Source organism: Bufo bufo, chromosome 2 (assembly GCF_905171765.1).
Source record: "Bufo bufo chromosome 2, aBufBuf1.1, whole genome shotgun sequence".
NCBI lineage: Eukaryota > Metazoa > Chordata > Amphibia > Anura > Bufonidae > Bufo > Bufo bufo.
The window spans coordinates 838794050-838856394 of record NC_053390.1 but is presented as its reverse complement, the minus strand read 5'-3'; the positions used below and the strand labels follow the sequence as shown (position 1 = coordinate 838856394).

The 62345-nt window shown below is 48.8% G+C and overlaps 2 protein-coding genes and 1 long non-coding RNA gene across 4 annotated transcripts; 2 read left to right on the top strand and 1 right to left on the bottom strand.

Annotated features, from left to right (window-relative positions):
* Window positions 1-21145: 21145 nt before the first annotated feature.
* Window positions 21146-37258, top strand: LOC120990567. Its single transcript, XR_005776450.1, has 3 exons — window positions 21146-21156; window positions 23648-23654; window positions 37017-37258. It is a non-coding gene; the product is annotated as an uncharacterized LOC120990567 (long non-coding RNA).
* On the top strand, window positions 24872-36987 carry LOC120990566 (retinol dehydrogenase 14-like). Of its 2 annotated transcripts, none has more exons than XM_040419456.1 (7): window positions 24872-25061; window positions 27902-28141; window positions 33266-33355; window positions 35265-35456; window positions 35949-36058; window positions 36588-36778; window positions 36811-36987. In XM_040419456.1, exons 1-7 carry the CDS (start codon window positions 24905-24907, stop codon window positions 36812-36814), a joined length of 984 nt encoding a protein of 327 aa, XP_040275390.1. In that variant the 5' UTR covers window positions 24872-24904; the 3' UTR covers window positions 36815-36987. The 2 variants fall into 2 exon arrangements, with proteins under 2 accessions (XP_040275390.1, XP_040275388.1); XM_040419454.1 differs by having other exon boundaries at window positions 24873-25061; window positions 36588-36785; window positions 36821-36987.
* A 6229-nt stretch (window positions 37259-43487) lies between the features above and the next one.
* On the bottom strand, window positions 43488-47298 carry LOC120990565. Its single transcript, XM_040419453.1, has 4 exons — window positions 47188-47298; window positions 46239-46395; window positions 45977-46143; window positions 43488-45899 (listed from the first exon to the last, which is right to left on the bottom strand). The coding sequence occupies exons 2-4, from the start codon at window positions 46381-46383 to the stop codon at window positions 44574-44576; spliced, it is 1638 nt and encodes a 545-aa protein (XP_040275387.1). The 5' UTR covers window positions 46384-46395; window positions 47188-47298; the 3' UTR covers window positions 43488-44573.
* Between the last annotated feature and the right edge of the window lie 15047 nt (window positions 47299-62345).

The window sequence follows — 62345 nt, the reverse complement described above, 5'->3', positions numbered from 1 at the left end:
GAACACTGTGCCTGTATAGTGGTGTAGAACACTGTGCCTGTATAGCGGTGTAGAACACTGTGCCTGTATAGCGGTGTAGAACACTGTGCCTGTATAGCGGTGTAGAACACTGTGCCTGTATAGGGGTGTAGAACACTGTGCCTGTATAGCGGTGTAGAACACTGTGCCTGTATAGCGGTGTAGAACACTGTGCCTGTATAGCGGTGTAGAACACTGTGCCTGTATAGCGGTGTAGAACACTGTGCCTGTATAGCGGTGTAGAACATTGTGCCTGTATAGCGGTGTAGAACACTGTGCCTGTATAGCGGTGTAGAGCACTGTGCCTGTATAGCGGTGTAGAACACTGTGCCTGTATAGCGGTGTAGAACACTGTGCCTGTATAGGGGTGTAGAACACTGTGCCTGTATAGCGGTGTAGAACACTGTGCCTGTATAGCGGTGTAGAACACTGTGCCTGTATAGCGGTGTAGAACACTGTGCCTGTATAGCGGTGTAGAACACTGTGCCTGTATAGCGGTGTAGAACACTGTGCCTGTATAGCGGTGTAGAACACTGTGCCTGTATAGCGGTGTAGAACACTGTGCCTGTATAGCGGTGTAGAACACTGTGCCTGTATAGCGGTGTAGAACACTGTGCCTGTATAGCGGTGTAGAACACTGTGCCTGTATAGCGGTGTAGAACACTGGTCCTGTATAGCGGTGTAGAACACTGTGACTGTATAGCGGTGTAGAACACTGTGCCTGTATAGCGGTGTAGAGCACTGTGCCTGTATAGCGGTGTAGAACACTGTGTCTGTATAGCGGTGTAGAACACTGTGCCTGTATAGTGGTGTAGAGTACTGTGCCTGTATAGCGGTGTAGAGCACTGTGCCTTGCAGTAACACACATAGGGAGTCTGCTGTGGTAGTAATAATACTGTGAGTCCGTATGACATGCAGATGACAGGCGTCGCTCTTAGAATCACTGCGCACTTCACTTATTTGGGCCGTCACGGGGCCAAAACTGACCAAATAACTCCAGTGTGAACTCAGCCTTACAGGTCGATGTTAGCGCCAAGAAGAAGCGCACTCCTGTTACACCGCCGTCAGCTGATTCCACATAGATGTCTACAGAACCTGTTCTATTAACCCCTTATACAAGTAGAGCCCCCGACAGAGTGGAGAGGGGGTCAGCAGTAAGTTTGTGGTGACGTCACTGATTATTTTGCCCTTCCTCTGATCCATCAGAACAATAACCTACAAAAAACGGATCCTGTCTGTGGAGCATCTGCCTTCACTCGGTCAGTATTAGGTCAGTAATACATCAGTATTGCTAAAGCCCAAAAAAACAGGAGTGGATCTAAAACAGAGATGACATGTGAATGGGATATTTGCATGTCTTCTGTGTTTTGTACCCACTCCTGCTTTTGTCTGGCAAATCATAAGCCAATTCTGATGGGACCATACAGGCCTTACAGCTGCTACACAGACAGGATCCTGTGTGCGTCTCATTTTTCCTTCCTTCTGACCGATCAGAAGAAGGGTCAAATAAATGATGATGTCAGTCAGGCCGAAAGTCAAAATAGTGGCCCAGTCATGAAGTAGGGAGGGTGGGAACAGCATGAGAAGTCCACAGAGTGGCACAATGACAGAGTGTACAGGTGGCGGCAGCATCAGAAGGCCACAGAGTGGAACAATGAAAGAGTGTAGAGGTGGTGGCAGCAGCAGCATCAGGAGAAGGCCACAGAGTGGCACACTGACAGTGTGGAGGTGGCAGAAGCATCAGGAGACCACAGAGTGGCACACTGACAGTGTGGAGGTGGCAGAAGCATCAGGAGACCACAGAGTGGCAAGGTGACATAGTGTGGAGGTGACAGCAGCATCAGGAGACCACAGAGTGGCAAGGTGACATCGTGTGGAGGTGACAGCAGCATCAGGAGACCACAGAGTGGCAAGGTGACATAGTGTGGAGGTGGCAGCAGCATCAGGAGAGCACAGAGTGACAAGGTGACATAGTGTGGAGGTGGCAGCAGCATCAGGAGACTACAGAGTGTCAAGGTGACATAGTGAGGAGGTGGCAGCAGCATCAGGAAAGCACAGAGTGACACGGTGACAGAGTGGGGGGAGGGGGTGGCAATATCAGTACCAGCTGAAGATGGTGGGTGAAAGAAGGAGCACTTGGCATCAGATGTGTGGCATCAAGCGGGTGGCAGCATCAGAATAGTAGCTGAAGCAGGTAGCCAGAAGAAACCGGTCTCTTTTGTCAAAGTGTTGGTGTGGCACCATGGATGATCTAGTCCGATGCATTGGTGGGTGGAAATCATGGCTGATCCACGCCTGATTCATTTTGACAAAGGTCAGTCTCTCCACATTTTGGGTGGACAGGCGAGTTCTCCTTGGGGTGACTATGGCCCCCGCCGCACTAAACACTCGCTCTAATGCCACACTACTGGCCGGGCAGGACAGCTTTTCCAGGGCAAACTCGGCCAGTTGAGGCCACAAATACAGTTTGGCTGCCCAGTAGTGCAGCGGATCTTCAATGTGGGGTGGCAGGGTACTGTCCAAGTATGCCATCACGTGCTGGTTCAGGTCCTGCTTCAGGTCTGGCTGCTGCTGCTGGTGAGTAGTTTCTTCACTTGGCGGGTAAAGAAAGCTGCTCATCAGCGACTGAAGTTGAGCTGATGAAGCTGGAACTGCTCCTACCCCCCCCCCCCCTGCCACAGAAGCCATGGCAGAGGAACGTGAACACAGAGGGCCAGACCTGTGAGAGGATGGACGATGGCGCAGATAGGCAGCGGCCAACTCACTACATAGGATGTTCAGTTTGTCCTCCCTCTTAGCGGATGTAAAAACGGCCCCCTCATTTTGGACCGGTAGCGAGGGTCCATCAAGGTGGAGAGCCAGAATTCATCCCTCTGCCGAATGGTGACAATTCATCTGTCACTACGCAAGCAAGTGAGCATGTATCGGGCCATTTGTGCAAGTGACTTGGAGGGACTCCCTGCCTCCATCTCCACTGCATACTGCCACGGTGTGTCTGGGTCATGTGCCTCGTCTTCCTCATCGCCCTGTAGCTCCTCTGGCTGCTCCTGCTCCTCCTCTCCTGTCACCTGAGTATAAAAAACACCCATTTCTCTACACATTGCCTGCTCTCCAATGTCCTCCTCCTCCTCTTCCAGTTCAGCCCCCACAGGGCTCATGTGGCCGTGACATCTAGACGCCACGTCTCCAGTCCCCTGACCAGCCATTGTTACCACCATCTGTTCCAGGACATGAAGCAGTGGAATTACATTGTTCTTCCCGTAGTCCTGGCGACTGACAAATAACGTGGCCTCCTCAAAGGGCCTGAGGAAATGGCAGGTGTCACGTATGAGCTGCCACTGGCTGACATCGAAGTTACACAGGGGAGAGCGGACTGCGGACATGGCTGATATTAGTGATATTTTGGTTCACTACTATTATGTTGATATATATATTGTGAGACAGTGACAGGTCTCACTCAGGTTAGAGGCAAGGAAGGGGTGGATAGTGTGGTCCACACCCCTGTTCCACCACAGGTGAGATAAGCTGGAGGTAATCAGCCTGGCATAAGGCACCTCCCAGAGTGTCAGAAAGGGGGGGGGGTGTTACCTGTGGACAGAGGCCTGGAGGCTCTGTCTGTGTGGTCTCAGCCGGGCAAGGCTGAGGGACCACAAGGCTGGGAGATAGCCTGGAGTTGGGGGACGCAGCGACGCCTGGGAGGGTCTGAGCCCCAATCCCCCACAAGAAATACTGGACTGGAGACAGTGGGCGTACTGTGCTCTGTACAGCCAGGAGGCTGGGGGACATTGGCTGACAAAGCCGCATGTGTTCACAGGGTGTGAACTGTGACTTTAGGTGAGTCAGGATATTATATGTTTAGTTAGAGCCCAGCCGGGCAGGTGTTTATTTTGTACCATTTATGTTTGGATTGCTGAGGAGCCAAATAAAGTGATGTTTGGACCAGAAACTTGGTGTCTGGCGACGATATTTGAGTGAATCACCCCCGGAGAAGAGCTAAACCCCTACAATTGGTGGAGGATGCGGGCAGGTGTCCCTGCTGATAAGTAAAAGTGCTGGAAGCCTGCTAGTTTGCAGAGCAGAGACTGCTGGTGTTAAACTGGACTTTTTTTTTCTGTGGTGCAAACAGTGCAGGATTTAAAGGGCCAGAAGCCCAGTACAAGAGACTGAGCAGTGGAAATGGCTGCAAAATGGTATAGCCCGTGGGAGAAATCCTGCGAGTTAGTGATCGGCGGAATCCCGCTGGGGGTCATTCTAGACTCCCGCCAGCAAGTGTCTCGGGTCCTGCCTAATATTCTGGACTTTGTAACAAGGGGGCCAGAGACAAAAACTACAGTGTCACTGACCTTTGTGACGGACTATGGCTCGGTGCAATGGGAGCTGTTAAAATGTGAGACACTGGAAGTGGAATTTGTACTGGGCAAGGACTTTCCATTGTTTGGGCAGTTGTGGAGCGGAGTTCCTGATAAAAGGCAAAGATATGTGCCGTTGCCAAGGGCAACGGTCGGGAAGACAAAGAGGTGGAGAGCGGCGCGGTTCTCAGGAGTGCGTATCTTCCCTGCGACTGTGTCCAGAGTCCTGGAGAGGAAGTGCGGAGGGGCAGTAAAGCTGTTGCTAGGAGCAACCACAACCTTGATGAGTCCGCGGGAGAGAATGTCACTGCTTTACCAGAATGGTGGATTACAAAGGGTAAGACTGTTCCTGTTATTAACTATGTGGCAGACCCAGTGACAGTGAGCCGGGGGGAGGGGATACCTGCTGGGCCGGTAGGTAATAAGTCTGTGTCTGGACAGTGAGCCGGCGGCAGGGGATACCTGCTGGGCCGGTAGGTAATAAGTCTGTGTCTGGTGACAGTGAGCCGGCGGCAGGGGATACCTGCTGGGCCGGTAGGTGATAAGTCTGTGTCTAGTGACAGTGAGCCGGCGGAGGGGATACCTGCTGGGCCGGTAGGTAATAAGTCTGTGTCTAGTGACAGGGAGCCGGAGGCAGGGGATACCTGCTGGGCCGGTAGGTAATAAGTCTGTGTCTGGACAGTGAGCCGGCGGCAGGGGATACCTGCTGGGCCGGTAGGTAATAAGTCTGTGTCTGGTGACAGGGAGCCGGGGGCAGGGGATACCTGCTGGGCCGGTAGGTAATAAGTCTGTGTCTGGTGACAGTGAGCCGGCGGCAGGGGATACCTGCTGGGCCGGTAGGTAATAAGTCTGTCTCTAGTGACAGTGAGCCGGCGGCAGGGGATACCTGCTGGGCCGGAAGGTAATAAGTCTGTGTCCGGTGACAGGGAGCCGGCGGCAGGGGATACCTGCTGGGCCGGTAGGTAATAAGTCTGTGTCTAGTGACAGTGAGCCGGCGGCAGGGGATACCTGCTGGGCCGGTAGGTAATAAGTCTGTGTCTGGACAGTGAGCCGGGGGCAGGGGATACCTGCTGGGCCGGTAGGTAATAAGTCTGTGTCTGGACAGTGAGCCGGCGGCAGGGGATACCTGCTGGGCCGGTAGGTAATAAGTCTGTGTCTGGTGACAGTGAGCCGGCGGCAGGGGATACCTGCTGGGCCGGTAGGTAATAAGTCTGTCTCTAGTGACAGTGAGCCGGCGGCAGGGGATACCTGCTGGGCCGGAAGGTAATAAGTCTGTGTCCGGTGACAGGGAGCCGGCGGCAGGGGATACCTGCTGGGCCGGTAGGTAATAAGTCTGTGTCTAGTGACAGTGAGCCGGGGGCAGGGGATACCTGCTGGGCCGGTAGGTAATAAGTCTGTGTCTAGTGACAGTGAGCCGGGGGCAGGGGATACCTGCTGGGCCGGTAGGTAATAAGTCTGTGTCTGGACAGTGAGCCGGCGGCAGGGGATACCTGCTGGGCCGGTAGGTAATAAGTCTGTGTCTAGTGACAGTGAGCCGGGGGCAGGGGATACCTGCTGGGCCGGTAGGTAATAAGTCTGTGTCTGGTGACAGTGAGCCGGGGGCAGGGGATACCTGCTGGGCCGGTAGGTAATAAGTCTGTGTCTAGTGACAGTGAGCCGGCGGCAGGGGATACCTGCTGGGCCGGTAGGTAATAAGTCTGTGTCTGGTGACAGTGAGCCGGCGGCAGGGGATACCTGCTGGGCCGGTAGGTAATAAGTCTGTGTCTGGACAGTGAGCCGGGGGCAGGGGATGCCTGCTGGGCCGGTAGGTAATAAGTCTGTGTCTGGACAGTGAGCCGGCGGCAGGGGATACCTGCTGGGCCGGTAGGTAATAAGTCTGTGTCTGGACAGTGAGCCGGCGGCAGGAGATACCTGCTGGGCCGGTAGGTGATAAGTCTGTGTCTGGACAGGGAGCCGGCGGCAGGGGATACCTGCTGGGCCGGTAGGTGATCAGTCTGTGTCTAGTGACAGTGAGCCGGGGGCAGGGGATACCTGCTGGGCCGGTAGGTGATAAGTCTGTGTCTGGACAGTGAGCCGGGGGCAGGGGATACCTGCTGGGCCGGTAGGTAATAAGTCTGTGTCTGGTGACAGTGAGCCGGGGGCAGGGGATACCTGCTGGGCCGGTAGGTAATAAGTCTGTGTCTAGTGACAGTGAGCCGGCGGCAGGGGATACCTGCTGGGCCGGTAGGTAATAAGTCTGTGTCTAGTGACAGTGAGCCGGCGGCAGGGGATACCTGCTGGGCCGGTAGGTGATAAGTCTGTGTCTGGTGACAGTGAGCCGGGGGCAGGGGATACCTGCTGGGCCGGTAGGTGATAAGTCTGTGTCTGGACAGTGAGCCGGCGGCAGGGGATACCTGCTGGGCCGGTAGGTAATAAGTCTGTGTCTGGACAGGCGGATCAGCCTGCTGTGATCGCTCCCTCGCAGAAATCTACAGGGGAGAAGGTTTCTGTGTTACCTCAGTTGCCCATGACCAAAGCTAGTTTTGGGATGACAAGGATCCGGGATCCCATGCTAGCCCGGGTAAGAGGCAGCACAATATTCAAACCTGAGACTGGTAAAATAATAAAGGTGCTGGACAGTCGTGCGGATAAGGACTATCCACTGATTTTCACTGAGCGTCAGACTCCAATGAGAACAGAGACTGATGAACTTGATGTTACAGATACGCTCATGCATGAGGGAGTGTTGGGCTGTGATATCGGGGTGTTGCTGTGGGGTAAGGTAGACACTTCTGCAGATAGTGACAAAACTCCTGCAGAACCTGTACCTGTCCCTTTAAGGGAGCTGCACTTTGACCTGCATGGGGAAAGAATATTGACCATTGGAAACAATGGTGCTGGTCAAGTGCAAAGTGATGGTGACAAGAGTGCAGAAATGCATAAGGAAAATATGATGTCATATGAAATATGTGGTGACAGTGATATAACTTTTCCGTTGCAGGTTGTGGTCAGGGGAGAAGCGCCCCCTGGTGGTAAAAATGTAAATGATGATAAAACTTTATTTTCTGCATCTATGTTTCATGAAGCGCGATATGACGTAATCAACAGGTTTGAAGACATGCCTATAAGTAGTGTGGAGCAAAGCCCAGCTCCAGCTCAGTGTTTGAAGGTGCAGGGAAATATGATAGGGTTAGAGGGTGTACCGCACGTACCAGAGGGGGAAATGCAGTCTCCACAATGTTGGTTGGTTACTAAGGAAGTGTCCCAGGTGGGGATTAGCTCATCGGTGCCCCTAGAGGTCAGGACTAATAATGACACGAGCGGTATAGGTGACGTATGTGCTGTGACCGATAGCAACCCAGAGAGTGAAGCTACCATGTCAAGGTCCTGTGAAACAAAGGTGGTTACTAGTAGCGACCAGACAGTTATAACTGACGAGATGAGAATTAAGTCGGGTGACATCAGCCTAGTGTCTGAAGCCCATATCCAGACAGTTGTAGGTGACCTGACACGACAGTACAGCTGCAAACCGGAGGATGATCTCTCTCTCTCCTCACGCTCCCTAGAAACGTTAGAGACGGGACTAGCTGTCTTCACAGAGCAACTGAAGAAGGCTTCAGAAAGGGCAAAGAAGGAGAGCCAGAAAGAGAATGGTGATACTCCTACATCTGCTGCAGCAGAGCCGAGCAAGGAGCAGCTGGAACCGGAGGCCCAAAAAGCGGGGCACTTCCCACAAGCTTGTGCAAAAAGCTGAAAAGAAACTGCTGAAAAACATGGAGTTGGTGGTTCAGCGCCTGGAGAAACAGGGTGTGACATACAAAAAGGTGGAGAAAACCAAGAACAAACTTCAGCGAGGATTGGATGATCTGATGGTGGACCTGGACCACCAGAAGCAAGTTATGTCTAATCCAGCGAAGAAACAGGAGAAGTGTGACTGGCTCCTAGCTGAAGAGAAATACATCTCGGCTCGATATGGTGAAAAACGTGACCAAACAGAGACTGATGCTTGGGAAAAGGAGACCAAGGCCCTCTCCTTGGCTAAAGCCCTGGAAGAAGCGCTTGAGGAGCATGCTGAATTGGAGAGGCTGAACAAGCAACTCAGAGCAGAGAATGAAAATCTCATGCGCTTAAAAGATGAGTTGGAGAAATCTAAGTGTGCTCTCAAACAGCAGGTGGAAGGTGAGAAACCTGAAGAGGAGAGTTCTCTGGAAGATGTCAAGAAGCCAGAGCCTGTTAAAAATGGGACTGGAGAGGGTGGCACTGTGGTGCTGGCTGTGGCAGAGAAGATGGAAGATGCTTCTGCTAAACAAGATGATGGGGCTGATGTGGATGCCGAAGACCACAGACCCGTGGTAGTGTGTGGCCTAGGCCTGGAAGACGTCCCCTCTGCATACAAGGCCTTCCAAATAGCCAGCAGCCTGCTGGGGAAGAAGTACGAGGAGGTGAACGATCAGTTTTCGGATCCGGGCTATTACAATGGGCTGTATCTCCTGAATCCTCCACAAAATGAGAACAGGGTCCTGGGTGAGCCTCTGGAGAAAATGACAGAAGACGAGGAGTCTGCTGAAGACCCTGGTGCCTCCTGCCTCGATGAGAAAGAGGGGGAGGGGTTAACAGGGCAAGTTTATGGTGCCATGTCCGAGAAGGATGAGAAGGTGGTCAAAGAGACTGGAGACTTCAAGAAGACAAAGACTGAAAAAGTTAAGGCCGATATGCTGGTTGACATGAAGTCCCCAGGTTCTACAGAGACCAAAGTTAAGCCAAAGGGAGCCGCGGCCGAAGTGGAAAAAGCCGCTAAAGAAGCAGAGGTCTCTAAAACTGTCATAGTAGCTGGAGTAACTACTGCTGGAAAGAAGGAAGAAGTGACCCAGATGCACGTAAAAGAAGCGAGTAGGGGCAAGCATGCTCTGCTGAAGGAGCCCTGCAAAGCAAAGGAGAAAGTGTCGGGATATGAACATGACTCGGAACAGTTCAGGCAAGAGCTGCAGCAGTCCAAGAAAGGACGTGAGGCGCATGTACAGGAGCCAGAGGATCTAAAAAGAGAGAGAGAGATCAAAATATACGACAGCGCATCATCATCTCTCAGGAAAGAGTAAGAAAAGAGTATCTGGCCATGAGATGGGCACATGAGGCCTTTAGGCAGTTTCTGTTAGGCAAGATGTTGGTTTTGGTGATGAACCAAGCTCTGCTGGCGTGGGTCTGGCAGAACAAAGGGAAGGTACGTGTCACCGAGGTTCCTGGCCTCGGTGAAATAAGAACCGGTAATTTTCTGTGTCAGCGGCAGCTAGTGCTCGCTGACACTGGGTTACTTAGTGTGGCTGTAAAGCCAATCTGGGCCGGTTCTTATTGGGAGCAGCCAAAGAGCAGGGTGGGTGGCTGTTCCCCACGTCCAGGCCAGGTCGATACCCTCTCACCAGCCTCCCGTGGTTATGCAGGTGTTCACCCTCACGGGCTTAAACAAAGGGGGGGGGATATGTGAGACAGTGACAGGTCTCACTCAGGTTAGAGGCAAGGAAGGGGTGGATAGTGCGGTCCACACCCCTGTTCCACTACAGGTGAGAGAAGCTGGAGGTAATCAGCCTGGCATAAGGCACCTCCCAGAGTGTCAGAAAGGGGGTAATGTGTTACCTGTGGACAGAGGCCTGGAGGCTCTGTGTGGTCTCAGCTGGGCAAGGCTGAGGGACCTCAAGGCTGGGAGATAGCCTGGAGTTGGGGGACGCAGCGATGCCTGGGAGGGTCTGAGCCCCAATCCCCCACAAGAAATACTGGACTGGAGACAGTGGGCGTACTGTGCTCTGTACAGCCAGGAGGCTGGGGGACATTGGCTGACAAAGCCGCATGTGTTCACAGGGTGTGAACTGTGACTTTAGGTGAGTCAGGATATTATATGTTTAGTTAGAGCCCAGCCGGGCAGGTGTTTATTTTGTACTTTTTTATGTTTGGATTGCTGAGGAGCCAAATAAAGTGATGTTTGGACCAGAAACTTGGTGTCTGGCGACGATATTTGTGTGAATCACCCCCGGAGAGGAGCTAAACCCCTACAATATATATAGTATTTTTGTATTTATATTAATAATTTTTGTATATGAAGGTATTTATTATTCTATTTTAATTATTGACCAACATGATAATTATTACCAAATTTTCTATATTTTTTGTAATGGACGGAAACAACTTTGGTTGCATTGTCTGCATATAGGGCGCTTTGTGGCACGTACCATCGTCACTTTTTGCATATGTATGCTAATATATCTTTATACACTGCTCAAAAAAATAAAGGGAACACAAAAATAACACATCCTAGATCTGAGTTAATTAAATATTAGTAAATATATTGGAAATAGCTCACTAGTCCCACAACCATAAGAGGTGCACAATCTGATGAATTCACCCTTCAAATTGTATAACTGTCAATGTAGGATTGGCACACTCAAAACATGCGGAGCCCCACGGAGTTGAAACAATTTATTATAACTACGTTTGATAAAATATGATAAAATACAATAAAATACATAAAATAAATTAAACAATGGTAGTAGTTTTGTAATATTCAAATCAACTTATTGCAGACAAAGTATCCTGGATGTTCTCAATAGTGGATGGGTCTGCAATGACACACAATAGATGCTTAACTGCAGATCCTAACAACAGGGTGTTGTCTTGCAAATAAAACGCACTCTAGGTCACTACAGTCCATATGTATACAAGTCACAAAATATTCAGAAGGACTGTTTGAATTCCAGGAGGTTGCATCAAACTCCGGTTATATTCATATGCAAGAAAAACGCACTGAGAGACTCTACATGCAGAAAAGCGCATACAGTGATTTCCTATGCAGGCACTATATTCCTATCTCTGTATATCTACAGTTTCTGCAATCCATGCATTCCAAGGTTGTTATAGGAGTTTTTCATAAGAATTTTCTGCATGCATTTATATTTGTATTTTTCTCAAGAATTCTATTCAAGAGGATCCTCAAAGAAGTTATTCCACACAAAGTCCCGATTGCAATATTCACATATGAACGCTATATTGTTGTTTCGTTATAAATGTAAGTTTGTAACGATAACCCACATTTGTGGGCTTACCTGGCCTTTTTATTCAGCTGTTTTTTTCTGGGTGATTGTCGCTTCCGACTTTAGGCCGGCGTCCCGGTCTTTGCTGTGTCAGCGGCTTAGTATTCCCCAGTGATGACTTTCAGCTGGTTGCAGGCAGGTAAATATAGAGCGTCTTGTTTGAATCCTAGATATCCTCTGGTTTTTAACAGTGCACTGTTATTTCGGGGTTCAAATCCTTCAGGGGTGAAACTCTCGCCAAGAGAGTTTCACCCCTGAAGGATTTGAACCCCGAAATAACAGTGCACTGTTAAAAACCAGAGGATATCTAGGATTCAAACAAGACGCTCTATATTTACCTGCCTGCAACCAGCTGAAAGTCATCACTGGGGAATACTAAGCCGCTGACACAGCAAAGACCGGGACGCCGGCCTAAAGTCGGAAGCGACAATCACCCAGAAAAAAACAGCTGAATAAAAAGGCCAGGTAAGCCCACAAATGTGGGTTATCGTTACAAACTTACATTTATAACGAAACAACAATATAGCGTTCATATGTGAATATTGCAATCGGGACTTTGTGTGGAATAACTTCTTTGAGGATCCTCTTGAATAGAATTCTTGAGAAAAATACAAATATAAATGCATGCAGAAAATTCTTATGAAAAACTCCTATAACAACCTTGGAATGCATGGATTGCAGAAACTGTAGATATACAGAGATAGGAATATAGTGCCTGCATAGGAAATCACTGTATGCGCTTTTCTGCATGTAGAGTCTCTCAGTGCGTTTTTCTTGCATATGAATATAACCGGAGTTTGATGCAACCTCCTGGAATTCAAACAGTCCTTCTGAATATTTTGTGACTTGTATACATATGGACTGTAGTGACCTAGAGTGCGTTTTATTTGCAAGACAACACCCTCTTGTTAGGATCTGCAGTTAAGCATCTATTGTGTGTCATTGCAGACCCATCCACTATTGAGAACATCCAGGATACTTTGTCTGCAATAAGTTGATTTGAATATTACAAAACTACTACCATTGTTTAATTTATTTTATGTATTTTATTGTATTAATTAAATATTCTTCTGAAATACTTTGTTCTTTACATAGTTGAATGTGCTGAAAACAAAATCACACAAAAATAAAAAAATGGAAATCAAATTTTTTAACCCATGGAGGTCTGGATTTGGAGTCACACTCAAAATTAAAGTGGAAAAACCCACTACAGGCGGATCCAACTTTGATGTAATGTCCTTAAAACAAGTCAAAATGAGGCTCAGTAGTGTGTGTGGCCTCCACGTGCCTGTATGACCTCCCTACAACGCCTGTTCATGCTCCTGATGAGGTGGCGGACGGTCTCCTGAGGGATCTCCTCCCAGACCTGGACTAAAGCATCTGCCAACTCCTGGACAGTCTGTGGTGCAACGTGACCTTGGTGGATAGAGCGAGACATGATGTCCCAGATGTGCTCAATTGGATTCAGGTCTGGGGAACGGGCGGGCCAGTCCATAGCATCAATGCCTTCGTCTTGCAGGAACTGCTGACACACTCCAGCCACATGAGGTCTAGCATTGTCTTGCATTAGGAGGAACCCAGGGCCAACCGCACCAGCATCTGGTCTCACAAGGGGTCTGAGGATCTCATCTCGGTACCTAATGGCAGTCAGGCTACCTCTGGCGAGCACATGGAGGGCTGTGCGGCCCTCCAAAGAAATGCCACCCCACACCATTACTGACCCAATGCCAAACCGGTCATGCTGGAGGATGTTGCAGGCAGCAGAACGTTCTCCACGGCGTCTCCAGACTCTGTCACGTCTGTCACATGTGCTCAGTGTGAACCTGCTTTCATCTGTGAAGAGCACAGGGCACCAGTGGCGAATTTGCCAATCTTGGTGTTCTCTGGCAAATGCCAAACGTCCTGCACGGTGTTGGGCTGTAAGCACAACCCCCACCTGTGGACGTCGGGCCCTCATATCACCCTGATGGAGTCTGTTTCTGACCGTTTGAGCAGACACATGCACATTTGTGGCCTGCTGGAGGTCATTTTGCAGGACTCTGGCAGTGCTCCTCCTGTTCCTCCTTGCACAAAGGCGGAGGTAGCGGTCCTGCTGCTGGGTTGTTGCCCTCCTACGGCCTCCTCCACGTCTCCTGATGTACTGGCCTGTCTCCTGGTAGCGCCTCCATGCTCTGGACACTACGCTGACAGACACAGCAAACCTTCTTGCCACAGCTCGCATTGATGTGCCATCCTGGATAAGCTGCACTACCTGAGCCACTTGTGTGGGTTGTAGACTCCGTCTCATGCTACCACTAGAGTGAAAGCACCGCCAGCATTCAAAAGTGACCAAAACATCAGCCAGGAAGCATAGGAACTGAGAAGTGGTCTGTGGTCACCACCTGCAGAACCACTCCTTTATTGGGGGTGTCTTGCTAATTGCCTATAATTTCCACCTGTTGTCTATCCCATTTGCACAACAGCATGTGAAATTGATTGTCACTCAGTGTTGCTTCCTAAGTGGACAGTTTGATGTCACAGAAGTGCGATTGACTTGGAGTTACATTGTGTTGTTTAAGTGTTCCCTTTATTTTTTTGAGCAGTGTATATTGTCTATTATGGGTGAAAGCAATCTTGAGTGCGCCTTCTGTATTTGGAGCGCATGGTGGAACGCATCATTGTTGTTTAGCACATGCGCATATTAACATGTAGGGCAATTTAGATATATTTCCGGTGCATGGGACGCATTGTGTACATACTCCCAGTTGGACGCCATCTGTTCTAAATACGCTGTCCTATCTAGGGTAGCGCCATCTTGCTTTATAGTGCGGCGATGTGGACTCTGTACCGGGGACGCCAATTTACCATCACCACACCTCCTCGCCTCCCTCAATTTACTCTCAAACAGGCGATCCTTATTTCCTTTAACTTGTTTGTATATATAGACTGTGGACACAATTGCTTTGTCTCAGAGACCCCTGAGGAAGCTGGTGGACCCGGCGACACGCGCGGGGCGTGATACCTCTACACCATGTCCGCCTAGCTTTGCACTATTTTGATGTCATATATATTGTATATCATGAATGTTGTACTCCTTTGGCGGCTTATATCCCTGTTTAGGACTTGGTGACTATAGGTATGTGTGTTGGACGTACTGTCGGTCCTAACACAGTGGTTTTAATCTTTGGTTTTGTGTTTCTAAATAAATGATAGATTTTAATATCAGGATGTGCAGCCTTTGTATGCGGTTTTGCTTTCTCTAATTTTATAAGAAAAATGGAAACATTATATTTTCTTGTACTCCAGTCACATCCAGAGCTGCACTCTTCATTCTGTGGTTACACCTTGTCTTGTACTCCAGTCACATCCAGAGCTGCACTCTTCATTCTGTGGTTACACCTTGTCTTGTACTCCAGTCACATCCAGAGCTGCACTCATCATTCTGCGGTTACACCTTGTCTTACAAGTATACTCCACTCACACCCAGAGAGATCACTGGATGGTGACATAAAGCAGATTTTCCTGGAAGGTAAAGTAATGATTATTTTATATCTGTCATAAAAGCAGAGATATTCAAATTTGGGATTTTTTTTTCTTATAAACATATCGATCTGAATTTACTGCTAACATGAAGTACAATGTGTCTGAGAAAACACTCTCAGAATTGCGTCCAGAGTCATTACCACATAAAGTGACACACGTCACCTTCAGAAATGTAGTCCTGGGCAGGAAGGGGTTAATCATGAACTGAGAGAAGACACATGTGTCGGGGGTAATAATTCAATTAAGAATTATTAATTATGGTCATAAAAATAATTAACCATAAAAAATAAAATTTATAAAATTTGTCATAAATTCTTAAGATCATGACCTGGTGAATTGTAGACGACCTAATTGATACAATTCACATCTGAGTCCGACTATTTCCTCAGATAAATAAGTTCTTTTTGACGTGAGATGACGTTAATGATAAAATGTAGTTCTGCATTATACAATAATACACAGGTATTATAAAAATATGCAGATTTATTGGTTACAAGGTTATAAACATATATAAGTAATAAACACAATGATACATGCAAATTAATATATATAGCGTTAATATAAAGCATTACAAGCTTAACAATACAGGTGAGTGGAAATAACTCGTCACATTATAACCAAGCTATTATCAGGTTAGGATATCAAATAGGAACATAAGTCGTATACATTACTTCTGTTCAGAGAAAACCTCATGATATCAGGATGGGCCTGTCTAATCCTAGACATCAATATAGAATGATAAATACCTTCTGCCCCCCCCCCCCCCCCAACCAACTACACATCACATGACTTCAAGATGGGCAAATCCATTCAAGGATATAACTTAGAAGAGACAACTGTATCCTTCCGCCCCATCCTGGACTATTTACACATATATGACTTTGGTAAGACTATTAAGACAAATAACAGGGATCTAGGATTTTGCTAGACCATATCTTAAATGGGAAGGATTTGAAAAAGTCCTTCCTGTGGGAATCCATCACTTAGCTTGGCGAAGAATGTTCTATCAATATCAATATATATATATGCAATTATTTAATGCTTTGCTAGATTATGAGTCTAGATTCTTCTGCAGGTAGAATGAAGCCTCACAATATCCTAAGACTACATCTCAATATGGAGATGATCAATTAATTTAATTATTTATTTATTCGCCGATCTAGATGGTATAATTTCACCCACACTATCCAATTAGTCTTAATAAAATGAAATATCATTTTCTGTGTCTCTTACCAAGTCCTAGTAGGAATCTCACTTCTGCTCCTAGGAAAGCTGGGTGGTCCATCATAGCACATCTCACCATGGCTTTCATCTTGATAGACCTCAACTTCTCTTTCTCCTTTCTCTTTTCTCTCTTTTCTTTTCTCCTTCTCCCCCTTCTACCTCCTGTGTATGGTTTATGATCACAAACTTATCAGTCAGACACATCTTCCTAGTTTGGAACTTTCCAATCATTGTCGGATGGGCGTGACCATTGATAAAATGTGACATCATAACCTTACCCAGAATGCACATCTGCTACTGTTGTAATGTCACCTACTGATACCTAGGTGGCACTGCTGTATAAGCTATCTGCATCATAGTATAAAGGGTTAACTTATGTAAGTCTGAATATACATTTTGACCTTAGAAGCTTTAATTCAAAGCCATAGGGATTAATTCTGACACTTGTAGTAATTAGAGACAGACCTCTAGGCGTCTCACTTAATGTCTCTCACACTGTTTATTTATGGATCGTAAATGGCTTTGTTTTCTCACAGAGATATCAGTACCTCCTGTCATACCAAAGATGTGATTAATTGTTACAAAATACACATCTTCACAGACACTCTTCTAATGAGAAATATATATATAATATACTGGATACATGTTGTCTTCGTAACATATAACAATATAATATAAACAAATATATATATATATATATATGTCCTACTGATTGTCTTATGCTAAGGACTAACTAAGGCTCATTAAATGAATACATACTGTGGGGGGTTAGCTCTTCACCGGGGGTCATTCTCACAGATACGCCTTTAGGACACCAGGTTTCAGGTCCAAACAGTGTATTTATTGTGCACACTCCAACCAATACAGGTTATCATGAAGTCGCAGCTTCACCTAACACATGTGACATCCACATAAAATAATAAACACCTGCCCGGCTGGGCTCTAACTAAACATAAAGTTTCCTGACTCACCTAGGTCCCAGTTCACACCCTGTGAACACAAGCGGCTTTTGTCAGCCAATGTCCCACAGCCTCCTGGCTGTACAGAGCACAGTACGCCCACTGTCTCCAGACCAGTATTTCTTGTGGGGGATTGGGGCTCAGACCCTCCTAGGCGTCGCTGCGTCCCCCAACTCCAGGCTATCTCCCAGCCTTGTGGTCCCTCAGCCTTGCCCAGCTGAGACCACACAGACAGAGCCTCCAGGCCTCTGTCCACAGGTACCACACTACCCCTTTCTGACACTCTGGGAGGTGCCTTATGCCAGGCTGATTACCTCCAGCTTCTCTCACCTGTGGTGGAACAGGGGTGTGGACCACACTATCCACCCCTTCCTTGCCTCTAACCTGAGTGAGACCTGTCACTGTCTCACATATCCCCCCCCCTTTGTTCAAGCCCGTGAGGGTGAACACCTACATAACCACGGGAGGCTGGTGAGAGGGTATCGACCTGGCCTGGACGTGGGGAACAGCCACCCACCCTGCTCTTTGGTTGCTCCCAATAAGAACCGGCCCAGATTGGCTTTACAGACACACTAAGTAACAGTGTCAGCGAGCACTAGCTGCCGCTGACACAGAAAATTACCGGTTCTTATTTCACCGAGGCCAGGAACCTCGGTGACACGTACCTTCCCTTTGTTCTGCCAGACCCACGCCAGCAGAGCTTGGTTTATCACCAAAACCAACCTCTTGCCTAACCGAAACTGCCTAAAGGCCTCATGTGCCCATCTCATGGCCAGATATTCTTTTCTTACTCTTTCCCGTGTGATAATGATGCGCTGTCGTATATTTTGATCTCTCTCTCTCTTTTTAGATCCTCTGGCTCCTGTACATGCGCCTCACGTCCTTTCTTGGACTGCTGCAGCTCTTGCCTGAACTGTTCCCAGTCATAGTCATATCCCGACACTTTCTCCTTTGCTTTGCAGGGCTCCTTCAGCAGAGCATGCTTGCCCCTACTCGCTTCTTTTACGTGCATCTGGGTCACTTCTTCCTTCTTTCCAACAGTAGTTACTCCAGCTACTATGACAGTTTTATAGACCTCTGCTTCTTTAGCGGCTTTTTCCACTTCGGCCGCGGCTCCCTTTGGCTTAACTTTGGTCTCTGTAGAACCTGGGGACTTCATGTCAACCAACATATCGGCCTTAACTTTTTCAGTCTTCTTGAAGTCTCCAGTCTCTTTGACTGCCTTCTCATCCTTCTCGGACATGGCACCATAAACTTGCCCTGTTAACCCCTCCCCCTCTTTCTCATCGAGGCAGGAGGCACCAGGGTCTTCAGCAGACTCCTCGTCTTCTGTCATTTTCTCCAGAGGCTCACCCAGGACCCTGTTCTCATTTTGTGGAGGAGTCAGGAGATACAGCCCATTGTAATAGCCCGGATCCGAAAACTGATCGTTCACCTCCTCGTACTTCTTCCCCAGCAGGCTGCTGGCTATTTGGAAGGCCTTGTATGCAGAGGGGACGTCTTCCAGGCCTAGGCTACACGCTACCACGGGTCTGTGGTCTTCGGCATCCACATCAGCCCCATCATCTGGTTTAGCAGAAGCATCTTCCATCTTCTCTGCCACAGCCATCACCACAGTGCCACCCTCTCCAGTCCCATTTTTAACAGGCTCTGGCTTCTTGACATCTTCCAGAGAACTCTCCTCTTCAGGTTTCTCACCTTCCACCTGCTGTTTGAGAGCACACTTAGATTTCGCCAACTCATCTTTTAACCTCATGAGATTTTCATTCTCTGCTCTGAGTTGATTGTTCAGCCTCTCCAATTCAGCATGCTCCTCAAGCGCTTCTTCCAGGGCTTTAGCCAAGGAGAGGGCCTTGGTCTCCTTTTCCCAAGCATCAGTCTCTGTTTGGTCACGTTTTTCACCATATCGAGCCGAGATGTATTTCTCTTCAGCTAGGAGCCAGTCACACTTCTTCTGTTTCTTCGCTGGATTAGACATAACTTGCTTCTGGTGGTCCAGGTCCACCATCAGATCATCCAATCCTCGCTGAAGTTTGTTCTTGGTTTTCTCCACCTTTTTGTATGTCACACCCTGTTTCTCCAGGCGCTGAACCACCAACTCCATGTTTTTCAGCAGTTTCTTTTCAGCTTTTTGCACAAGCTTGTGGGAAGTGCCACGCTTTTGGGCCTCCGGTTCCAGCTGCTCCTTGCTCGGCTCTGCTGCAGCAGATGTAGGAGTATCACCATTCTCTTTCTGGCTCTCTTTCTTTGCCCTTTCTGAAGCCTTCTTCAGTTGCTCTGTGAAGACAGCTAGTCCCGTCTCTAACGTTTCTAGGGAGCGTGAGGAGAGAGAGAGATCATCCTCCTGTTTGCAGCTGTACTGTTGTGTAAGGTCACCTACAACTGTCTGGATATGGGCTTCAGACACTAGGCTGACGTCACCTGACCCGTCTGGTCGCTACTAGTAACCACCTTGTTTCACAGGACCTTGACATGGTAGCTTCACTCTCTGGGTTGCTATTGGTCACAGCACATACGTCACCTATACCGCTCTAGGGGCACCGATGAGCTAATCCCCACCTGGGACACTTCCTTAGTACCCAACCAACATTGTGGAGACTGCATTTCCACCTCTGGTACGTGCAGTACACCCTCTAGCCCTATCATTTTCTCCTGCACCTTCAAACACTGAGCTGGAGCTGGGCTTTGCTCCACACTACTTATATGCAGGTCTTCAAATCTTTCGATTACGTCATATCGCGCTTCATGAAACATAGCAGATGCAGAAAATAAAGTTTCATCATCATTTACATTTTTACCACCAGGGGGCGCTTCTCCCCTGACCACAACCTGCAACGGAAAAGTTATATCACTGTCACCACATATTTCATATGACATCATATTTTCCTTATGCATTTCCGCACTTTTGTCACCATCACTTTGCACTTGACCAGCACCATTGTTTCCAATGGTCAATATTCTTTCCCCATGCAGGTCAAAGTGCAGCTCCCTTAGATCCTCACTTAAAGGGACAGGTACAGGTTCTGCAGGAGTTTCGTCACTATCTGCAGAAGTGTCTACCTTACCCCACAGCAACAAACCGATATCACGGCCCAACACTCCCTCATGGATGAGCGTATCTGTAACATCAAGTTCATCAGTCCCTGTTCTCATTGGAGTCTGACGCTCAGTGAAAATCAGCGGATAGTCCTTATCCGCACGACTGTCCAGCACCTTTAATATTTTACCAGTCTCAGGTTTGAATATTGTGCTATCTCTTACCCGGGCTAGCATGGGATCCCGGATCCTTGTCATCCCAAAACTAGCTTTGGTCATGGGCAACTGAGGTAACACAGAAACCTTCTCCCCTGTAGATTTCTGCGAGGGAGCGATCACAGCAGGCTGATCCGCCTGTCCAGACACAGACTTATCACCTACCGGCCCAGCAGGTATCCCCTCCGCCGGCTCACTGTCACCAGACACAGACTTATTACCTACCGGCCCAGCAGGTATCCCCTGCCCCCGGCTCACTGTCACTAGACACAGACTTATTACCTACCGGCCCAGCAGGTATCCCCTGCCGCCGGCTCACTGTCACCAGACACAGACTTATCACCTACCGGCCCAGCAGGTATCCCCTGCCGCCGGCTCACTGTCACCAGACACAGACTTATTACCTACCGGCCCAGCAGGTATCCCCTGCCCCCGGCTCACTGTCCAGACACAGACTTATTACCCATCGGCCCAGCAGGTATCCCCTGCCGCCGGCTCACTGTCACCAGACACAGACTTATTACCTACCGGCCCAGCAGGTATCCCCTGCCCCCGGCTCACTGTCCAGACACAGACTTATTACCCATCGGCCCAGCAGGTATCCCCTGCCCCCGGCTCACTGTCACTAGACACAGACTTATTACCTACCGGCCCAGCAGGTATCCCCTGCCGCCGGCTCACTGTCCAGACACAGACTTATTACCTACCGGCCCAGCAGGTATCCCCTCCCCCCGGCTCACTGTCACTGGGTCTGCCACATGGTTAGTAACAGGAACAGTCTTACCCTTTGTAATCAACCATTCTGGTAAAGCAGTGACATTCTCTCCCGCAGACTTATCAAGGTTGTGGTTGCTCCTAGCAACAGCTTTACTGCACCTCCGCACTTCCTCTCCAGGACTCCGGACACAGTCGCAGGGAAGATATGCACTCCTGAGAACCACATCGCTCTCCACCTCTTTGTCTTCCCGACGGTTGCCCTTGGCAACGGCATATCTTTGCCTTTTATCAGGAACTCCGCTCCACAACTGCCCAAACAATGGAAAGTCCTTGCCCAGTACAAATTCCACATTTTAACAGCTCCCATTGCACAGAGCCATAGTCCGTCACAAAGGTCAGTGACACCGTAGTTTTTGTCTCTGGCCCCCTTGTTACAAAGTCCAGAATATTAGGCAGGACCCGAGACACTTGCTGGCGGGAGTCTAGACTGACCCGCAGCGGGATTCCGCCGATCATTAATTCGCAGGATTTCTCCCACGGGTTATACCATTTTGCAGCCATTTCCACTGCTCAGTCTCTTGTACTCGGCTTCTGGCCCTTTAAATCCTGCACTGTTTGCACCACAGAAAAAAAAAAGTCCAGTTTAACACCAGCAGTCTCTGCTCTGCAAACTAGCAGGCTTCCAGCACTTTTACTTATCAGCAGGGACACCTGCCCGCATCCTCCACCAATTGTAGGGGTTTAGCTCTTCTCCGGGGGTGATTCACACAAATACGCCTTTAGGACACCAGGTTTCAGGTCCAAACAGTGTATTTATTGTGCACACTCCAACCAATACAGGTCATCATGAAGTCGCAGCTTCACCTAACACATGTGACATCCACATAAAATAATAAACACTCGCCCGTCCAGGCTCTAACTAAACATAAAGTTTCCTGACTCACCTAGGTCCCAGTTCACACCCTGTGAACTCATGCGGCTTTTGTCAGCCAATGTCCCACAGCCTCCTGGCTGTACAGAGCACAGTACGCCCACTGTCTCCAGACCAGTATTTCTTGTGGGGGATTGGGGCTCAGTAGTCTGCCTGACTATGGCCCTGCAACCCTCCTAGGCGTCGCTGCGTCCCCCAACTCCAGGCTGTCCCTCAGCCTAGCCCAGCTGAGACCACACAGACAGAGCCTCCAGGCCTCTGTCCACAGGTAACACACTACCCCCTTTCTGACACTCTGGGAGGTGCCTTATGCCAGGCTGATTACCTCCAGCTTCTCTCACCTGAGGTGGAACAGGGGTGTGGACCGCACTATCCACCCCTTCCTTGCCTCTAACCTGGGTGAGACCTGTCACTGTCTCACAATACATATTATATATTTTGCTTCATTAATAAATGCCTAATTGTATAGGTAATTATCACCAGCTGCATAGAGCTCATCTTTACCTCCCGTCATAAATTTAAAAGTAGACAAGGAGGCCTCTTCTCAGACTGGTACATTCATGAGTAGAATAACACTATAAAGCAGAAACCTTTGTGTGACCTTAATTTGGCCTACTCAAGACATACAAAATTGCAACTATAGTCGAGCATGGCTCTTAAAGGCAATGAACATCCATCTTGACAATAATGAATTGGATATGAATGTATTTACCTATGAAAAGGCACAACACATGAAGCAATCATGGAGAATGTTGGAAATAGAAATAGTCATCACAAGCGTTCTCCAGACAGAACCTGTAGACATGGAGGCTGATCCTCACCCATCCTCCAGACAGAACCTGTAGACATCGAGGCCGATCCTCACCCATCCTCCAGACAGAACCTGTAGACATCGAGGCCGATCCTCGCCCGTTCTCCAGACAGAACCTGTAGACATCGAGGCTGATCCTCGCCGATCCTCCAGACAGAACCTGTAGACATCGAGGGCGATCCTCACCCATTCTCCAGACAGAACCTGTAGACATCGAGGTTAATCCTCGCCCATCTTCCAGACAGAACCTGTAGACATCGAGGCCAATTCTCACCTGTCCTCCAGACAGAACCTATAGACATCAAAGCCGATCCTCGCCCGTCCTCCAGACAGAACCTGTAGTCATCGAAGCTGATCCTTGCCCATCCTCCAGACAGAACCTGTAGTCATCGAGGCTGATCCTCGTCCATCCTCCAGACTGAGCCTGTAGACATCGAGGCCGATCCTCGCCCGTCCTCCAGACAAGACCTGTAGACATTGAGGCTGATCCTCGCCCGTTCTCCAGACACAACCTGTAGACGTCGAGGCCGATCCTCGCCCGTCCTCCAAACAGAACCTGTTGACATTGAGGCCGATCCTCGCCTGTCCTCCAGACTGTCTCCTCAAAGATAGGTGACTTATCAAATATAAATACTCTGAAGTTAACAGTCTATAGGTGGACAGGTACCTCCTGAGATCTCAAGGGCTTTCTGAGACCCTAATTCAGACCCTAGGTCATTCCAGAAGATCCTCCACTAACAGAATCTATTCCATTCCTAAATGGTGTCTAGACAGAAGGATGACTTCTAACCATCCACTCATGATTTCAGTCCTAGAGTTCAGACAAAAGGGTTTGACAAGGGTCTTGGTCCATCTATCTCAAAAGTCCAGATTGCCACCCTTTGTCTGCCTCTTTTGGCATGAGATACGCTCAGGATCATCTTGTGAAGACTCAGGCCCAGAGTGCTAATCCTGGGATTTTCCTTTGGTTGTGTCAGCCTCCCTTTGGGGCTCTTCGGGAAGCCTTTCTTATGCTACTCTCTTGGAAGGTTTCCTTCCTTTAACTTCGGCCAGGACAGTTAGTGAATTACAACCACATGGGACATGAGACCCTTATACTGTGTTTCTTCCGGACAAAATTCTTCTGGGGCTTGTGGTCATTGTTCAACATGTTTTGGTCCAGAGAACATTCTGTGTTCTTCTCTACCCAGGTATTTACAGATCTATCTGGACAGGAACTCTACGTTCCGCAAGTTATAGAACCTTCTGGTCTCCTCCTCTGGCCCTAATAAAGGACTCAAAACCTCTAGGGCCTCCATCTCTAAGTAAATCAAACAGCTAATTTTGGAGTGATGTTCAACAAGTGGAGTAGATCCTCCTCACTTCTTGAGAGCACACATCTCTTCAGACTCAAGTGAGCAAATTTATAGAGCAGCCTCTTTGTCTTCACCAGACATGCTTATCTCTCATCATAGCCTGCTTGAGAGATCTTTGGAGGAGACTTCCTTTGGAAGGTTTGTCTTAAGATCTGTACTTGTGGTCAGTGGCGTACATAGAGAAGGGCACCATAGCAAGGAACAAACCAGGCCCCCCACACAGGACAGAAGGGTTTCTGTCTAAACCCCTTTCAATGACCTTTGGGCCATTTTTCCACTGCCTCATTTGCTAAAAGTTGTTCCTTTATAAAGTAGAGTCCTGACCAAGTTTTCACTGCCAGTAGAAGAGGAGATAATCCCAACTAAAACTGGGCCCCCTCCTGCCCTGGGCCCCATAGCAATCGCATGGTATCTGCTATGGTAGTTACTCCCCTGCTTGAGGTCCCTCCAACTTGCCATCACTGCGCCGTGGTAAGGGACATAGTAAAGCTTACAATTTAGAATGAGACGGCGCTGTCCATACTCATTCACGTAGTCGCGTATCTCTCACCTTCTCCCCAGCCTGCAGAGCTCACAATCTGTTAATATATAACCGACAGTCCAGGGCCACTAACAGGATGCAGGCTTTAGGACCCTGCGGTGGGGCAGGCAGAGGTAAGCACAGAAAAAAGCGTGCAATGCACTATTTCCTGCACTCAGCTTCTAGCCGTCATGGAGCTCCCTTCCTTCCTCAGTCATCCTGTCTGGTTCTTCTGCTCTGTGGTCCTGGCCGTGGTCCTTCGACTGCAGAGGAAGGGAAGCTGGGAGGCTCGAAAATGCCGCGCCGACCTGACGGGGAAAACTGCCATAGTGACCGGAGCAAACACTGGTGAGTAAGAGAGCACTGGTGAACAGAAGGGAGGATACTGGTGATAATCCGGTGTAATGATCACTATATATAGAAGATGTTACCGGTGATAATCTGGTGTAATGATCACTATAGATAGAAGAGGTTACTGGTGATAATCCGGTGTAATGATCACTATAGATAGAAGAGGTTACCGGTGATAATCCGGTGTAATGATCACTATAGATAGAAGATGTTACCGGTGATAATCCGGTGTAATGATCACTATAGATAGAAGATGTTACCGGTGATAATCTGGTGTAATGATCACTATAGATAGAAGAGGTTACTGTTGATAATCCGGTATAATGATCATTATAGATAGAATATGTTTCCAGTGATAATCCGGTATAATGATCATTATAGATAGAATATGTTTCCAGTGATAATCCGGTGTAATGATCACTATAGATAGAAGAGGTTACCGGTGATAATCCGGTGTAATGATCACTATAGATAGAAGATGTTTCCAGTGATAATCCGGTGTAATGATCACTATAGATATGAGGTTACCAGTGATAATCCGGTGTAATGATCACTATAGATAGAAGAGGTTACCGGTGATAATCCAGTGTAATGATCACTATAGATAGAATATGTTTCCAGTAATAATCCAGTGTAATGATCACTATAGATAGAAGAGGTTACAGGTGATAATCCGGTGTAATGATCACTATAGATAAAATGTTACCAGTGATAATCCGGTGTAATGATCACTATAGATATGAGGTTACCAGTAATAATCTGGTGTAATGATCACTATAGATAGAAGATGTTACCAGTGATAATCTGGTGTAATGATCACTATAGATATGAGGTAACCGGTGATAATCCGGTGTAATGATCACTATAGATAGAAGATATTACCAATGATAATCCGGTGTAATGATCACTATAGATAGAAGAGGTTACAGGTGATAATCCAGTGTAATGATCACTATAGATAGAAGAGGTTACAGGTGATAATCCAGTGTAATAATCACTATAGATATGAGGTTAGTGGTGATAATCCGGTGTAATGATTACTATGGATACTGCGTACTGCCCGATGACCAGAGTGTGGTCCTACCGTACTGCCCGATGACCAGAGTGTGGTCCTACCGTACTGCCCGATGACCAGAGTGTGGTCCTGCTAGATGAGTGGACTACCGTACTGCCCGATGATCAGAGTGTGGTCCTGCTAGATGAGTGGACTACCGTACTGCCCGATGATCAGAGTGTGGTCCTGCTAGCTGAGTGGACTACCGTACTGCCCGATGACCAGAGTGTGGTCCTGCTAGATGAGTGGACTACCGTACTGCCCGATGACCAGAGTGTGGTCCTGCTAGATGAGTGGACTACCGTACTGCCCGATGACCAGAGTGTGGTCCTGCTAGATGACTGGACTACTGACTACACTTTGTATTAATCCATGGCTCACTGTTCCTGTTCATGACATCAGCTTCTAATTGAGATGAACAGGAGCAGTGCCAGTTATATGAAAGCGAGCGATGACATCAGCGTTCTGCACTTCATACGCTTTCTCCATTAATTATGGCAGCGCACTAAGCGTTACTCCAGTGTAGGAGTGGACTTCATATTATACAGGAGCTGCCTGGTGGACACATCAGTCATGAGTTGGTGATGCTTGGGCCCCTACGTTCTTAGTTCTTCATCCGCAGCCTGTTTATAATGTGGCCAGTTTAAAAGTAGAGTGCCTTGCAAAGCTATCCACCCCCTAAGGTGGTGAATACTTTTGCCAGTCACTGTAAGTGGCCCCTTGAAGCGATGGATTTCTCTATGTGGTGTATATATTGTCATTGTCTGGCCTGGTTTCTCTCATGTATGATCATCAGGTGACGTGTTTTATCACGTGTGACCCTGTGAGTTCACTGACCCCGCAGGGCGAGGCCGTCACACGGGAGATTAGATAGGCTGGGAGGAAGAGGTCTAGAAGGTCCACCGAGAAGATGAAGGTCGGGTGATAAGATAAGAGGCAAATAGTATCTCCAGCCTCAAAGAAGACACAGGGTCATTTACCCCCGGCCGCAGCACAGGGTGGGTCTACTGCCATCTACTGTCCAGTCACTGGGTCTGATGTGAGTGTCTGCACCAACCAATGACATCACGTGTGGTGACAATGACCGGTGGTTTGGCTCCCACGACGGATAGTCTGTTACAGGCTTTGTCCTCCATAGAAGGGGCTGACTTATCCTATGGATGTCTTACACTCAGGACCCCCTCTAGTGGCCCCCACAATGTGACGCTACATCTCTACTGCTGAGAGTAAGGAAACTGTACCCATATCTGCTGACGGTGGTCACCTGGGACGAGGACCTCTTTATAATGTCCTTAAAGATGGAAGAAGCCGATGAGTTGTTGCTTTGGTCTAAAGTCAGCAGTCCAGGACTGTTGTCCCCAGTCCACAAGGGAGGATGCTAAGGACCTTTCTAGGCAAACAATGTAATTGGGGAGGAGTCATAGCATCAGGGTGGGGTCAAAACCATTGGGGAGGAGTCATAGCATCAGGGCGGAGTCAGGGCCATCGGGGTGGAGTCATGACCATAAGGGTTGAGTTAGAGCAATTAGAGTGGAGTCACAGCCATCAGTGTGGAGTCAGAGCCATCGGGGTGGAGTCAGGTCTGGCCGCTCTTAGGTTAAATTCCATTGTTTTCATGGTGGATCCTGAACCAGGATGAGGTAGGTCGGGTTGTGTGGTCTTCTAGAAGATAAGTGACCCCAAAGGGACATGACAGCCTCTTACTTTAGTATGAGGGAAAGAAGAGATCGTATTTTATCCGAATGATGGCCTGTGGTTCTCAGCGTACCTTCTTGTCTGCCAGGTATCGGGAAGCAGGTGGCCTTGGACTTTGCCCGGAGGAATGCCCGCGTGATCCTGGCGTGTCGTAGCCGTGATCGAGGACAGAAAGCCGTGGATGAGATCAAGAGGGAGACCAGCAACAGGAATGTCATCCTCAGCATCCTGGACACCAGCAGCATGGCGTCCGTCCGAAGCTTCGCTGAGCAGATCCTGAAGGAGGAGAAGAGACTGGACATCCTGGTCAACAATGCTGGGGCCTCAGGTATTGCAGGCTGACATACATGGTGCTCAGGTACTACAGGCCGACATACATGGTGCTCAGGTACTACAGGCCTACGTACATGGCACTTGGGTACTACAGGCCTACATACATCGTGCTCCAGTACTACAGGCCAACGTACATGGCGCTCAGGTACTACAGGCCTACGTACATGGCACTTGGGTACTACAGGCCTACATACATCGTGCTCAGGTACTAGAGGCTGATACACATGGCGCTCAGGTACTACAGGCTGATATACATCATGCTCAGGTACTATAGACTGATATACATGGCGCTCAGGTACTACAGGCTGACGTACAGTACAGACCAAAAGTTTGGACACACCTTCTCATTCAAAGAGTTTTCTTTATTTTCATGACTATGAAGGCATCAAAACTATGAATTAACACATGTGGAATTATATACATAACAAACAAGTGTGAAACAACTGACAATATGTCATATTCTAGGTTCTTCAAAGTAGCCACCTTTTGCTTTGATTACTGCTTTGCACACTCTTGGCAGTCTCTTGAAGTCATGAAAATAAAGAAAACTCTTTGAATGAGAAGGTGTGTCCAAACTTTTGGTCTGTACTGTACATACACATGGCGCTCAGGTACTACAGGCTGAGGCCTCATGCACACGACCGTTGTGTGCACCCGTGGCCGTTGTGCCGTTTTCTGTTTTTTTTTCGCGGACCCATTGACTTTCAATGGGTCCGTGGAAAAATCGGAAAATGCACCGTTTGGCAGCCGCATCCGTGAGCCGTGTTTCCTGGCCGTGAAAAAAATATGACCTGTCCTATTTTTTTCACGGCCAACGGTTCACGGACCCATTCAAGTCAATGGGTCCGTGAAAGAACACGGATGCACACAAGATTGGCATCCGTGTCCGTGATCCGTGGCCGTAGGTTAGTTTTTATACAGACGGATCCGAAGATCCGTCTGCATAAAGCTTTTTCAAAGCTGAGTTTTCACTTCGTGAAAACTCAGAACCGACAGTATATTCTAACACAGAAGCGTTCCCATGGTGATGGGGACGCTTCTAGTTAGAATACACTACAAACTGTGTACAAGACTGCCCCCTGCTGCCTGGCAGCACCCGATCTCTTACAGGGGGCCGTGATCAGCACAATTAACCCCTTCAGGTGCGGCACCTGAAAGGGTTAATTGTACTATCATATCCCCCTGTAAGAGATCAGGGCTGCCAGGCAGCAGGGGGCAGACCCTCCCCCCCCCCCCTCCCCAGTTTGAATATCATTGATGGCCAGTGCGGCCAGTGCCCCCCCCTCCCTCCCTCCCTCTATTGTAATAATTCGTTGGTGGCACAGTGTGCGCCCCCCCCCCTCCCTCCCTCTATTGTAATAATTCGTTGGTGGCACAGTGTGCGCCCCCCATCGGCCCCCCCTCCCTCTATAGCATTAACAACATTGGTGGCCAGTGTGCGGCCTCCCATCTCCCCTCCCCATCATTGGTGGCAGCGGAGTTCCGATCGGAGTCCCAGTTTAATCGCTGGGGCTCCGATCGGTAACCATGGCAACCGGGACGCTACTACAGTCCTGGTTGCCATGGTTACTTAGCAATAGTACATTAGTAGAAGATTCATACTTACCTGCTGCTGCGATGTTCGTGTCCGGCCGGGAGCTCCACCTACTGGTAAGTGACAGGTCTGTGCGGCGCATTGCTAAATGAACTGTCACTTACCAGTAGGAGGAGCTCCCGGCCGGACACGAACATCGCAGCTCACAGGTAAGTATGAATCTTCTACTATTGTACTATTGCTAGTAACCCGCTGCCACCAATGATCGGGGGGGGGGGGGGGTTATGGGAGGCCGCACACTGGCCACCAATGTTGTTAATGCTATAGAGGGAGGGGGGGCCGATGGGGGGCGCACATCGTGCCACCAACGATTTATTACAATAGAGGGAGGAAGGGGGGGGGGCGCACACTGTGCCACCAACGATTTATTACAATAGAGGGAGGAAGGGGGGGGGCGCACACTGTGCCACCAACGATTTATTACAATAGAGGGAGGAAGGGGGGGGGGGCCGCACTGGCCACCAATGATATTCAAACTGGGGAGGGGGGGGGGTCTGCCCCCTGCTGCCTGGCAGCCCTGATCTCTTACAGGGGGATATGATAGTACAATTAACCCCTTCAGGTGCGGCACCTGAGGGGTTAATTGTGCTGATCACGGCCCCCTGTAAGAGATCGGATGCTGCTAGGCAGCAGGGGGCAGTCATGTACACAGTTTGTAGTATATTCTAACTAGAAGCGTCCCCATCACCATGGGAACGCCTCTGTGTTAGAATATACTGTCGGAAATGAGGTTTCACGATCTAACTCATATCCGACAGTATATTCTAACATAGAGGCGTTCCCATGGTGATGGGGACGCTTCAAGTTAAAATATACCATCGGATTGGAGAAAACTCCCATCCTATGGTATATTAACTCCTGACTTTACATTGAAAGTCAATGGGGGACGGATCCGTTTGAAATGGCACCATATTGTGTCAACGTCAAACGGATCCGTCCCCATTGACTTGCATTGTAATTCAGGACGGATCCGTTTGGCTCCGCACGACCAGGCGGACACCAAAACGACTTTTTTTTCATGTCCGTGGATCCTCCAAAAATCAAGGAAGACCCACGGACGAAAAAACGGTCACGGATCACGGGAACCCCGTTTTGCGGACCGCAAAAAAATACGGTCGTGTGCATGAGGCCTGATATACATCGTGTTCAGGTACTACACACTGATATACATGGCTCTCAGGTACTACAGGCCGACGTACATGGCTCTCAGGTACTACAGGCTTATATACATGGCGCTCAGATACTACAGGCCGACGTACACGGCGCTCAGATACTACAGGCTAATGTACATGGCTCTCAGGTACTACAGGCTGATATTCATGGTGCTCAGGTACTACAGGTTGGCGTACATGGCGCTCGGGTACTAAAGGCCAACGTAAATGGCGCTCAGGTACTACAGGCTAATGTACATGGCTCTCAGGTACTACAGGCTAATGTACATGGCGCTCAGGTACTACAAGCTGATATACATGGCGCTCAGGTACTACAGGCTAATGTACATGGCGCTCAGGTACTACAGGCCGACGTACATGGTGCTCAGGTACTACAGGTCGATGTACATGGCACTCGGGGACTTGAGGCTGGCGTACATGGCGCTCAGGTACTACAGGCCGACGTACTAGTGCTCAGGTACTACAGGCCGACGTACATGGCGCTCAGGTACTACAGGCCGGTGTACATGTTGCTCAGGTACTACAGGTTTATATACATGGCGCTCAGGTACTACAGGCTTATATACATGGCGCTCAGGTATTACAGGCTGGCCTATATGGCACTCGGGGACTACAGGCTGGCGTACATGGCACTCAGGTACTACAGGCCGACGTACTAGTGCTCAGGTACTACAGGCCGACGTACATGGAGCTCAGGTACTACAGGCCGACGTACATGGTGCTCAGGTACTACAGGCTTATATACATGGTGCTCAGGTACTACAGGCTTATATACATGGCGCTCAGGTATTACAGGCTGGCCTATATGGCACTCGGGGACTACAGGCTGGCGTACATGGCACTTAGGTACTACAGGCCGACGTACATGGCACTCGGGGACTACAGGCTTATATACATGGTGTTCAAGTACTACAGGCTGGCATACATGGCGCTCAGGTACTAAAGGCCAACGTAATTGGCGCTCAGGTACTACAGGCTAATGTACATGGCTCTCAGGTACTACAGGCTAATGTACATGGCGCTCAGGTACTACAGGCCGACGTACATGGTGCTCAGGTACTACAGGTCGATGTACATGGCACTCGGGGACTTGAGGCTGGCGTACATGGCGCTCAGGTACTACAGGCCGACGTACTAGTGCTCAGGTACTACAGGCCGACGTACATGGCGCTCAGGTACTACAGGCCGGTGTACATGTTGCTCAGGTACTACAGGTTTATATACATGGCGCTCAGGTACTACAGGCTTATATACATGGCGCTCAGGTATTACAGGCTGGCCTATATGGCACTCGGGGACTACAGGCTGGCGTACATGGCACTCAGGTACTACAGGCCGACGTACTAGTGCTCAGGTACTACAGGCCGACGTACATGGAGCTCAGGTACTACAGGCCGACGTACATGGTGCTCAGGTACTACAGGCTTATATACATGGTGCTCAGGTACTACAGGCTGATATACATGGCGCTCATGTATTACAGGCTGGCGTATATGGCACTCGGGGACTACAGGCTGGCGTACATGGCACTTAGGTACTACAGGCCGACGTACATGGCACTCGGGGACTACAGGCTTATATACATGGTGCTCAAGTACTACAGGCTGGCATACATGGCGCTCAGGTACTAAAGGCCAACGTAATTGGCGCTCAGGTACTACAGGCTAATGTACATGGCTCTCAGGTACTACAGGCTAATGTACATGGCGCTCAGGTACTACAGGCCGACGTACATGGTGCTCAGGTACTACAGGTCGATGTACATGGCACTCGGGGACTAGAGGCTGGCGTACATGGCGCTCAGGTACTACAGGCCGACGTACTAGTGCTTAGGTACTACAGGCCGACGTACATGGCGCTCAGGTACTACAGGCCGGTGTACATGTTGCTCAGGTACTACAGGTTTATATACATGGCGCTCAGGTACTACAGGCTTATATACATGGCGCTCAGGTATTACAGGCTGGCCTATATGGCACTCGGGGACTACAGGCTGGCGTACATGGCACTTAGGTACTACAGGCCGACGTACATGGCACTCGGGGACTACAGGCTTATATACATGGTGTTCAAGTACTACAGGCTGGCATACATGGTGCTCAGGTACTACAGGCCGACGTACATGGCTCTCAGGTACTACAGGCTTATATACATGGCGCTCATGTATTACAGGCTGGCGTATATGGCACTCGGGGACTACAGGCTGGCGTACATGGCACTTAGGTACTACAGGCCGACGTACATGGCACTCGGGGACTACAGGCTTATATACATGGTGCTCAGGTACTACAGGCCGACGTACATGGTGCTCAGGTACTACAGGCTGATATACATTGTACGTTGTGAATTGCAGGACTGCCGTACGCCATCACTCCTGAGGGACTAGAGATCACATTCACCACAAACCACCTGGGCCCTTTCCTGCTCACCCACCTGCTGCTGGGTAAGTACTACCTGCCAGTGGAAAACCTGCTGCTGGATAAGTACCACCGATACAGAGCAGACACGACCAATCAATCCCTGTATGATCCTATCCATTCAGGGCAGACACAACCAATTGATCCCTGTAACTCTTTTAACCAATTGATCCCTGTAACTCTTTTAACCAATTGATCCCTGTATTGTCCTGTCCATACAGACCAGACATGACCAATCAATCCCAGTATTATTTAACAAAAATGGAGTGGCTCTACTGCTCCGTAGGGTGGAGAGGTGCTCAATATCTAGGTGTAAACTCCAAACACCAGAAAGTAAAGAATTTCAAATAATATTGGAGATATGGCACTCAATATCTGGAAATTTTTTTTTGCTCAAAACAAGTCACTTTATTGGTGCAATAAAATATTTAAAATGTCATACAAAGTACGTAATTTGTGCAGAATTTAAATAACATAATAATAAAAAGTCACAATCGACAATATAAAAAATCACTTATAGTGTATATAAACACACATCAGACAGCAAATGGGTTATTGTCTATAATCTGATTGAATAGGTCCAGAAGGTTAAATTCTCAACACTAGAGCACTGAATGTGTTATTGCTCAATAGTTTTCAATGAGAAATGTCACCATTGATTCGGTATATATCACCGATTATCATTATTATAGTACAGTCGCAGGATTTTCTGATTTAATAATAGGAGTTATTCCGAATATATATATATCACAGTTCATGGAACTTATCGGATTAAAGTTCAGAAGATGTTAGCTCTAGGTGGCGTCCCACCTTTTGTTTCAAGCTATTTAAATCCCTTACCTCCACTTCTCAATGCGGTTTTTTCAATCACCGTTTCCTCAGCGTCCCAAATGTTCGATTTCTCCTTACTTGTAAATCAGAATGTCTCACTCTGAGGAGTTTTTGAACTTGATGTAGGACGAGTTTATCATTTAGGAGGTTGTTGGTAAGGGAGGTGTAGCTGTAGATCTCCTTGCGTACGCCAAAAATGGTGGTAATGTGGGGTCCAGGTTCCTCCCAGACGCGTTTCGAAGTCCCAAGGGGTGCTGACTTCTTCCTCAGTGAGGAAGAAGTCAGCACCCCTTGGGACTTCGAAACGCGTCTGGGAGGAACCTGGACCCCACATTACCACCATTTTTGGCGTACGCAAGGAGATCTACAGCTACACCTCCCTTACCAACAACCTCCTAAATGATAAACTCGTCCTACATCAAGTTCAAAAACTCCTCAGAGTGAGACATTCTGATTTACAAGTAAGGAGAAATCGAACATTTGGGACGCTGAGGAAACGGTGATTGAAAAAACCGCATTGAGAAGTGGAGGTAAGGGATTTAAATAGCTTGAAACAAAAGGTGGGACGCCACCTAGAGCTAACATCTTCTGAACTTTAATCCGATAAGTTCCATGAACTGTGATATATATATATTCGGAATAACTCCTATTATTAAATCAGAAAATCCTGCGACTGTACTATAATAATGATAATCGGTGATATATACCGAATCAATGGTGACATTTCTCATTGAAAACTATTGAGCAATAACACATTCAGTGCTCTAGTGTTGAGAATTTAACCTTCTGGACCTATTCAATCAGATTATAGACAATAACCCATTTGCTGTCTGATGTGTGTTTATATACACTATAAGTGATTTTTTATATTGTCGATTGTGACTTTTTATTATTATGTTATTTAAATTCTGCACAAATTACGTACTTTGTATGACATTTTAAATATTTTATTGCACCAATAAAGTGACTTGTTTTGAGCAAAAAAAAATTTCCAGATATTGAGTGCCATATCTCCAATATTATTTGCAATCCCAGTATTAGTCTCGTTGTTTAGGCTGTTGGGTACATTCGTGTTCATGTGAGGCTGTTCTTCTCACCCGTCAGACCTCCTGAAGCGGACGGCGCCCAGCCGCATTGTGGTTGTGTCCTCTTTCATGCACGGACAAGGAAACATTGACACCAGCAACTTGTGGGGAAAGAACCTGGAGAAGAACAGGTACAACGACTCGTACAACAGCACCAAGCTCATGAACGCCATCTGGGCCAAGGACCTGGCCACCCAGCTGCAAGGGACAGGTAGGAGCATGGCCTTCCGGCTGCAAGGGACAGGTAGGAGCATAGCCTTTAGGCTACAAGGGACAGGTAGGAGCATGGTCACCTGGCTATAAGGGACAGGTAGGAGCATGGCCTTCCAGCTGAACGGGTTGGGTAGAGGCATGGCCACCTGGCTGCAAGGGACAGGTAGGAGCATGGTCACCTGGCTATAAGGGACAGGTAGGAGCGTGGCCACCCGGCTGCAAGGGTTGGGTAGAGGCATGGCCTTCCGGCTGCAAAGGACAGGTAAAAGCATGGTCACCCGACTGCAAGGGACAGGTAGGAGCATGGCCTTCCGGCTGCAAGGGACAGGTAGGAGCATGGCAGGCGGGCAGGGAGAGCTGCCTCTAGTGACATCATTGCACCGTGGCCTGGTTATGTCCAGACATCTCACAGATTATTATAATGTCCGCCCTCGTCCCCCACACGGGGTGTGTAAAGGGCGTCAGTACAGCTTGTATTGTATAACCTCAGGAGTGACCGTGAACAGCGTGAACCCTGGGATCGTCATGACGGACGCCATGAGGAACTACCCCTTCCTGCTCCGATTCATCTTCAATATCATCGGCTTTTTCTTCTTTAAGGTCAGAACGCAGTCACATGACCTGTTACCCCCCCCTCCCCCACACTCCAATCTCCTGTCCAGTTTTTTGCACCCGTGTCCTCAGTCCACGACCCCTCCTGTCGCCCTTATCCCTTCTTCCGCAATCATTTCCATTCTTCCTTCCCAGTGTCTCCTGCCTGTCACTCCCTTCCATATCTATTGTCCCCATCGTTAGCTGCTCCTCACCAATCCGTCCATCATCTCTTCCGCATTGCCCCTCCTGCCCCCTCAATGTTCTTACTGCTTCCTTCCTCTTCCTTCTTCTCTTACACATTTCATTCCCTTTCCTTCCCTTCCAGTTCCTACTTCCTTATATTCCATCTCCTCTTACTCCATTGCCCCTCCTGCCCCCTCAATGTTCTTACTGCTTCCTTCCTCTTCAACCTTTCATTTCCCCATTTCCTTCCTGTTCCCCTGCTTTGACTTCATCCCTTTCTCCTTATGTGACATCTCCTCTATTTCCTTTCTAATGCCTCATCTCTTCCTCCATCTTCTCGTCTTTTTCTCAGAATGCGGAGGAGGGGGCGGCCAGCGCCATTTACAGCTCTGTATCAGAGGAGGCCGAGGGGCTGACCGGGAAGTTCATAGACAGTGACTGCACCATCGTACCGCCCTCCAAGAAGACTCGAGATCCGGCCGTCAACAGGAAGCTCTGGGAAGCCTGCGAGTCGGCGACTAATCTGAATAGTCACCAGGGGAAGTGACTGGAGTCTGGCAGAAGCAGGGGGTGAAGTGATTGCAGGAGGACAACATGGAGACCTACAGACTGGCCAGAGGCTGGAGGAACCATGAGCTTCTTAGAAGACAGATATCCAAAAATGTGTCAGAACTGCAGGATGTGGCCCCGAGAAAATGTCATGAAATCAAGGACCAATGAAGACGTAATAAAATGTATGTGATTTATAAAGAGCTCGCAGGTGTAGTCATCTCATAGAAAGGAGGTCCTGAGCCACAAGAGCTTACAATCTACAAAACAGGGACATCATAGAGAAGACCTGACACAAGAGCTTACACTCTACATAACAGATATATACATGAGGACATCATAGAGAAGACCTGACACAAGAGATTACACTCTACATGACAGATACATGAGGAACGTCTTAGAGAAGACCAGACACAAGAGCTTACAGTCTACATTACATATATACACATGAGGACATCATGGAGAAGACCTGACACAAGAGATTACACTCTACATGACAGATACATGAGGAACGTCTTAGAGAAGACCAGACACAAAAGCTTACACTCTACATGAGAGATACATGCGGACATGATAGAGAAGACCTGACACAAGAGCTTACACTCTACATGACAGATACATGAGGACATGATAGAGAAGACCTGACACAAGAGCTTACACTCTACATGACAGATACATGAGAAACGTCTTAGAGAAGACCTGACACAAGAGCTTACACTCTACATGACAGATACATGAGGAACGTCTTAGAGAAGACCTGACACAAGAGCTTACACTCTACATGACAGATACATGAGGACATGATAGAGAAGACCAGACACAAAAGCTTACACTCTACATGACAGATACATGAGGAACATCATAGAGAAGACCAGACACAAGAGCTAACACTCTACATAACAGATATATGAGGAACATCATAGAGAAGACCAGACACAAGAGCTTACACTCTACATAACAGATTTATACATGAGGACATGATAGAGAAGACCAGACACAAGAGCTTACACTCTACATAACATATATATACATGAGGACATGATAGAGAAGACCAGACATAAGAGCTTACACTCTACATAACAGATATATGAGGAACATCATAGAGAAGACCAGACACAAGAGCTTACACTCTACATAACAGATTTGTGATCGGGGCTATATGTGACAGAACCTAACCTACCTAACTCATAAAAGATGTCAACGGTCTGAGTTGTGCCATAACCGTTACCGTCGGGAGTATACCTGAAAGAGGCCAAAAACCCAGCAAGGAAAGCAAGACACTTTATTAAACATTACAACACCAATGTCTGAAAGGCGCATGCAATCTCCCCCGTGGGGTTGGGAACATATCGATTAAAGCAGGAGGAGCGCCACCGGCCCAATTTGCGAATAATGTGAGCCGGCACTTGATTCTTAGACGCGGCAGATGCCGCCCCAATCCTAAAGGAATGACCTGACACGGAGAGTGGGTCCAAGCCTAAATTACCTGCCAGGATACGTACATGTGAGACGAACTGCGAGGTGGAGAATGCTACTGTCCCGCAGGGTAACAGGGGAGTTTTAGGGCCGAGAGCGCCCAAAGCCCCAGACAACTGCTGAAGTACGTGGACTGGACACCATTTGTGCGCTGTAGGGAAGAATTTTATGCGGGTAGAGGGCCCTGACTGGGAAGTCTTGGTCACGGGTAGAGAGAGGATGAAACCTTCTGAGCTGGGGGCCAACTGCCAACGAGCTAGGAATGGCCTACAGGGTGATGACAAGGAGAACTCTCCTGGCCTCATGAAACCATAAAAGGCCAAATAGATGGCCGCTTTGATTACCAGGCTTTGTAGAGCCCCGAAGGGCCTTAAATCTAGCAAATCGGACATGTCTCTGAATATCTGGCCGGAAATGGGCTGTCTACGGGAGTTAACACCGGGGGCACTATTCTGTAGACCTTTCAACGTGGCCTTGACTACATGACTGGAAAACAACAATGTTAAATTAGGATGGGAAAGGGATAAATGATGTTGCACCCCTGACAGGTAAGTCCTCACGGTGCCATACGATAGGTGCCTGTGCACATGACAGTATCCGATAAAGGACAGTATGCGGTCGATATGACCGAAAGCGCCTGGCGCGAGTTCTTGTAGGAATGTACAGTACAGCCGCCAGCCGGTGTTGTACGCTTTGGTGGTATTGGCCACAAGAGACCGGGAAAACAGCCCATGGGCAACGGCTAGGTACTTGTTTAGTGGAGAATTAGCGAGGCGGGATGAGGAGATAGGGTCCTTGATGAGTCGGCTTCGGGAAAGACCTGGGAAAACAGAGAGAAATCATGCTTAGCTAGGGCGTCAACTGCTACCGTCTGATCATCATGTATGAGGGAGCCGTGGACCAGGAAATGGTGCTGCACCAGACGCCTAAGGAAGGCCATGGCCGGTTGTGACTTAGTTTTGCCACTCTCAAGGATGGTAATGACGGAGGAACTGCCAGAAGTAAAGACCACGGTACGGCCTGTCCAAAGGCTACCCCAAACGTAAGCCGCTGCCACCATGGGATACAAGTGCCCCGCCTCCGCTGATTGACGAACTCCCGTGGCCTCGAGCAACTCCCTTGGCCAGTTCCCGTTTAGCCAATGGGGGCCAAAAATTGCAGCGTAACTTGTGTTCACCGCCCCACTGGAAAATAAGATGGGGGAGTTATCTGAGACTGCTGGAATAAACATGGACACGCCATTCCAGTGACTTAAAAAATGGTCCCACATCACTAAATCTGCTAGCGCCTGATTGTCCAGAAACACCGGACTGTCCTGACAGGGGGCCTCTGACAGGAGAGGTAGTAACCTTGCTACAAAAGACCTACCTTGAGGGATAACGCGCATGGCAAAATTAATCATGCCCAATAATGATTGAAGATGTGCCTTCGTAGTGACCCTGCCCACAGCGAATGTGTGAATAATATCCCGGACCCTGACCAACTTGTCTACAGGTAACCTGGCGGACATGCTTCCTGTATCCAAGACAATGCCCAAAAAGGTAATGACAGTGGCAGGACCATCAACCTTTTTCAGAGAAACGGGAATCCCTAATTGCGCGAAGCATGCTAGGAGACTTTGGAGATTGCCTCGCGGGCCCTGAGGAGACTCCATTAGCAGGAAGTCATCCAGGTAATGTATCACATGTTCGCACTCAAACCTATTTTCGAGGATCCAATGTAGGGCTTTCGCCAGTTGATCGAAAATCCAAGGGCTGCTACGGGACCCAAAAGTCAATTTTGTGGCAAAATAATAATACGAATTCCACTTGATCCCATGCCATTGCCAAAGCTCTGGCCTGATCGGGATTAACTTAAACGCATCTGATATGTCTGCTTTAGATAAAACGGCCCCGGGACCTGTCGCTAAGATCAGTGCGATAGCCTGATCAATGGAGGCGTACACCATACTGACCTCCTCTGCCGGTATGAGAGAATTAAGACTAGGCGCGTGTGCGCCATGAGGAGCCGACAAATCGAATATCAGTCTCTCTTTGTTGTTGAACTTACCTGTCACGACCCCTATGGGGCTGACCCTCCACCGCTCGAAAGGGGAGGTTGTAAAGGGCCCGATGATGTACCCCTTCACTAATTCCAACTGTAAGAGCCTATCTATGGAAGCAGGGTTCAGTGAAGCGGATTGCAAGTTTCTACACTCGTGAGTATCTTCAGGTAATGCCACTAGGCCTGTGTGAAACCCCGTGGTAAACCCAGACACTAGGAAATCACAAAAGAAAGTATCCTCGTGCCCCTGCAGGTAGAACTTCAGGAGATCCACATTCACAACGCTCAAGTAATGTTTGTCAGATTTTAATGAGCAAGCGACCTTCGGGTGAGCCCAGAAACAGTTAACACAAATGTGCAACAGGCGGCATTGACTATAATTGCATGCAGAATAATTGTAATTGTTGCATATTTGTGACCTGCCCAGGTACTTAATGGGACGGCCAAGTTTGTCCATGGTTGCCTGCTGCTGAGCACCAACCGATGGACCTGGGATAGGAGCAGAAGGATTGGACCTTGGTGTACTAGCTGCATTGTGACACCATTCGCTAGTGTGGTATATGGACTGGCAAGAAGAACATGCCGGAGCTTTCAGTCCAGCAAAATGCCTGCAAAAGATCTCTGTGTCGATGTTGGACCAGTTAGTGGTGAACTGGAATTGGCTGAGGGCCGCTGCAGCCTTCGCGGAAAAGGAGCAATGGTAGTCGTAGAAGCCGAAGCCCCCATATTTGTATCCAAGCTCCATGACCCTGAACAAGTAAAGGTCCAATTCTTCCCTCCTATCCGGTCGCACAGAACAAATGATGTCTCGGTACAAACTAAAAGCAAGTACAAATTCTGGTATGGTTAGTTTCCTACTAAGCCTGAGGTCGCGACCCTTCAGGACGACAGAGACATCGCCGCAAGCGATGACCCTATTGTTCGACAGGTCACAAGTGGCGATCAGCAGAGAAGCTAGGTTCACATCCCTCCCATCGAGAATGTCCTTTTTAATGTTGGCCGGGATAAAATGGGCTGGCGTGACATTGGGCACTGAAACAAAGTTACCTGCAGTACTAACCACTGGGGTAGTCACAACCGGTAACAGTGCAGCAGGTGAAGCCAAGCCACAGACCCTTGACTCCACTGACTCCAATCTAGATTGTACGCTAGACATGGAGGACGTGGGACTATTGAGCATGACGTGAAGCTGCGTCAAGGAGGTCTGCACCGTGGACATAGAAACATCTTGGTGGCTTGGTTCTGCGGGGGTGGACACCAGTAACCGATACAACTCGGCCTTGCGGGCTGCAGCTGGGAAGGGAATGCCTCTCTTAGTTAACTCTGACATGCGTTTAGGCACAGTCCAATTGCGCAGAGAAGGAATACTCCCAGAATCGGATGCCCTTGAACCAAAATCTTCCCCAGACGGATCCACGACATCCGAGACGTGTGACATGATCAGACTGTTAAAACAAGCAAATTTATGGAACACATAAATTTAGAGAGCTGCTGACTACCCCGTGGAACACAGATACCACCACCGACACTGCAGAAACCATCATGCAAAGAAAGAGTAGCCGACCCTGGTGACAACCTGACAGCTGAGGCATGACGGAAATGCGGTGTGCGAAAAGCAGAGAAACGTGTAATGTCTAGGAGAGAGGACCTTACCAGAAACGGGACACGACGCTGATATAAGAAGAAACAGGTAACAACCGCGGAATAGACCTGTCCACATGAAGTAATCAGAATAAGTTTTTTATTTTTTTATTTAAGTAGTGACAACCGCTTGCGCCTGAGTTCACGTGACCCTAAGCTGAGCAACAAGGAACGAATGTCAGATTTACCAACACCTGCCTAGCGAGTGGCCACCCCAGGCGTCCATGAGCTCTATCCACACATGCATATATATGTAGCTATAGGACATGCCGGGCATCCACGTGGGGTGTCGCCGAAGTCAGCCGGCCCATGCATAATGGCGGCTACCTGTGCAGCAGCGTTTGTTAATGGTAAGGAGTGCGTGAATGACAGCCAAATGAGAAATCCTGCCCAACTAAACCAAGACCATGGGATAAAATGCCAAGCAATGTGAAGGGTCTGGAGCGCACCTTCTTGCACATGTCTAGGAGCGCTATCCCCCAATATCCTACCACAAAACACTGCACGGCATTATCCCCCTACCTAACTAACAGCACGGCGGCCCGTGCCGGACTTTGCCCCCCATATAACAGTCATGGTGATTTTTACCAAATTGGTCTTGTCAGAAAAGTTAAAAACAGCTAGGCTGTGATTGATCAGGCAGATTGAACATCCGCCCTCAAATATTACACTTCACATTGCCATTCCCCCCCCCCCCCCGTCCTTACTCCCTTAAAAGCCTCCCCCAATGCAGAAAGATAGAGCCTAATGCGAGTTGCCCTCGCAAATATACGAACGGAGTCCCGCTGACTCCTGCTACCTGCGTGCAAGTCACGTGGGAGCGGGGCGTGCTGCCGGACTGCCGTTCCCATGTGGGGATGTCCCTTTCATACCTTAAAGGGACCGACCCCACCGACCGGACTAGCGTGCCGATGCTGCGCTAAAGCAGCAGCCACTTACCCGCACCACGAGGAGGACAGGACGCCGAACTGCAGAAGGAACAGCTGACCGGAAGTGACGAAATGCTGCCTTGGAGACGCTGACACCGCCGGCCGGATACACGAACACTGCCGCTGCTGATGGTTCATGACCCCCAGTGTCTGATGGTTCAGGACCCCCAGTGTCTGATGGTTCAGGACCCCCAGTGTCTGATGGTTCATGACCCGCAGTGTCTGATGGTTCAGGACCCCCAGAGTCTGATGGTTCAGGACCCCCAGCGCCTGATGGTTCAGGACCCCCAGCGTCTGATGGTTCAGGACCCCCAGAGTCTGATGGTTCAGGACCCCCAGCGTCTGATGGTTCAGGACCCCCAGCGTCTGATGGTTCAAGACCCCCAGTGCCTGATGGTTCAGGACCCCCTGTGTCTGATGGTTCAGGACCCCCAGCGTCTCATGGTTCAGGACCCCCAGCGCCTGATGGTTCAGGACCCCCAGTGTCTGATGGCTCAGAACCCTAGCGTCTGATGGTTTAGGACCCCCTGTGTCTGATAGCTCAGGACCCCTTGTGTCTGGTCGTTCAGGACCCCCGGTGACATTGTGGTCACATTTACTACCGAGCACTGGTGTAATGTGGAGCGCTTTATTGTCTGTGTTAAACAGGTAGTTTACACTTATGATGTCACTGCACCCCATCATTATGATGTCACTGCACCCCATCATTATGATGTCACTGCACCCCATCATTATGATGTCACTGCACCCCATCATTATGATGTCACTGCACCCCATCATTATGATGTCACTGCACCCCACCATTATGTCACTGCACCCCACCATTATGTCACTGCACCCCATGATTATGTCACTGCACCCAATCATTATGTCACTGCACCCCATCATTATGATGTCACTGCACCCCATCATCATTGTCACTGCACCCCATCATTATGTAACTGCACCCCATCATTATGATGTCACTGCACCCCATTATGATGTCACTGCACCCCATCATTATGATGTCACTGCACCCCACCATTATGTCACTGCACCCCATGATTATGTCACTGCACCCCATCATTATGATGTCACTGCACCCCATCATCATTGTCACTGCACCCCATCATTATGTAACTGCACCCCATCATTATGATGTCACTGCACCCCATCATTATGATGTCACTGCACCCCACCATTATGTCACTGCACCCCATGATTATGTCACTGCACCCCATCATTATGATGTCACTGCACCCCATCATCATTGTCACTGCACCCCATCATTATGTAACTGCACCCCATCATTATGATGTCACTGCACCCCATCATTATGTAACTGCACCCCATCATTATAATGTCACTGCACCCCATCATTATGATGTCACTGCACCCCATCATTATGATGTCACTGCACCCCATCATTATGATGTCACCGCACCCCATGATTATGTCACTGCACCCCATGATTATGTCACTGCACCCCATCATTATGATGTCACTGCACCCCATCATTATGATGTCACTGCACCCCACCATTATGTCACTGCACCCCATCATTATGTCACTGCACCCCATCATTATGATGTCACCGCACCCCATCATTATGATGTCACCGCACCCCATCATTATGATGTCACCTATCTCTTCCTGAGAGCAGACCGCCGTACATACATAAGAGCCACAAGGCTGCTGTTCTGGGCCCCCAGGGCCCGCTGTCACTGCCATGTGATGTTAACGCTCCGCTTGTCCCTTTGCACCCTCTCCTGCAGATGGTGGAAGTCTCTGCATGTCACGTCCTTGCAATGAGACAAGTCCAGAGTCTTTAGGTCGTTCTTGGCCCTCAGTATTAGGGACGCCCCCCACTGGGTGATGTTGCAGCTGCATAGTGACACCTCCCGAAGTCTCCGCAGAGGCTCAGACTCTTGTGACCCATAAACTACCTCAAACACCGCATCAAGGAGAGCAGGGATCCTATAGAGTGACAGAGACTCCAGTTTAGGACTCCCCTTCAGGAGAGATACCAAGAGACCCCCAAGTTTATGCTGAAAGATGGGCGGCAAGGCATCTTCTCCCTCTAGGAGCAGGCTGAAGGTGTGCAGGTGAGGTAACGGCAGAGGGGTGCCTGGCCAGGGACGAAGCTCAGGAGCATTGTGTAAGACAGTACGGTGGACCACAGTAACGTGACTCTGAAAGCTCTGAAGGTTTGGACACAAGGTCAACAGGGTGGACAAGGAGTCCTCGTGACACCAGAGCAGATTCTGCAGAGATAGGAGGCGCAGGCTTTGACTGATGGGATGGATGCTGCTCAGGATCTCCTCCAGCTTCCTCTGGGGATGTTCTGGACAGTGCAGGGTCAGGTGGGTGAGGTTTGGCCATTGGAGAAGACTCCAAGAACGTTCAGTCTGATTTCCGAGAGAAATGGTGACCTCCTGCAGGCCTAGGCACAGAGATCCCAGTGTAGACACATTCTCCTCCTCAAGGTCTTCGAGCTTCTTCAGGCATAGCATGGTGTCCTGAGCGGCAGTCCTCACGTCCTCCATCCTGACCGCTCCATTTCTCTCCCTCCTGGGCCTGCTTCTGGCGACCTCAGCCAAAGAGGGAAAGTCTTTAGGAGGGAACCCTGCTGTGCTGAAGTTCCTTTGATATAGAAGGCTCATGGCATCGGCCAGATAAGGGTTGGTGAGCTGCTCGATGCTGGGAAGGGCCAGTAATATAAAGCATAAGGCGTAGACCCACTGCTCTGGGTCACCCTGCGGCATTACGTCCTGCAGGAGCAGCACTCGCAGAGGCTGGCAGCAGAACTGGCCACTTCTGACATTATAAACCAAGGAAAGCAGGGAGGACGGGGAGATTTTCTTACATCGGGAGACGTCCAGCTCACGCAGCCTCTGACAAAACGTACCAATGGCGACCAGGACGAGGGAATCGCTCTGGGTGTCTGAAAGGCAGAGCTTCTGGAGACGAGGCAAACGCTCCACCAGCGAGGCCAGGGAGGCGGCAGGGACACGGTTACAGGAGTGCAGGTCCAGAGACGTCAGGAACTGTGGACGGACAAAGGAGAAACGTCAGTACCTGTGTAGGGAGGAGGAGGACGGGAGGTCGCGGGTAGAACACCCACCTTACAGCGCATGGTCACCAGCTGCACCATGGCTTTATTGACCAGTCCAGCACACGAGCGGAGGCTCAGCTCTGTCAGGTGAGGATGGAGCAGCAGATGGAGTCCGGCCTTAGTCAACTTATGGGAGTCTCCGAGGATTCGGATCAGCTCCTGCACCAGGGGCCCGGCTGGGGAGGAAGGAGAATGAGAAGGATCCCACCCAATTCACAGACATGTATCTAACCTAGTGTATGTAACCCATGCATCTAAGGGGGATACTCACCCAGCTGGTTGAAGGGCCCCTCAATGTACATGAAGTTGTACTTTTCCATGTACTTGTCGGTGTAGTCCGTCATCCAGACGCTCTCCATGTTCTCTGCGATGTTCTGCAGGCACAGGCTGGTGAGACTTGTCACATGCGGTGACATCCTGCAGTAGCTCTGTGGAGACAGAGGGTCACATATCAGGATCTCTGCTGAATAGAGGGGCCACACAACATAAGGGTCATCATTACACAGTAGTATAGGGGCCCCACTATAACACCAGCCCCCTGGGCTATGACCAGTGTACAGCAGGGGGCAGCACAGTGTCAGGCGGGTGCCACACAAGCTGCAGGTGATGGTACCGTGACTCATCTGGAAACTATGGGCGAAGACTGTCACTGCTGTCTCCCCTACACCTTCCTGTATGTCTGTCTCGGGCAGTCAGTAGTCTCCTGTATGTCTCTAACACGGAACTCTTCTGTGTCTCTCAGACAGTCAGTGGTCTCTTGTACTAATCTCAGGCAGAAAGAGCGCTCCAGTATGTCTCTCAGAGCTTTCCGGTATGTCTCTTTCAGGCAGTCAGCGGTCTCCTGTATGTCTCTTAAGCAGTCAGTGGTCCCTTGTACTAATCTTAGGCACACAGAGATCTCTGGTATGTTTCTCAAGCATTCAGAGCTCTCCGGTAGGTCCCTCAAGATTTCTGAGCTCTCTGGATGTCTCTCTCATGCAGTCAGAGCTCTTTGGATGTCTCTCTCAGGCAGTCAGAGCTCTTTGGATGTCTCTCTCAGGCAGTCAGAGCTCTTTGGATGTCTCTCTCAGGCAGTCAGAGCTCTTTGGATGTCTCTCTCAGGCAGTCAGAGCTCTTTGGATGTCTCTCTCAGGCAGTCAGCTCTTTGGGTGTCTCTCTCAGGCAGTCAGCTCTTTGGATGTCTCTCTCAGGCAGTCAGTGCTCTCCTGAGGTTTTCTAACCTGCACTCTCTGGATGTCTACTCAGGCACACGCTGGATGTGTCTTCTTCTCTCCTGCGCTCTCTTTTCTTTGAGTTACAGAGATCTTTCTCCTTCCAACAACTTCTCATCAAATCACTTCCTGCTGAGTCATCGACTCCTCCCCGAAACGTAATACACAGAGGAGTGGTGGTACTGTGCAGAGTCCATACATACAGAGGAGTGAGACTGGGCAGAGACCATACATACAGAGGAGTGGTACTGTGCAGAGTCCATACATACAGAGGAGTGAGACTGGGCAGAGACCATACATACAGAGCAGAGGGATTGGGCAGAGACCATACATACAGAGGAGTGGTACTGTGCAGAGTCCATACATACAGAGGAGTGAGACTGGGCAGAGACCATACATACAGAGCAGAGGGATTGGGCAGAGACCATACATACAGAGGAGTGGTACTGTGCAGAGTCCATACATACAGAGCAGAGGGATTGGGCAGAGACCATACATACAGAGGAGTGAGACTGTGCAGAGTCCATACATACAGAGCAGAGGGATTGGGCAGAGACCATACATACAGAGGAGTGAGACTGGGCAGAGTCCATACATACAAAGGAGTGAGAATGGGCAGAGTCCATACATACATACAGAGGAGTGGTACTGTGCAGAGTCCATACACAGGAAGTTGTACTGTACATTTCTGGGGCCGCACCCTCTCAGCTGTGTAAGTCGCTATAGTTACATAGTTAATACGGTTGAAAAAAGACAAACGTCCATCAAGTTCAACCAGGGATCGGTGGGGACGCGAATCCCAGAAGGAAATGAGACTCAGATTTCTACACGTTTTCATAAGCATTAATGTCATTTACTTTTAAGAATTCGTCTAAACTCTTTTTGAAACTGTCCCCTGTTCTTGCTGTGACCCTGTCCTGAGGAGTCTATCCCACAGATTCACAGTTCTTACAGTAAAGAAGCTTTGACGCTTCTGGAGACTGAACTTTTCCTTCTCCAGTCGGAGGCAGCGCCCCCTTGTCTGTTCAGGGCATTTTGCATGGAACAGCTTTTACCGTATTTTTTGTATGGCCCATTTATATATTTGTACAGGTTAATCGTGTCCCCCCTTAGATGTCTCTTCTCAACAATAAATAAATTCATTTTTTAAAATGTCCTCATAACTAAGACCCTCCAGGCCCCTCATCAGTTTAGTCGCTCTCCTCTGTACTCTCCCCAGCTCCAGGGCGTCCTTTCTATGGACTGGTGCCCAGAACTGAACTGCATATTCCAGATGAGGCCGCACCAACGCTTTGTGGTAATATTACATCCCTGCCCCGCGAGTCCATGCCTCGTATAATACATGACAATATCCTGGTGGCCTTAGAAGCAGCTGATTGACATTGTGCTGTTATTTATTCTACCATCTACAAGGAAAAAAATAGAACATGTAAAAAACAAATAAAAGCGGCCAAACTAGAGACCGAGAGATTAATTGCCAAAGAGAGTAAAACTAACCCTAAAATGTTCTTCAATTATATAAATGTTAAAAAGTATAAATCTGAAGGTGTCGGCCCTCTACAGAGTGATGAGGGGGGAGTCGCAGAGAGCGACGGGGAGAAAGCAAAGCTGTTAAATATTTTTTTCTCCAATGTATTTACGGAGGAAAATAAACTGTCAGATGACATGCAGAATGTAAAAATAAATTCCCCATTAAAAGTGTCCTGTCTGACCGAGGAAGAAGTACAGCGGCGTCTTAAAAAGATTAAAATAGACAAATCACCGGGACCAGATGGCATACACCGCCGTATCCTAAGGGAATTAAGTAATGTCATAGCCAGACCCTTATTTCTGATATTTGCGGACTCTATACTGACAGGGAATGTCCCACAGGATTGGCGCATGGCAAATGTGGTGCCAATATTCAAAAAGGGTCCAAAAACAGAGCCCGGAAACTGTAGGCCGGTAAGTTTAACATCTGTTGTGGGTAAACTGTTTGAAGGTTTTCTGAGAGATGCTATCTTAGAGAATCTCAACGGAAATAAGCAAATACCGCCATATCAGCATGGCTTCAAGAGGGATCGGTCATGTCAAACTAATTTAATCAGTTTCTATGAGGAGCTAAGTTCTAGATTTGACAGCGGCGAATCAATGGATGTCGTATATCTGGACTTCTCCAAAGCATTTGACACTGTACCACATAAAAGGTTAGTATATAAAATGAGAATGCTCGGACTGGGAGAAAACGTCTGTATGTGGGTAACTGGCTGAGGGATAGAAAACAGAGGGTGGTTATTAACGGTACACACTCAGATTGGGTCACTGTTACTAGTGGGGTACCTCAGGGGTCAGTACTGGAGGGGTCACTGTCACTAGTGGAGTACCACAGGGGTCAGTACTGGAGAGGTCACTGTCACTAGTGGGGTACCTCAGGGGTCAGTACTGGAGGGGTCACTGTCACTAATGGGGTACCACAGGGGTCAGTACTGGAGGGGTCACTGTCACTAGTGGGGTACCTCAGGGGTTAGTACTGGAGGGGTCACTAGTGGGGTACCTCAGGGGTCAGTACTGGAGGGGTCACTGTCACTAATGGGGTACCACAGGGGTCAGTACTGGAGGGGTCACTGTCACTAGTGGGGTACCTCAGGGGTTAGTACTGGAGGGGTCACTGTCACTAGTGGAGTACCTCAGGGGTCAGTATTGGGCCCTATTCTCTTCAATATATTTATTAATGATCTTGTAGAAGGCTTGCATAGTAAAGTATCAATTTTTGCAGATGACACTAAACTGTGTAAAGTAATTAACACTGAAGAGGACAGTATACTGTATATATACTACAGAGGACAGTATACTGTATATCTACTACAGAGGACAGTATACTGTATATATACTACAGAGGACAGTATACTGTATATACACTACAGAGGACAGTATACTGTATATATACTACAGAGGACAGTATACTACTACAGAGGGATCTGGATAGATTGGAGGCTTGAGCAGATAAGTGGCAGATGAGGGTGACAAATGTAAGGTTATGCACATGGGAAGGAATAATGCAAGTCACCCGTACATACTAAATGGTAAAACACTCGGTAACACTGACATGGAAAAGGATCTAGGAATTTTAATAAACAGCAAACTAAGCTGCAAAAACCAGTGTCAGGCAGCTGCTGCCAAGGCTTCTACTCACCTCACTACATCCACAGCCGCTCCTCTGTCCAGGCTTCTACACACCTCACTACATCCACAGCCGCCCCTCTGTCCAGGCTACTACTCACCTCACTACATCCACAGCCGCCCCTCTCTCCAGGCTTCTACTCACCTCACTACATCCACAGCCGCCCATCTGTCCAGGCTTCTACTTACCTCACTACATCCACAGCCGCCCCTTTGTCCAGGCTTCTACTCACCTCACTACATCCACAGCCGCCCCTCTGTCCAGGCTTCTACTCACCTCACTACATCCACAGCCGCCCATCTGTCCAGGCTTCTACTTACCTCACTACATCCACAGCCTCCCCTGTCCAGGCTACTACTCACCTCACTATATCCACAGCCGCCCCTCTGTCCAGGCTTCTACTTACCTCACTACATCCACAGCCGCTCCTCTGTCCAGGCTTCTACTCACCTCACTACATCCACAGCCGCCCCTCTGTCCAGGCTTCTACTCACCTCACTACATCCACAGCCGCCCATCTGTCCAGGCTTCTACTTACCTCACTACATCCACAGCCGCCCCTTTGTCCAGGCTTCTACTCACCTCACTACATCCACAGCCGCCCCTCTGTCCAGGCTTCTACTCACCTCACTACATCCACAGCCGCCCATCTGTCCAGGCTTCTACTTACCTCACTATATCCACAGCTGCCCCTCTGTCCAGGCTTCTACTTACCTCACTATATCCACAGCCGCCCCTCTGTCCAGGCTTCTACTCACCTCACTATATCCACAGCCGCCCCTCTGTACAGGCTTCTACTTACCTCCTCACAAAAAGAAATCAGGTTAGTCTGACAGCTTCTGTCCTTGGTAAACCCAACCACATTTCAGGGGTCCGTTCCCCCTCAGCTGTGTAAGTCACTACGTTCGGGGGTCTGTCCCCCTCAGCTGTGTAAGTTGTTACGTTTCAGGGATCCGCCCCCTCTTAGCTGTGTAAGTCCCTACATTTTGTGGGTCTGTCCCCCTTAGCTGTGTAAGTCGTTACGTTTCGGGGGTCAACCCCCTCCCCTCAGCTGTGTAAGTCGTTACGTTTCGGGGGTCTGTCCCCTCTCAGCTGTGTAAACAGGCAGAACAATACAATGTATCCTACAGGAAAACACTGAGGTTACAACATTCAGTTAACCCTTTCAGGCTGAGTGTAGCTTCACTATCCCACAGACTTCACGTTGTAATAACGACACCCTTCTTGGACTTTAATGGTCACAGAGCACCTCTCCCAGTGTCGCCCACCTCCATTCACACACAGTGTTGCTCCTCATAGAAATGTCTTGGCACTGCAGTCCCCGGAGTTCTCCCTAGTTTTCTAGTCTAAGTTTCTAGTTTTTTTTAGGGCAGAAGCCTTGACAGCTAGAAGCTTCAGTCTAATCTGAATAGGTCTCGATGTCGCGTCCTTACCACAGGCAGATAACATTCTTCTTATCACATGTTAAGAACCCCTAATCTCAGCGCTTGGTCCACCTAGGGGATGTGATAATTGCATCCCAGTGCTGGAAGTTCAGACATGGATCTGTTCCTCATTTCTGCGTTTTCCAAAATGCTTGTTTAGGCATCTTTTTTTTCGGTATTTTATCTGCTCTAATCGACCTATTGGCCATCGATTCCCCGTTCCTATACACAGAGCACGGCGTATCCTTAAAAAGGGGCCAAACCTTGTGTCAGAATGTGCCAGCGCTTCACCTACGCGGAGTGTGACTGGCAGGTAGAACATGGTATTGTTTCTTTCCTTCAGTCCTTGTACCCAGGGCACCTTCTCTTCCCCGATGTGTGATACCTCCTTCCTATCAGAACCTACTGATGATGATTTCTTCTTCTTGGTGCCACATCCTTCTTGTGCTCTTTCATCATTACCACAGATTCGTCTGGCTCCTAACATGACTTTCTGATAACTTTCTCTCATTAATCAGATATTTCCATCGCCTTCGTACACAATGCAGTAGGTATCAGATCCACTCATTGTGTTCTCTCATCATACAATTCATCAAGTCCCATTGTTACTGAGATACAGAACAAAGTCCGTTCATTGTTCTCCTGGACCTTTCCACAACATGAAGACCTCGTCCACAAACCTCAACCACATACACATGTGACAGACACGTGGAGTATATGGGAGGTCTCAAAATGGGGCACGAAAATGTCAGACAAACCTGGGGCTGCAGAGGAGCCCATCGAAGTGAGTGTAGGTGCAGGTAAAAATCAGAACCAAAACGGAAGTCACTTTTTATCAAGACCAAATGCATTAAAGATATTAAAAAAGCAATCACAGGATTAGAGAGTTTGGGATCTCCTGTCCGATCTCTCATCTTTCTCTACATGGGATCTTCTCCAACCGTCTCCTGTTCGATCTGTCATCCTTCTCTACATGCGATCTTCTCTGCGCTGACCTTCTCCTGTCCAATCTGTCATCCTTCTGTACATGGAATCTTCTCTGACCTTCTCCTGTCCGAACGCTCATCCTTCTCTACATGGGATCTTCTCTTGTCCAAACTCTCATCCTTCTCTACATGGGATCTTCTCCTGTCCGATCTCTCATCCTTCTCTACATGGGATCTTCTCCTGTCCAATCCCTCATCCTTCTCTACATGGGATCTTCTCCTGTCCGATCTCTCATCCTTCTCTACATGGGATCTTCTCCTGTCCGATCTCCAGTCCTTCTCTACATGGGATCTTCTCCTGTCCGATCTCCAGTCCTTCTCTACATGGGATCTTCTCCTGTCCGATCTCCAGTCCTTCCCTACATGGGATCTTCTCCTGTCCGATCTCTCATCCTTCTCTACATGGGATCTTCTCTTGTCCGAATTCTCATCTTTTTCTGCATGGGATCTTCTCCAACCTTCTCCTGTCCGTTCTCTCATCCTTCTCTATATGTGATCTTCTCCAACCTTCTCCTGTCCGATCTCTCATCCTTCTCTACATGGGATCTTATCCTGTCCGATCTCTCATCCTTCCCTACATGGCATCTTCTCCTGTCTGATCTCCCATCCTTCCCTACATGGCATCTTCTCCTGTCTGATCTCTCATCCTTCTCTACATGGGATCTTCTCCTATCCGATCCCTCATACTTCTCTACATGGGATCTTCTCCTGTCCGATCTCTCATCCTTCTCTACATGGGATCTTCTCCTGTCCATTCTCTCATCCTTCTCTACATGGGATCTTCTCTTTTCCGATCTCTCATCTTTCTCTAGATGGGATCTTCTCCTGTCCGATCTCCAGTCCTTACCTACATGGGATTTTCTCCTGTCCAATATCCAGTCCTACTCTACATGGGTTCTTCGCCTGTCCGATGTCCAGTCCTTCTCTATATGGGATCTCCACCTGCCAGATCTCTCACCCTCCTCTACATGGGATGCTAGGACATAAGCCTTTAAAATCTAATGAACGCAGAAAGGTGACCTCAGACGTCAATCTCCTTCATCCAGACAGAAAGTCACCAGAATAATATATGTGCACAAAAGCTAAATAGTGGGAAGCTCACCAGAATAGAGCACGGCCTGCTACCATCCCATAGCTATTAAAACATGACAAATATACTAATACTAATTTTCATTAGGAGGGACCACGACTAGTCTCAGGATTTATATATGTGTACACGACTCTGCTCTTACTGTAATAGAAAACTGTGAGCAGCGAGTGCTCCGCAGCCCCCTACATAGGAGGGACCGCGACTAGTCTCAGGATTTATATATGTGTACACGACTCTGCTCTTACTGTAATAGAAAACTGTGAGCAGCGAGCGCTCCGCAGCCCCGTACATAGGAGGGACCACGACTAGTCTCAGGATTTATATATGTGTACACGACTCTGCTCTTACTGTAATAGAAAACTGTGAGCAGCGAGCGCTCCGCAGCCCCCTACATAGGAGGGACCGCGACTAGTCTCAGGATTTATATATGTGTACACGACTCTGCTCTTACTGTAATAGAAAACTGTGATCAGCGAGCGCTCCGCAGCCCCCTACATAGGAGGGACCGCGACTAGTCTCAGGATTTATATATGTGTACACAACTCTGCTCTTACTGTAATAGAAAACTGTGAGCAGTGAGTGCTCCGCAGCCCCCTACATAGGAGGGACCACGACTAGTCTCAGGATTTATATATGTGTACACGACTCTGCTCTTACTGTAATAGAAAACTGTGAGCAGCGAGCGCTCCGCAGCCCCCTACATAGGAGGGACCGCGACTAGTGTCAGGATTTATATATGTGTACACGACTCTGCTCTTACTGTAATAGAAAACTGTGAGCAGCGAGCGCTCCACAGCCCTCTACATAGGAGGGACCGCGACTAGTCTCAGGATTTATATATGTGTACACGACTCTGCTCTTACTGTAATAGAAAACTGTGAGCAGTGAGCGCTCCGCAGCCCTCTACATAGGAGGGACCGCAACTAGTCTCAGGATTTATATACGTGTACACGACTCTGCTCTTACTGTAATAGAAAACTGTGAGCAGTGAGCGCTCCGCAGCCCCCTACATAGGAGGGACCGCGACTAGTCTCAGGATTTAGATATGTGTACACGACTCTGCTCTTACTGTAATAGAAAACTGTGAGCAGCGAGCGCTCCGCAGCCCTCTACATAGGAGGGACCGCGACTAGTCTCAGGATTTATATATGTGTACACGACTCTGCTCTTACTGTAATAGAAAACTGTGAGCAGTGAGCGCTCCGCAGCCCCCTACATAGGAGGGACTGTGACTAGTGTCAGGATTTATATATGTGTACACGACTCTGCTCTTACTGTAAAGGAAAACTGTGAGCAGCTAGCGCTCCGCAGCCCTCTACATAGGAGGGGCCGCGACTAGTCTCAGGATTTATATATGTGTACACGACTCTGCTCTTACTGTAATAGAAAACTGTGAGCAGCGAGCGCTCCGCAGCCCCCTACATAGGAGAGACCGCGACTAGTCTCAGGATTTATATATGTGTACACGACTCTGCTCTAACTGTAATAGAAAACTGTGAGCAGCGAGCGCTCCGCAGCCCCCTACATAGGAGGGACCGCGACTAGTCTCAGGATTTATATATGTGTACACGACTCTGCTCTTACTGTAATAGAAAACTGTGAGCAGCGAGCGCTCCGCAGCCCCCTACATAGGAGGGACCGCGACTAGTCTCAGGATTTATATATGTGTACACGACTCTGCTCTTACTGTAATAGAAAACTGTGAGCAGCGAGCGCTCCGCAGCCCTCTACATAGGAGGGACCGCGACTAGTCTCAGGATTTATATGTGTACACGACTCTGCTCTTACTGTAATAGAAAACTGTGAGCAGCGAGCGCTCCGCAGCCCTCTACATAGGAGGGACCGCGACAAGTCTCAGGATTTATATATGTGTACACGACTCTGCTCTTACTGTAATAGAAAACTGTGAGCAGCGAGCGCTCCGCAGCCCACTACATAGGAGGGACCGCGACTAGTCTCAGGATTTATATATGTGTACACGACTCTGCTCTAACTGTAATAGGAAACTGTGAGCAGTGAGCGCTCCGCAGCCCTCTACATAGGAGGGACCGCGACTAGTCTCAGGATTTATATATGTGTACACGACTCTGCTCTTACTGTAATAGAAAACTGTGAGCAGCGAGCGCTCCGCAGCCCACTACATAGGAGGGACCGCGACTAGTCTCAGGATTTATATATGTGTACACGACTCTGCTCTAACTGTAATAGGAAACTGTGAGCAGTGAGCGCTCCGCAGCCCTCTACATAGGAGGGACCGCGACTAGTCTCAGGATTTATATATGTGTACACGACTCTGCTCTTACTGTAATAGAAAACTGTGAGCAGCGAGCGCTCCGCAGCCACCTACATAGGAGGGGCCGCGACTAGTCTCAGGATTTATATATGTGTACACGACTCTGCTCTTACTGTAATAGAAAACTGTGAGCAGCGAGCGCTCCGCAGCCCTCTACATAGGAGGGACCGCGACTAGTCTCAGGATTTATATATGTGTACACGACTCTGCTCTTACTGTAATAGAAAACTGTGAGCAGCGAGCGCTCCGCAGCCCCCTACATAGGAGGGACCGCGACTAGTCTCAGGATTTATATATGTGTACACGACTCTGCTCTTACTGTAATAGAAAACTGTGAGCAGTGAGCGCTCCGCAGCCCCGTACATAGGAGGGACCGCGACTAGTCTCAGGATTTATATATGTGTACACGACTCTGCCCTTACTGTAATAGAAAACTGTGAGCAGTGAGCGCTCCGCAGCCCCCTACATAGGAGGGACGGCGACTAGTCTCAGGATTTATATATGTGTACAAGACTCTGCTCTTACTGTAATAGAAAACTGTGAGCAGCGAGCGCTCCGCAGCCCCCTACATAGGAGGGACCGCGACTAGTCTCAGGATTTATATATGTGTACACGACTCTGCTCTTACTGTAATAGAAAACTGTGAGCAGTGAGCGCTCCGCAGCCCCCTACATAGGAGGGACCGCGACTAGTCTCAGGATTTATATATGTACACGACTCTGCTCTTACTGTAATAGAAAACTGTGAGCAGCGAGCGCTCCGCAGCCCCCTACATAGGAGGGACCACGACTAGTCTCAGGATTTATATATGTGTACACGACTCTGCTCTTACTGTAATAGAAAACTGTGAGCAGCGAGCGCTCCGCAGCCCACTACATAGGAGGGACCACGACTAGTCTCAGGATTTATATATGTGTACACGACTCTGCTCTTACTGTAATAGAAAACTGTGAGCAGCGAGCGCTCCGCAGCCCCGTACATAGGAGGGACCGCGACTAGTCTCAGGATTTATATATGTGTACACGACTCTGCCCTTACTGTAATAGAAAACTGTGAGCAGTGAGCGCTCTGCAGCCCCCTACATAGGAGGGACGGCAACTAGTCTCAGGATTTATATATGTGTACAAGACTCTGCTCTTACTGTAATAGAAAACTGTGAGCAGCGAGCGCTCCGCAGCCCCCTACATAGGAGGGACCGCGACTAGTCTCAGGATTTATATATGTGTACACGACTCTGCTCTTACTGTAAAAGAAAACTGTGAGCAGCGAGCGCTCCGCAGCCACCTACATAGGAGGGACCGCGACTAGTCTCAGGATTTATATATGTGTACATGACTCTGCTCTTACTGTAATAGAAAACTGTGAGCAGTGAGCACTCCGCAGCCCCCTACATAGGAGGGACCGCGACTAGTCTCAGGATTTATATATGTACACGACTCTGCTCTTACTGTAATAGAAAACTGTGAGCAGCGAGCGCTCCGCAGCCCCCTACATAGGAGGGACCACGACTAGTCTCAGGATTTATATATGTGTACACGACTCTGCTCTTACTGTAATAGAAAACTGTGAGCAGCGAGCGCTCCGCAGCCCCCTACATAGGAGGGACCGCGACTAGTCTCAGGATTTATATATGTGTACACGACTCTGCTCTTACTGTAATAGAAAACTGTGAGCAGCGAGCGCTCCGCAGCCCACTACATAGGAGGGACCGCGACTAGTCTCAGGATTTATATATGTGTACACGACTCTGCTCTAACTGTAATAGGAAACTGTGAGCAGTGAGCGCTCCGCAGCCCTCTACATAGGAGGGACCACGACTAGTCTCAGGATTTATATATGTGTACATGACTCTGCTCTTACTGTAATAGAAAACTGTGAGCAGTGAGCGCTCCGCAGCCCTCTACATATGAGGGACCGCGACTAGTCTCAGGATTTATACATGTGTACACGACTATGCTCTTACTGTAATAGAAAACTGTGAGCAGTGAGCGCTCCGCAGCCCTCTACATAGGAGGGACCGCGACTAGTCTCAGGATTTATATATGTGTACACGACTCTGCTCTTACTGTAATAGAAAACTGTGAGCAGTGAGCGCTCCGCAGCCCTCTACATAGGAGGGACCGCGACTAGTCTCAGGATTTATATATGTGTACACGACTCTGCTCTTACTGTAATAGAAAACTGTGAGCAGTGAGCGCTCCGCAGCCCACTACATAGGAGGGACCGCGACTAGTCTCAGGATTTATATATGTGTACACGACTCTGCTCTTACTGTAATAGAAAACTGTGAGCAGTGAGCGCTCCGCAGCCCTCTACATAGGAGGGACCGCGACTAGTCTCAGGATTTATATACGTGTACACGACTCTGCTCTTACTGTAATAGAAAACTGTGAGCAGCGAGCGCTCCGCAGCCCCCTACATAGGAGGGACCGCGACTAGTCTCAGGATTTATATATGTGTACACGACTCTGCTCTTACTGTAATAGAAAACTGTGAGCAGCGAGCGCTCCGCAGCCCTCTACATAGGAGGGACCGCGACTAGTCTCAGGATTTATATATGTGTACATGACTCTGCTCTTACTGTAATAGAAAACTGTGATCAGCGAGCGCTCCGCAGCCCTCTACATAGGAGGGACCGCGACTAGTCTCAGGATTTATATATGTGTACACGACTCTGCTCTTACTGTAATAGAAAACTGTGAGCAGTGAGCGCTCCGCAGCCCTCTACATAGGAGGGACCGCGACTAGTCTCAGGATTTATACATGTGTACACGACTCTGCTCTTACTGTAATAGAAAACTGTGAGCAGTGAGCGCTCCGCAGCCCCCTACATAGGAGGGACCGCGACTAGTCTCAGGATTTATACATGTGTACACGACTCTGCTCTTACTGTAATAGAAAACTGTGAGCAGTGAGCGCTCCGCAGCCCCCTACATAGGAGGGACCGCGACTAGTCTCAGGATTTATATATGTACACGACTCTGCTCTTACTGTAATAGAAAACTGTGAGCAGCGAGCGCTCCGCAGCCCCCTACATAGGAGGGACCACGACTAGTCTCAGGATTTATATATGTGTACACGACTCTGCTCTTACTGTAATAGAAAACTGTGAGCAGCGAGCGCTCCGCAGCCCCCTACATAGGAGGGACCGCGACTAGTCTCAGGATTTATATATGTGTACACGACTCTGCTCTTACTGTAATAGAAAACTGTGAGCAGCGAGCGCTCCGCAGCCCCCTACATAGGAGGGACCGCGACTAGTCTCAGGATTTATACATGTGTACACGACTCTGCTCTTACTGTAATAGAAAACTGTGAGCAGCGAGCGCTCCGCAGCCCCCTACATAGGAGGGACCGCGACTAGTCTCAGGATTTATATATGTGTACACGACTCTGCTCTTACTGTAATAGAAAACTGTGAGCAGTGAGCGCTCCGCAGCCCCCTACATAGGAGGGACCGCGACTAGTCTCAGGATTTATATATGTGTACACGACTCTGCTCTTACTGTAATAGAAAACTGTGAGCAGCGAGCGCTCCGCAGCCCCCTACATAGGAGGGACCGCGACTAGTCTCAGGATTTATATATGTGTACACGACTCTGCTCTTACTGTAATAGAAAACTGTGAGCAGCGAGCGCTCCGCAGCCCTCTACATAGGAGGGACTGCGACTAGTCTCAGGATTTATATGTGTACACGACTCTGCTCTTACTGTAATAGAAAACTGTGAGCAGCGAGCGCTCCGCAGCCCTCTACATAGGAGGGACCGCGACTAGTCTCAGGATTTATATATGTGTACACGACTCTGCTCTTACTGTAATAGAAAACTGTGAGCAGCGAGCGCTCCGCAGCCCACTACATAGGAGGGACCGCGACTAGTCTCAGGATTTATATATGTGTACACGACTCTGCTCTAACTGTAATAGGAAACTGTGAGCAGTGAGCGCTCCGCAGCCCTCTACATAGGAGGGACCGCGACTAGTCTCAGGATTTATATATGTGTACACGACTCTGCTCTTACTGTAATAGAAAACTGTGAGCAGCGAGCGCTCCGCAGCCCACTACATAGGAGGGACCGCGACTAGTCTCAGGATTTATATATGTGTACACGACTCTGCTCTAACTGTAATAGGAAACTGTGAGCAGTGAGCGCTCCGCAGCCCTCTACATAGGAGGGACCGCGACTAGTCTCAGGATTTATATATGTGTACACGACTCTGCTCTTACTGTAATAGAAAACTGTGAGCAGCGAGCGCTCCGCAGCCACCTACATAGGAGGGGCCGCGACTAGTCTCAGGATTTATATATGTGTACACGACTCTGCTCTTACTGTAATAGAAAACTGTGAGCAGCGAGCGCTCCGCAGCCCTCTACATAGGAGGGACCGCGACTAGTCTCAGGATTTATATATGTGTACACGACTCTGCTCTTACTGTAATAGAAAACTGTGAGCAGCGAGCGCTCCGCAGCCCCCTACATAGGAGGGACCGCGACTAGTCTCAGGATTTATATATGTGTACACGACTCTGCTCTTACTGTAATAGAAAACTGTGAGCAGTGAGCGCTCCGCAGCCCCCTACATAGGAGGGACCGCGACTAGTCTCAGGATTTATATATGTGTACAAGACTCTGCTCTTACTGTAATAGAAAACTGTGATCAGCGAGCGCTCCGCAGCCCCCTACATAGGAGGGACGGCGACTAGTCTCAGGATTTATATATGTGTACAAGACTCTGCTCTTACTGTAATAGAAAACTGTGAGCAGCGAGCGCTCCGCAGCCCCCTACATAGGAGGGACCGCGACTAGTCTCAGGATTTATATATGTGTACACGACTCTGCTCTTACTGTAATAGAAAACTGTGAGCAGTGAGCGCTCCGCAGCCCCCTACATAGGAGGGACCGCGACTAGTCTCAGGATTTATATATGTACACGACTCTGCTCTTACTGTAATAGAAAACTGTGAGCAGCGAGCGCTCCGCAGCCCCCTACATAGGAGGGACCACGACTAGTCTCAGGATTTATATATGTGTACACGACTCTGCTCTTACTGTAATAGAAAACTGTGAGCAGCGAGCGCTCCGCAGCCCACTACATAGGAGGGACCACGACTAGTCTCAGGATTTATATATGTGTACACGACTCTGCTCTTACTGTAATAGAAAACTGTGAGCAGCGAGCGCTCCGCAGCCCCGTACATAGGAGGGACCGCGACTAGTCTCAGGATTTATATATGTGTACACGACTCTGCCCTTACTGTAATAGAAAACTGTGAGCAGTGAGCGCTCCGCAGCCCCCTACATAGGAGGGACGGCGACTAGTCTCAGGATTTATATATGTGTACAAGACTCTGCTCTTACTGTAATAGAAAACTGTGAGCAGCGAGCGCTCCGCAGCCCCCTACATAGGAGGGACCGCGACTAGTCTCAGGATTTATATATGTGTACACGACTCTGCTCTTACTGTAATAGAAAACTGTGAGCAGTGAGCGCTCCGCAGCCCCCTACATAGGAGGGACCGCGACTAGTCTCAGGATTTATATATGTGTACACGACTCTGCTCTTACTGTAATAGAAAACTGTGAGCAGTGAGCGCTCCGCAGCCCCCTACATAGGAGGGACCACGACTAGTCTCAGGATTTATATATGTGTACACGACTCTGCTCTTACTGTAATAGAAAACTGTGAGCAGTGAGCGCTCCGCAGCCCCCTACATAGGAGGGACCGCGACTAGTCTCAGGATTTATATATGTGTACACGACTCTGCTCTTACTGTAATAGAAAACTGTGAGCAGCGAGCGCTCCGCAGCCCCCTACATAGGAGGGACCGCGACTAGTCTCAGGATTTATACATGTGTACACGACTCTGCTCTTACTGTAATAGAAAACTGTGAGCAGCGAGCGCTCCGCAGCCCTCTACATAGGAGGGACCGCGACTAGTCTCAGGATTTATACATGTGTACACGACTCTGCTCTTACTGTAATAGAAAACTGTGAGCAGTGAGCGCTCCGCAGCCCCCTACATAGGAGGGACCGCGACTAGTCTCAGGATTTATATATGTGTACACGACTCTGCTCTTACTGTAATAGAAAACTGTGAGCAGCGAGCGCTCCGCAGCCCCCTACATAGGAGGGACCACGACTAGTCTCAGGATTTATATATGTGTACACGACTCTGCTCTTACTGTAATAGAAAACTGTGAGCAGCGAGCGCTCCGC

Coding starts and splice junctions, on each gene's coding strand:
- LOC120990566 (XM_040419456.1), top strand. CDS start 24,905: ATGGAGCTCCCTTCCTTCCTCAGTCATCCTGTCTGGTTCTTCTGCTCT. Junction 25,062..27,901: donor AGTGACCGGAGCAAACACTG/GTGAGTAAGAGA, acceptor CTTGTCTGCCAG/GTATCGGGAAGCAGGTGGCC. Junction 36,059..36,587: donor TCGGCTTTTTCTTCTTTAAG/GTCAGAACGCAG, acceptor TCTTTTTCTCAG/AATGCGGAGGAGGGGGCGGC.
- LOC120990565 (XM_040419453.1), bottom strand. CDS start 46,383: ATGTCACCGCATGTGACAAGTCTCACCAGCCTGTGCCTGCAGAACATC. Junction 46,144..46,238: donor GGGGCCCTTCAACCAGCTGG/GTGAGTATCCCC, acceptor CTTCCTCCCCAG/CCGGGCCCCTGGTGCAGGAG. Junction 45,900..45,976: donor TGGTGACCATGCGCTGTAAG/GTGGGTGTTCTA, acceptor GTCCGTCCACAG/TTCCTGACGTCTCTGGACCT.